The following is a 72,089-nucleotide window of genomic DNA, read 5'->3' on the forward strand; positions in this document are numbered from 1 at the left end:
CTAATGCTGGAAGGGAACAGACCCTGTACCAGACGGCAATAAGAGGCGCGAGCCAGCCGGCGGTGTAAGGGGCCTCCCTCTGGTTTTGAAAATGAGAAATGGGGAGCCTGTTTAGGCGCGGGTTAGCCCACGGTTTATGTGCCGTGTTCTGACCTTTTAGAAAATGTTATAAAACGTGTTGAAAATGGGTATTTGAACCCGGTTTGATTTGAAAGGGTCGTTTAGACCGCATTTGTTGATTTGAAGAACTAGACTCGAATAATTATCATTATTTGATAATATTCGGTGTCGGGTTCGATTTGACAAACTTGACATGAATAGTTTTGAAAAATGATTATGGACTAATTGTTTTAAGTCCATTTGAATGTAATTAGTCGATACTCATCATCGTACCCGGGTTAAAATCCGGCATGCTATGTAGAACCAAGGATGACTTTGTGTTGGTGACTAATATGTTTGTTTGAAAAATGTGAAGAAATGAAATAAGAGGCTTTAAAATACCTTCTAAATGTCATTAACCAAATATTATCACCGAAACACGGATTTAACCGTCATGGTATGAAGAACCAAGGGTGAAAAATGCTTTATGGTTAAAACATGTGAAATGAAACAAAAAGGTTTCGAAAATACTTGAAATGGTAAAAACCGATTACAAATATGAAAAATGGATTAAGGGAAATGACGAGAACAAACACGGTTGATTTCTGGTCTGAGTACCCCATTTAGGCGCGAGCTAGTTGGCGACCTAAGGGGCTTCGCCTCGGACAAAAATCGGTTTTGGCTCGTTTATTCCATGTTTTGGTTCATGTTATGCATGTTTTAGCATGTTAGAGTCATGAAACAAATGAAAACATAATAAAAGAGGATTTTTACACCCTCATACTTACATGTTTGGTTATGGCGAGTGACCGACGTAAGTGTAACAACTCGTTTGATCGGAAAAAACTCGGTTTAAAACCGTCTTGGTAAGTAAAAGAGTGTTTTAAAAGTTTAGTGATGGTGTAGTGGTCGAAGTGGTCGGTCAAGTGGTTTAATGCACGATGACGGTACCAAACAATGTGTAAGGCTCGTGTTTACGATCGGTAGGTCCTAAATACGCGTCGGATTGTGACTTTACAAGTCGAGTCGAGAATTTTAAGGGAGAAAAGAGGGGGTGGACACTCGCGTAACTCTCAAATGGGTGGCATTTGAGGGGTATTTATAGGAGAATGAGTGGTTGTGTGAGTTTTGAGCGACGTGGCCACCTGGGCTGCTCAAAGAGGCGCGAGCCACGTCGCGGGTCTTCGAGCTGTGTTGTCGCTTTCACAACAAACGCAATCATGATTTGTTCTATCCTAGGATTTGTAGTCATATGTTTGGTACTTGACCATTCATAAATCCGGGAAATCTTAGCATAGAAGGTTTGAAATGTTTGTTTTTTGTGGTTGACTCGGTTTGACTCGTTGTTGGAGTCGGGATTTGAATTTTTGAGTCGGTTTTTGGTCTGGTGTCGGTTTTGACTCTAGTTAGTATCATTGCGACCCCGTCGTTGTGCATTAAACACTCCAGGTATTTTTGAAATGTTTTGAATTGTTTTATTTTCGAAATCGTTTTAAGTTTTCCGACGTAAAGTTGTACACAAACTGTCGATCAAACGCCGCGATTCCAAAACATGTTGTAGTCTGATAATCATCGGGTGTTTTTTGGAGTCTCCTCAGATACCGGGTATCTACACAACCTTTTCATAAAGAACTATGCTGAACTACTAAGAAGTGAAATAGTTCTCTCAAACCATGTCCAACACTTGAGCTACAAAGTTACAACATCCAATTCCGAGTTTTCCGACCAAAGCACAGGCAGATCACATTGAAGAGCTAAGTGAACATAGTCAGAATTGACAATTTAGAAAAAAAAAATACACCATGTCATTCCATCTATAATGTTCCATAACTGAGTTAAGTAAAATTATTTCATTGCCTTAGGTTTGGAAAGCAGCGTTAATCCATGACTGACGAAAAAAAAGACGACATACCGTCTGTTCGAGCACATTTAGCCGTTGAAGGATTTCTGATGTCAACCTGAAACAAGCAGAACCCAATTCACACTAAGAAAAACAACTCCATCGAAAAAACATCATGGTTGTTGGAATATAATCCCACATGTGAGTGGTCCGACTCGTTTGCATGTTCTAACAATTAACAATTTAATATAAATAAAGTTGATATGTTTTTACCCCATCTGTCTGAATCATTTGTTTATTCTTTGGGAGGCGTATTTTAATCAAAGGTCTGATGCTGTCTGATTAAAGGAATCAATACAAAATAGTGAATTGATTAATAGGTGAATCATCAATTAAAGTAGCGATCTTGTAATTCAAAGGAATTCACAAACAAAAGATTAAAGTTCAAGTTTATAAGCGATTCATGAACAAATAAAGCGGAGAAAAGAGAGAAAATAAGAAAAATAGAAAGTAAAACAGAGAAGAAAGGAGTACCTGTGAGACATTTTTGAGGAGAAACAATGGAGAGAGTGAGGGGAGAAGAATTTTTTTGTTCTGCGACCCAACTTTGCACACGGATGGAGGAGGGAGTATGCAAATTATATCCTAAATTTGAAAAAAAAAAATAACTACCCACTACATCTTTTGTTGTACTACGTCTCTTTTTCTCTTTTCATATTCCTCAATACAATACCTTTAAAATCATATCAAATTTATCAAATTCATAATGTTCATTAATTTGTAGTCGAATTTTTCAAGTTTATAGTTCAAAATCATCAAACTAAACCACCATATTCACTAAATTCAAAGTGAATATAATAATGTCATATGATGAATATCACATTAGGTAACTCATATTCATCAAATTACTCTATCATATTCACCAAATCCAAAATGAATATAATAATGTCATATAGTGAATATCACACTAGGTAATACATATTCATCCAATAACATTATCATATTCACTAAATTCAAAGTGAATATAATTGTATAATATGGTGAATATCATACTTCATACCACATATTCGTCAAATTACACTATCATATTCACTAAATTCAAAATGAATATAACAGTGACATATGATGAATATCACACTACAGAAAATATATTTATCAAACTAAATTACCATATTCACTAAATTAAAAGTGAATATCCATATGATAAATCACACCTAAAATCAAAGATTTACCGACAAATTTGATATAATTTGAACAGTTACCTGATATGTTTGAAAATAGTCAATCAAAACATAAATCTAAGATTATAAAACTAACCAATTGGATTGAAATTGAAATTTTATGTATAATATTTTTGGTAAATATGGAAGATTTAGGTTTGAAATGAGAGGAAGATGAGTTTATGGTAAGTTATAAACTGGTAACTACTTAATAGTGAGTGGTTTTAGTTCTAATTTTTGATTTTTTTTTAATAGTGGGAGTAGGGAATACCCTACAAATGGGTGTAGGGTATAAGAATTGCTTGAAAGTACTAGATCTGGCAAAAATTGACCCGAGGCGAATAATCCAACCAGTACCTAATCAGACACCCGAACTCAAGACCCGAATTCGAAACTGAATTGAACCGATCCAATATAATTCGACCTGAATATTTATTGTTACAAAAATTACAAATAATCACCACGTATTTGCGTATTTTTTACAAATTAATACCACGTATTTGCGTTTTTACAAATAACCCCCACACCTTCACTTATACTCCCCAATTACCACCTTATATTTGACCCGGAACTCATTTTTCATATTTTTCGTCTTATTAAGTACAATTTATGCTAAATACAAGGATTGCCCTTCCCTACGAGAATGATTATACTCCCTTATATCTCACAAACCCTAAATCCCCAATCCCTAAATCCGTAAATCGCCAATTAGATCAATTTCTCACAATCAACTTTATTGTTCGATCAACTTTCCTAAGTCGCTCGATCTTTCTTCCTCCATCAGTATTAGGCAAAACCTCATACTCCGTACTTCTTTACTACTTTCTGGCTATTTTTCTACTTTCCCAAATTGAAAACCACAAAATATTCCAACCCCCAAAATCAAGTTTTTCTCATATATTTTTCCAACACCATCAGCAGTCCAAGATTTGAACTTCGATCAATTGTGTAATCAGTGAACATTTTTGGCAAAGCGTTCCTACTCTAAATTTATGTTTGTACAATTGTTTTCCGACCCCTTTTATCCGCTGTAAAATAACCCGGATTCCGACCCAAACAACGCTGCCTTCAACATCGCAGTATACACCTTTGACCCATCTTCCCGAACCACATAACTTCCCGAAGACGACGACGATGGAGGGGTTTTTGACACCGAAAAAAGATCAAATTGCGAAAATGGTCTTAACGAAATAAACCGATCACTTAAAAATAGTCCGATTTGGAGAAAGGTTTTGATTAGAATTCAACATACGTTGAATCAGCTGGGTATTAATATTGGTATCAGATGAGAGTTTTGCTATTTTTGGTAGATTTTGTTGTTTGTGTATTGATAAGCTCGTATTTATACTATCTATTTAGCTTATTTTATGCATAATAAAGCGGCATTTGGGACGTGGTTTCACATGATTTACGTCACATTACCATATTCTTAATGCTGAGTAAGTAATGGAGTTTTGAGCAATGATCGGAAGCAAAGGCATGTCTTGAAGTCTACCATGGTACAAAACATCTACAATCAAGAAGGAAGACTAGCTAAGACATGAAGAAGTGAAAGGATGAAGCAATTGAAAATTTGAAGCGTCGTTTGCATAAGGATCAACTTTAAATGGGTATATCTTGAGTTCTAGAGCTCGTATCGATGCAAGGCCAAGTGGAGGTGAAAGCTTATGTTCTTAGCTTTCCAACGGTAGGTCACACGCCTCATTTGCCCAAGTAACGAGAGAGATATGGCCTTCAGAAAAAATGCTGTCCAGCTGGGAACTCGCACCGTGCGAAATTCCAGGACCCATATTTCGCACGGTGCGAAATATCTGGGTTTCAGCGTGTTTTAGCATGTTTTGATTACGGGTTTGCTTCTAACTTAAAGCCCATTAATCTTCCGCATCTTAGGACTATAAATAGTTGAACACCATTAGGTTTTTCAGATCTTTGGTTCACTTTAATTAATCAAATTGTAATTTGGGGAATATTTTTATCTTTTGAATTGGGGTTTAGATCTAATTATGGAGAACTAATCTCCTTTCTTAATCCGACTCAAGGCTTGATCTTTGGTTGTAAGACTCTTTAATCCTTCCTTAATTATTATTATTGTTCTTAATCTCTTTTGCTTAATTGCTTAATTTTGGAATCCTTGTTAAATTATTGTGATTAAGTGTGATTTCCTTGTTACATAATCTTTCCAAGTTCCTTAATTTATTGTTGTTGGGATTATTAAGTGTGATTTCCTTGTAATTCCATGTTGCAACAACTTGTTATTAGACTAATGAATGTGATTTCTTCTTGGTTTAATTAACATTAGAGAGATTAAGTTGTAATTGCTTATTAATTGTGATTTCATTGTGAGTAATTTCACCTATTAGATTCCTATTGCTTCATCTTCTTGTTAATGAATCTATGTGTGTGATTTCCACTAGAGGAATTGATAAGTTGGGTCAATTATTAAGTGTGATTTCCTTGTGATTGACTTCTAATTAAGGGAATTTGGAGATTTAATCTCACTAATAGGACAATAATATTGATTAGAAGGATTGATTGAGGGGTTTTGTCAACTAAAGTGCCAAACTTTGGGTCGGGTTAAGTCTCTCTCAATATTGATTAATTTCCATCTTTAAACTCTTGTTTGATTGCTTGCCTCATACTCTTGTTTGAATTTCCTTTACTTGTTATTGAAAACCAAACCAACCCCCCCCCCCCCTCCTTTTTACATAATTGTTGTTACTTTTTTCACAATTGTTCTAATTGCTCTTTTAATTTCACTATTGCAAAACCCATCTTCTCCTGGGTTCGATCCCTTGCTTGCTATTTTACTAGTTTATAATTAGTGCTAATTAGTGTGTTTAGTGGTATATAAATTGTTAATTTGGCCGTCTTTTAGTGCGACATTTTAGGCGTGTTATGTATCAATGGAGGTGTAAGGGTTTCCTCCATTGATGAACTAGAGAGAAAGTAGTGACACAGTTTTGATTAATTGTTGATTAAAAGTGAATAATAATTAATAGTTGGAATTATAGTTATGAAGATGTAGTTGAAGTAGATGAAGATTGAATTTCCAGAGAAGCATATGGGTTGGATTGATTATTAAGTGAATTTTTCGAGAAACATGAGGGTAATATGGGTATCTCAGATAAATCGTTAATTAAAGAATCGAAAATTATGAAAAATGAGTTTCGGGTCAAATATACGGCAGTGATTGGGGAGTATGCGTGAAAGTGTGGGGGTTATTAGTAAAAACAGAAATACATGGTGGTAATTTGTAAAAAGACGCAAATACTTATTGATTATTTGTAATTTTTCCAGATTATTATCCATAAATAACTTGATAATAGTTGACCCGAAAATGACCCAAACCTGAAATAACTCGTACCGACTTGACCAGGAATCTTTAAAACCAGAAATTGACCCGATCCGAAGTGACCGGACCCAAACCCGACCCCTTTGACTCATTTACTAGGTCTACTTAAAACCCGTATTGACCCGACTCTATCCAACCTCGCCTGAATACTTATTATCACATTGTAAATTTGTAATGCCAGAACAGTTTTTACTCTAGATAATTAAAATGATTTAGAAAATTTTGATAAGTGAGTAGTACATTTTTAAAAATGAGTACTTAGTGTTAGAGTATAATACCAATCTTGAAACTGAAACTCCAACCATCAGGTTAAGCTTTTTGGTTAGATAGTTTCTTGACATGGTTCAGAGTCAATGTGACCAAAAGGTCACGGGTTCGAATCCCACCCCCCTCAAGTCCAAGTGGAATATTAACATCTGGTATGGGGCGGAGGCCTACAGTTGCATCCACACTTCAAGCGCAAATGGCATTCCTACGAGGGGGTGTTTTAGAGTATAAAATCGATCTTGGAACTCCAACCATCAACCGATTAAATGTGGTAGTAGTTGTAGTGGTAATGGTGGTGGTTGTAGTAGGAGTGGTGGTAGTGGTGGTGGTGGTAGTAGTAGTAGTAGTAGTAGTAGTAGTAGTAGTAGTAGTAGTAGTAGTAGTAGTATCAAGATTTGTCCATGGCGGCTGGTTTATGGGTATGATAAGCCCCTTCGTTCGGCAGATTTGCTTCTTTATTCCTGGGACAAGGGCGAGATGTGTACGTTAATTTGGCGTCCGATTTTGTGCCCGGTCGTGTTGTCGTTGATGCTGCTCAGCGGAAGTGTGCCAAGTATTGGGATTTGGGGATGGCGACTTGTTATGATTTCCTAACCTTCTCCTTCTCTTCGTTGAGGGAGCTAGATATGGATGTTGTTGCCTTGCGCAAGCGGATTCAGAAATTTTCTGCATCTTAGGATATCGGGGCTCGTGCTGCTGCTTACATTTTTACTAGACTTAGCTTTGTTATCGCTAAGGGAGTGGGCACCCAGATAGTATCTCGGTTGCCCACTAATTTTTTGTAAATTTTGACGTTATTTTAATAAAAGTGGCGTCCTTTTTATTATTATTATTATTATTATTATTATTATTATTATTATTATTATTATTATTATTATTATTATTATTATTATTATTATTATTATTATTATTATTATTATTATTATTATTATTATTATTATTATTATTATTATTATTATTATTATTATTGTAGTAGTAGTAGTAGTAATAGTATCGGGATTTGTGCATAGCGGCTCGTTTATAGGCATGATAAGCCCTTTCGTTTCGGCGGATTTGCTTCTTTATTCCCGAGACAATCCCGAGACAAGGGCGAGATGTGTGTGTCAATCTGACGTCCGATTTTGTGCCCAGTCGTGTTGTCGTTGATACTGCTAAGCGGAAGTGTGCCAAGTATTGGGATTTGGGCATGTCGGCTGGTTATGGTTTCCTACCCTTCTCCTTCTCTTCGTTGAGAGAGCTAGATATGGATGTTGTTGCCTTGCGCAAACGGATTCGGAAATTCTCTACATCTTAGGATGTCGGGGCTCGTGCTGCTGTTTACATTTTTACTAGACTTAGCTTTGTTATCGATAAGGGAGTGAGCACCCAGATAGTATCTCGGTTGCCCACTAATTTCTTGTAAATTTTGACGTTATTTTAATAAAAGTGGCGCCATAATAATAATAATAATAATAATAATAATAATAATAATAATAATAATAATAATTGTAATAATAATAATAATAGTGGTAGTGGTAGTGGTAGTGGTAGTAGAAATAATAGTAGAAATAATAATAATAATAATAATAATAATAATAATAATAATAATAATAATAATAATAATAATAATAATAATAATAATAATAATAATAATAATAATAATAATAATGATAATAATGATGATGGTTATTTGATGGAATAATCCAAATTATGTCTCTCTTTCTCATATTAATCCCTACTATACTTTATCCTATAGTAATTTGATTTATACACTCATTTTCTTAGACTACACCAGCTTAGTTTTTGACTTGTTATTACGCACGGTGAAGGGTAATTTTAGTGGATTAGCCTTTCTTTTAGGTATTCTTCTTCCTTCAGCCACCTTCCTCCCTCCTTCCTTAATACATTTTTTTTTCTGTAAATTTGATTTATACATTTTTTTTTTCTGTAAATTTTTTATGTTTGATGTTGATGAGTTATGTAATATTATATGAAAGTTGTTGTCTTGTTGATATAGTACAAATCTTAATGTAATTTGAATGAATGCTATTGTAAGAGTTGTACCAAATTCATATTTTTATAAATAGGCTCATTCAAACTACATTGTTAAAAGACTTTAACCAGTTCCAGTATTAAAAATACATCAAAGTAAGGATCGAAATAGTAAAAGTTCATACATTTCAATCCATTTTTAACTCTAACCAAATGCTAAGTAGACTGTCTTCAAACTTGGTTTGATGATACTTCTGTTGTGACTACTCCCTTCACTATCTGCCATTCTGCTCTTAGGACCAATGTTAGTGCCTGACATATTTGTGAACATCTAGTAGCACTCCAATGCCATTAGGTGCGTGCAAGTACAAATTAACAATGCATTTACATAAATGAAACACAACAAACAGGGGCAACATAATTGATAGAAATAAGGGGTAACACAACAATTACCTTTTATCCTCTTCTTCCTCCTCTTGTACCTCCTTTTGGACCACTCCTCCCCCCTCTTCCAGATCTTATAACCCGTCCACTCCTCCTTGTTCTACTTGGTAAGGCCGCTGATACAAGATGATGTGTAATACCCCGTATTTTATTACCTTGGTCAAAGACTAGTCAACGGTAAATGGATAAATATAGGGATATTCTACATGGTACCCCTTAATTTTTCGACTTTCTACATGGTGCCCCTGCACTTTTTAAAACATACATGGTACCCCTAATTGTTGTCATTATCACTAAGTGTAGCCCTAAATTTTATTTTCCGTCAATTAAACTCAGTTTTAGGCGTTAAATGATTACTTGGACGCGTAACCAAGCTTGTCTTTTATCATCTCATGACATAAGGACTCTATTAAGCTCAATATCCATCTCTGGACATAATAGTTTGGCAAGGAATCAATAAATTTTCCGTCAAAATTTTTTAGCCCATATATATATCAATAAATATTAGGATCGGGATGGATATTGAGCCTAATAGAGTCCTTATGTCATGGAATAATAAATAACAAGTTTGATTACGTGTCGAAGTCATTACCTAGCGCCTAAAACCGAGTTTAATTGATGAAAAATAAAGTTTAGGGGTACACCTAGTGATAATGACAACAATTAGGGGTACCATGTATGTTTTAAAAAGTGTAGGGGTACCATATAGAAAGTCGAAAAATTGAGGGGTACCATGTAGAATATTCCTAATAATAATACGCAATACGATATACTATATATATATACATATACTTATACCATACTAACTAATAGTATATAGACCCCCTTACCTTATCCACCATCTTATCCATTCAATACCTCAACACAATCCTCACCTACCAAATTTTAGAGAGAAAAGAGAGAAAGAGAGATTAGAAGAAAATGAAGATTTTGTCCCTCCGCCTCGAGATCATAAGGTAATACCGTATTAAACTAGTTTATATATTATTTAACTTACACTGTTGACCTGCCTTGACCCCAACTCACCTTTGACTGTCATCGACCACCCCGTTGACCACCGTTGACCAAGTTTGAGCGACTTGTTATATGGTTATTTGTTGTTGTTGTGTGACAGTCTTAAGACGGATTTTTATCCCCTTTTCGTGGCCTCACTTGTGGGAGATTTGGGGGTGGTTGCTGAGAGTAGTGAGGGGAGTTGAGTGGTGGTCAGTGGTGGCGGCATAGGTGGCCATAGGTGGTAGAAAACGAGTGTAAAAGGGGGGTGTACGGGCTGTTTTGGTCGTGTGTTATGTTGTTGTTGTTGTTGGCGGTTGTTGCTGTAGTTTTGTCGGCCTAGGTGGTGGCTTGTGGGAGCGGCTCTGGGCAGTGGAGTCACGCCGAGACCACTGTGGTGGTGGTGGCCCAAGGTGGTGGTGGTTATGATGTTGTTAAAAGAAGGGTGTCGGGTATGTTGTGTCGGTGTTGTTGTTGTCGTGCTTGGTTGTCGTTGTTGCTGCGGCTAGGTGCTGGCCATGGACCACCATGGCCGGTGGTGGTGGTCCACGGTGGCAGAGGAGGTGGTGGTTGCAAGGAGGGAATTCGGGTGTGAGTATGAGTCGGGATTTGAATAACTTAAGACGAGTTTTTATTTAATTAATTGAATTCGAATTTAATTTAATTAGATTAGTTAGTAACTAAATATATTTAATTATTATATTTAGGTGACGGTTTTTGTGGATGACTATTATTAGCCGGATTGCTTACGAAGTATGCTAAAAGGTAAATTAATCCTACTCAGTTTTAATATATGTTTGAATGGTCATGTGAGTCGTATTTTAATGGTCATTGCATTATAACATGATATTGGTTAAGAAGATTGGATGAGTCGGTAATTGGCATATTGTGTGGCATCTTGCATTTATTGTATTTGTCATGTATATTGGATAATATGACGGTTGTGATGCTTGGTTGTTGTTGAGGAGACGGAAGGCGGTTGGGAGACCGTCTTCCACTTAAGTCGGCTCTTGGAGCTTCCCACTCCAAGAGGGATATGCACATTAATTACTTGAGTTTGGAGGGACTCGTGTAGTTGAAACACGACGTCTGGCAGGGGATCCGATTATCTTCCGGACCCGGTACGTCTGGGCGTTTCCCGCTACCTATTTGTGGTTGTCAGTATGTCTGTGCATGTCCCGGTATGGTGGTGGTTATGGGTACGTCTGGGCGTGTCCTGATACCGGAGTGGTTGTTGTTTGATAGCGTCTCATTCATATTATAGTCATGTTGCATATTTACACACTTTTAGTTGTGTCACACTTTATTTATTGAAACTGATGTTTGTGTGTCTATGTAATTGTCACCTATTTACGGGGTGGCCTGTGTCGATTCATATGATATTTCCGATCATATGGGGAGCAGGTTGAGTAAATGTTTTGCTTGTTGACGTAATCGGGGTTCGGGCCGCGCTACGGACTTTGGAGTCGAATACTTAGGCACTAGGTGGATGACATAGTCATAGACGAGTTGTATTTCATTTATCGTTTGTTTACGTTTATGGTTTGTAATCACTAAACTCATTTATTTACAATAAATGTTTCTTGATTGTATCTCCGATTCACCGCCTCGGAAAACCGAGATGGTAACATCTCCTAATTACTTTGGTTGGGTAAGAAGGGGGTGTTACATGATGGGTTTGTGAGCATGATCCCTCCTTTTCTATATTTCAAAAATTTGTAGCCCTAGGTCTCCCTCTCCCTCTTTTAGGAGGTTGTTTCACTTTTCTATCCTTCTGGGGACATTTTCTTTTGTTGTATTCTTTTGACCTACAAATAGAACAACTCATCTCAATGCCATGTTTTGTCAGTTTTCCTTTGTTCTTGGGATCCTCATGTGGATCTCCTCTTCTTTTCTTCCAAGGTCGACCTACTCCAACTAGGGATGATAATGGATCGGATATGGATGTGGTAGAGCCAAATCCATATCCATTTAATTTATGGTCATCCATATCCCACCTTCATCCATTTAATATTTTTTCATCCACCCATATCTATATCCATCGGGTGAAGCGGGTATCAATTGGATATTTTCACGCTTATAAAATTTAAAAGTAATATATCGTAAAAAAATTTGAGACGATAAAATTGAAAGGCGTGCATCACTAAACAGATCATCTTACATATTGGAGTACAAGTATACCAATTTTAAATCAAATACAAATGTCATAAAAAAGAATTTTTTTTAATCAAAAGAATTATTAACTTTTTGAAAAAAAAATAATTATAAACATTAATTTAGAATATCTACCGGGTGGTTAAGCGGGTGATAAATTATGATCCATATCCCGCCTAAATTAACCCGTATCCATATCCCACCCTAAATTCAAAAAACAAAAAGCATCATCCATGTCCCATCCATTTAATTGGGTGGATGGATATCCACAGAGTCAGGGTGACACTGTCATCCTTAGGTCCAACCTTTATTCATGGGAGAACTATGGGCATGTCCACTTTGGGCCAATGCCTTTCTCCTGGACCTGGACCTGGACCTGGACCTGCTGAGGAGTTGTAAGCCCTTAGGTAAATCTCTATTTTGTACATAGGATGCAAATAATCTTCTAATTCAGCATGAATATCAAAAATAGAAGCAATTGCATGGGAACAAGGGATATCCTACATGCATGTACAAGTCTTTGTTGCAACATCCACCTCCAGCTCATTTATACCATCCTTTAAGTGGTACTGAGTAGGGTTCAGGAGTACAGTAGGCAGCCTTTTCCTTCTCATTTTTCAGTCTCTTCTGAATATTAGGGCTCACCATTTTTGCTGATTCCTCCATCCCCCTTTTTTTTGCCATCTTCTTCTCTTATTGCTTTCTTTAATTCTTGAAAAAGCCATTCATAACTATCATTGCTTTTTTTCCCTTTCCACAACGCCCTAAGCCAATGGATACATTGTTAGGTTCATTAACCCTCTTATTAGACTCATTTAATATAGATCTAAGTTACTAATTAATTTAGATGTTAAGAATCTAGTTGCATGCAAACAAAATTAAGAGTAAGGAGAGAAAATAATTTTCCTTACATTTGAACAAGACGGAAATATGGGCACAAGGATGGACTCTTTCCAACCTTGTTCTTGAACTATGAATAAAATGATGATCCTCCAAGTTTCAAAGTAGAAACACTCCTATTGATTGCACCCAAGATTTTACCCAAATATTTCAAGTAATATTAACTAGATATTACAAGAAATTAAATCCCTTAATGTTATTTTATTACTACTCTAGTAATGTGAGATAATAATAATGTGGTTGTGTGAATATTAGAGAGAAGTTTGCATGAGATGGAACAAGAAAAAAGTGCAACAAAATTGCTCTTTTTAAGCTCACAAAACCGGCACCCTTAATACCTTAGTGGGCAATTACTTTTTCTTATTTTATTATGCATGCAAATGTAGGCATCATTGCATTAGAGTAAGTTATGTTATAAGCATGCAATTAGGTGAAATGATTACATGCAAGTTGTTGATTAAAGAAAAGACAAAAATAAAATGTTGTCCAACAACATCATATTTTCGGCCAACATTGTGTAAAATGGACCATTTTGATTTTTGTAATGTTTGTCACACAAATATAAGAATCATATATTTATTTATCTTACATAAATAATCATTAGTTTGATCATATAACAATTAATAACAATTATATAATATAAACTAATAATTAATATACACTTAACTCTTAAGTGGTAATTATGTCATTATATTAAAATATAATGAGTCCTACAATGTCCAATTTAATTAATTTACAACCCTTTGTAAAATATAATCAACAAATAACCTCTACCTCTAAAAATACAATACCTCGATTAATTTAACGAATTAATGTTACTTATTATATTAAATCTTATTTAATAACATTATAATAAGATATAAAATCTCGTTAGTCAATCATCGCATAATTGAATAATAAACTTGTGTTGACTCGAGTTCTAAACTCGACTTCAATAAACTCACACAACTATCTATCTATCTATCTATCTATATATATATATATATATATATATATATATATATATATATATATATATATATATATATATATATATATATATATATATATATATATATATATATAATATGGGGAGTGCTAGGGCGACACCGGGTGTTACTGAGTTCGGTAACACCCTAATAAAAAAAATAAAAAAAAAATAAAAAACAGAAAAATGATTTTCGTTTTGCGCCAAATTCGTAGGGATAAAACCGTAATTTGCAAATTTATTATATTAATAACATAAAATATAAAAGATAATAATTAAAACTAAACTAAATCTAATATCTCCTATCTAATAGACAACAATAATCATAACAAACACATATCTTCATCTCTTCTTGATCATCGATAGTTGTATTCATGTCAAACTAAGCTAGGTATACGTTTACCAATTATAAAAAAAAAAAAAAAAAAAATTGTACTGTCAAACCTGAAGCAACAAAATACGTTACGGAAATTTCCTCCACTGGATCGATAATTATTAAGGTACGTTCAAGTGTTGAATGAAAGATGAAATATAATTTTTTCATTGAATTTATTGTGTATAATTGTACAAACGAAAGATGAAATTTGCTCGATCATATTTTTACTACTCTGTAGATTCAATTGATTGTTGAACATGCTTCTATTTTACTTTGGTTTATGAGATTGATTCCGTTAAACATAAACATCAAATTATTTTCGCTGATGCTCGACGGTATTAAACATACACATTTTTTTTTTGGTGTAAGGTAAGGTATATTGATCTCAAAAAAATAGATACACAGTGACAAAAATGTTGCAACCAGTGCCTATATTTTGCAAAAAACTGTGCATCATTTCTAGCTTTCCACAGTGCATACATCAGAGCAACATGACATGCTCCAATATAATTCCTCACTAGCTTTGATTTTCCCCTTCCATTTCTATACCAATCAACCAGGTCCTTACTGCACATTAATCAGATCCTGCAAAATCTGCAGACACTTCCCACTAAAGACACAGTCACATAGCAAATTATCATGAGTTTCAACCTGCCATACATAAATCACAGTTGCCATCAATCTGTAAACCCATAGCAATCAGTCTATCATTTTGTGAGCAGCCTGTGATGCATCCAAGCCCAAAAAATAAACGAATGCTTAGGGACATTGAGTCTATTCCAGCAAACATACCTCCATGATACTTCGGGAGCAGTCTGCCTTAGCCAATTGCATCCATCAGCAACAGTATACTCAGCATCAGAATTCTCAACCTTTCTAGAACCCCTACACCCACATCCCTTTCTTAATTCTCTTGTTTTCTTCCTTTTTTTCGTCCTCTTTTCTTTCTATTATAAACTCTACATATATACAGAAATCACAATATATCTCTACTCTCAAACTATCTCCATTTCCCCAGGAAAAAATCTTGCATGAAAATCTTTCCATTATGATACTAGAATCTCAACAAAAGTGCATATATTCTTCCATAATTTTCTAAGAACTATTATTATTATTTTTGTTTAGAAAAATCATGTATTCAGGTTCATTTTTATCAGGGTTTTATTGCTGGGATTGGGAATTTTTAACTGCCCTTTTGCTTTTTAGTTCTCCTTCTTTTTAAAAAAATCAAATCTTTCTTCATATAATCATATTATTACTGATTAACTAGATTAGATTAGCGAAATTAACAGTATCTCTTATAAAGCGATTTTACACAAACTCTTGCGTAAGGCGGCCTTAACACAAAAATTTACTATTAATTAGAAGAAATGGGGCAGAGATCAGTACCAGCATGATCCTGTGACAAATGATGTGATATCCTGGGGAGATGAAGGAACAACGTTTGTTGTATGGAATTATATGTATATGTGTGAAGCAACATTTGATTTACTCTTTAAAAATCCATGCCTTCAGTAGTTATAATCAAAGGACAAGGAATTGGTACGGACAGCCAACAAAGCACTGGGTTTATTCTTATAATCAGTATAAATGACAAACGTGCTAGTACCTTATTAAAATTGATGAATGTTGATAATACTATTAAGTTATTAATTTTTCTTTTCTTTTGATAATGCAAGTTATGGACTCTCAAAGTTATTCAAATATTAATGAGACGCAAGATAAAGTAAATGATGAAGCAACTCATTGGGAAGGACAAGATGGAGAAATTAATTTTGAAACCATTGACTTATTAGATGATGAAGAAGCTATTCCAGAAGATTATTTGGCTAGTTTAGAAGAAAACATAAGTGATGACGGTGAAGAAAACAGTCCGAGCAACACTGAAGATGAATTCGATGGTGATAATAATGATCATTCAGTTATTGAAAATGTGGAAGCACCACAAGATGACATGGAATTTGAAACAGTAGAAGAGTTAAAAAAAACACCTCCGTAATTATGCTAAGCAATGTGGTTTTTCAATTCGACAGAGAAATGTGAAGCCGTCACCGAAAACAAAGTTACCACCTAAGCATATTTTATGGGTTTGTAACAAGGTTGGAAAACAAGTGAACAGGTCGCAAAATAAAATTAAACCTAGACCATCTCAAATGATCGGGTGCAACGTGAAATTCAATGCCAAGGAGTTTGAGGGTCGGTGGAGATATACGTGTGGGGTAATATCCGTATAAGACCCTTTAAATTTAGGACTATAACGTAAATTTAGCATGTGAAATATTGTCATAAACGAAAAACAATAAAGAAACAATGAGGATTAAGAATCAACCTCGGGTCCTTTATAGTGCGGCGTAAAGAACAGAAATCAAACGAGATTCCCTCCTAATTGTTGCACCCAAGACTTGTCCGAGAAATGCCCTTGTGCTAGAACGTGTTCTCCGATTGCCTTGCAATATTGGGAGAACTTGATGTGAGTTTTTCTCGAGATGTGAGATCTCAGTTTCAGAGAAAACTTAATCTCCAAAACCCTAGTTTTTCTGTAAATGAAAATCGCTAGGTCAAAAGGAGAGGGAGTCTCTCCTTTTGTTTGGTTCGGCCGGACCGAGGGTATGCATGGGGAAGTGGGCTTCCACTTCCTCTTAATTTTACCTCGTGGACTGGCTCGAAAATTGCTAAATGTATATGACGCGGTTTATTATAAATCGTCATCGGTTATCGGCTATTAAAACATCAACTAATAACACGGGTTAGTTGAAGTATTAATACATGTCCGACAAAGACGATATTGTATAATTAATTCAATATACATTAATCAAACATAAAACGCTTATATTTAATTTTACGAATTAATTGGTTAATTCGCCTTAATATAATATTTAATCCGTATTAAATATAATATCTCAACATCATATTTTGACTAATTACTAGTCAAATAACTCGGACTAACCGGTTAGTCAAATTTGGCATCTACATGATTTGTATTTTCATCTTGTCACATCTCTCAAACGTATCTTATAGGTGTGACTTTTAGGGACCGGTTGATCACCGCCATCAGTATGACAATAACGTCAAACTTATCTAGCAAGCCAACCGTTATTGATAAACGTGGATCAACTGATAATAATACCAAAAGTATGCCCTTTGATCCTTTTAGAGGTTTATAAGTCCTTGCACTAACTGTTAAGGACACCAACCCCAACAAGCTCCCACTTGTCCGTACAAGTGTATGTGCAATGACGTTATCCGCACTAACTGGAGGACACAAGCTCCAACAAACTCCCACTTGTCCGTACAAGTGTATGTGCGATAACCGATTCTCATATTCATTTAAAATTTCTCCCACTCAATGTAAAACAATTTGCAGATCTGGATCCACAAAGGTCGTATTTTACAATCGATCCGTATCTAGAGTGGTTTCCCCGACTAGAGAGTAACTTAACCGATAAAACGAATCCGTATCCGAGCATGGCCATGCATTTCGATTCTGACTCCTCGAGTGGCCCCGAGAAATATCGAGTACCGATAAAGGCTGAATATTTCCTTCAACTCGAACTCCTTCCGATCTAAGCACAGCATGAAATGACCCAGAAAAAAATCTACTTGGCCCCCTGTTACGGATGACCGTGAGAAAGAAACCAAAGTCACCCAAAATCTGCCTTAGTCTCAAGAGACAGTCGATAGTCAAAAGAATCGACTCTTAGGATCACCATGGAGGTCCTATCCACGACCAGGCACCGAATGTTATAAAACATTTAGGACTCCACGTTGATGTCACAATTGTGTCCTACGAGATATCCGTATAAATCGCCTCTGTGATTGGTCATTCAACCGGTTGACTTATGGCTCGTTGAACCCACCATCAACCAACGTCACAAAATAATTGCCGAGTTATCAGCTCATGTGGGCAATTAAGGACTGAAAAATATAATGTTCGTTCAATTCACTTTGTGGTGTTCAAAATTTGTCGTACAAATCCACATGAAAAACAAAATATATATAAAATATCAAAACGATGATGTCGTATAGAGTACAAGCGAGAATGAATCTAATCCATAAAAGAGTACTACAACTTAGGAACACGTTTAATTCCCATGGAATTAACATGCCCTTCATGCTTATCTTGTCGTAATGCTTTAGTGAGAGGATCTGCTATGTTATCATCTCAGAGCAATCTTTTCTATCACTACTTCCTTTTGCTCCACGTAATCCCGGATTAGATGAGCTTTCCGTTGTACATGTCTAGACTTGTTGCTAGACTTTGGCTCCTTAGCTTGGAAGATGGCACCACTATTGTCGCAATGGATGGTGATCGGGTCATTCGAACTGGGCACTACTGAGATAGCCCATGTAAGAATTGACGCATCCATATCGCTTCCTTTGTAGCTTCGGACGCGGCATAGTACTCGGACTCGTCGTAGAATCTCTTTGTAACAGTTTGTTTGAACTCTTCCGGTGATCGCAGCGCCATTAAGAGTAAAAACGAATCCAGACTGAGATTTCGAGTCATCTCGATCCGTTTGGAAGCTAGCATCTGCGTAACCGGTTGCGCATAGCTTTTGTTCGCCTCCATAAGTCAATGCCCAATCTCCAAGTGTTCCTTTAGGATAACCTATAAAGTATGTCTTGACCGATCGCGGGCCGAGCTTATCCTCGTGTCTCCACTTGACATAAGCCTCACAGCCCCAAACCCGTATAAAGGACAAGTTAGGGACCGTTCCCTTCCATAGTTCATATGGAGTCTTGTCAATGACTTTAGACGGACTTTGTTAAGTATTAGAGCGGTGACATAAGAGCATAACCTCATAACGAAGTCAGCAAAGACGGTGTGACTCATCATGGATCGAACCATATCAAGTAGTGTTCGATTTCTCCGTTCGGACACACCATTCAACCGAGGTGTTCCGGTGGAGTTAAGCGTAGGGCAATCCCACAGTCCTTTAGGTGTTGATCAAACTCGTGAGAAAGATACTCGCCACCACGATTCGAACACAGTGTTTTAATCTTCCTACCTAATAGGTTCTGTACCCCTATTCCAGTATTCCTTGAATTTCTCAAAGGATTCACTTTTGTGCTTCATTAAGTAGACATAGCCATATCTACTTAAATCGTCCGTGAAAGTGATGAAATACCTATAGCCTTCTCGTGCGGTGATTGACATAGGACCACATACATCCGTGTGTATGAGTCCTAATAGGTCACAGCCGCGCATTCCAACACCTTTGAAGGAAATCCGAGTCATCTTACCGATGAGACATGATTCACACGTGCCAAATGATTGAAAATCAAAGGCCGAGATAGCTCCATTTTTATGAGTTGTTTTACGCGTTTCTCATTAATGTGTCCCATACGGCAGTGCCATAGATACGTTTGATCTTTGTCACCAACCTTTACCTTTTTATTCATTACGTGTAATATTTTGGTGGTCTGATCTAAAACATAAATTCCGTTCATGGAGACTGCCTTGCCATAAATCATATCGTGTAAAGAGAAAATGCAAGTATTATTCTCTATTACAAATGAAAAACCAAGTTTGTCAAGTGCGCGTAAACCGAAATAATGTTTTTCAAAGACTGGGTACATAATAGCAATCATATAATGATAACTCAAATCCGCTAGGAAGCTGGATCACATATGTTCCCCTCGAGACGGCAGCCACTCTTGCTCCATTCCCGACACGCAGATCAACCTCACCCTTTACGAGAGGTTCGAGATTTCGGAGGCCCTGCACATGATTACACAGATGAGAACCACAACCAGTATCAAGTACCCAAGTTCCAGTAACTTGCGTGGTTAATCTCAATCATATGAATAAAAGTAGAAGAAGAAGACATACCAACAGGTTTAACGCGACCTGCTTTTATGTCCTCATGATAAACAGGACATGTGCGTCTCCAATGCCCAGTCTTGTGGCAGTGATGGCATTCCATGTTTTCATTCTTGCTCTTTGTCGTGCCTGATGAGGTGCTCGACTCACCAGGCCCACTCTTACCTGAACCCGACTTCTTGAACTTCGCCTTACCTCTGCTAGGTTTGCACGAGCTTTGCCCTTACCCTTTCCCTTGTTTGTCACAACGAGAACATCTTGTTTCATGCTCCCACTGAACTTCATGTCCTTCTCGGTCTGTACGAGGAGGGAGTGCAGTTCATGGGGAGTTTTCTTCAAATCATTCATATAGTAATTCGCTCTAAATTGCGAATAACCATCGTGGAGTGAGTGAAGTATGCGGTCAATGACAATGTTCTCGCTGATCTTACAATCAAAGGTCTCCAGCTTCTCGACATTCTCAATCATCTTTGAGAATGTGTGGGCTAACCGGTTGGCCCTTCTCGAGTCTCGCATCAAAGAAGCGAGTGGTATGCTCATAGGTCACGATTCTCGGTGCTTTCGAGAATTCCTTGGTGAGCGTGGTGAAAATCTTGTTTGCACCATGGGCTATGAAGCGTTTCTGCAAATTGGGTTCCATTGCAAAAATGAGTACGTTTTTAATCGCACCCGCTTCCATACAGAAATCATTAAACTTGGTGATTTCAGCAGCTCTAGCCGTGGGACCTGGGTTTGCCGGGATGGGCTCCAAGAGGTATTTGAGCTTCCGTCAGCGACGAAAGCATTCCGTAATGCCGCCTCCCGGTCCGCGAAGTTTGATCCATCATTCTTCGCCGAGTAGATCGATTCATCGATTCATGAAGATCCGAAGCCAGGACTCACGGTCCAATGTGGCACTTGGCATTGGGTTATCAGAGAACCAGCCATTCGATATTAGCAGTTTAAAAGTTCGTGATCTACACTGAAAAGAAAGAAAAACAAAACGAAATAAGCAACTCATCGAGGTGATTTAAGTCTATTTTAAAATTCATTTTAAACATGTAGACTCTCGCACTTGCATAATTGATCTCCCTCAAGAATGATACAAGTGATCCCAAGATTCAATTTGAGAAATTGATAAGCCAACTGTTTAGCTAATTCTTCCGTAAGAACTCTTGGTCGATAGATTTCCGTAAATCCTATCTATAGTCCACCATAGTCACAGGATCGCATTTAGTGACCATAGTGTTAAGATAAAATAGGTCAATCGGTTCCAACTTACCCGACGTAGAAGGGGTCATATTATGCCCACCGACGAAGAAGGGACTCATTGGAGTTTGACCTATAAAGACCGTTCTCAATTTTTGTTTATACGAGGAAGATCCCATCAACTAAATTATAATTCATATTAAGTGAACGAATAACTAGCGTCTGCGTGAATGAATTAATTTGGGTGATGGCTTAAAAATCGTGTGACATGAGAATGTCAATGAAAACTAACTCGTGACCTCTATATGTGTCAGTTTTCATGCAATTATTAGGTGGTTTGGTTTTTAGGCGGAATATGATGCATACTATCGTTACGGAAAAATAAATAAAAGAATGCAATACGTAAATAAAAATTCCTAGTGTGGCCTATCCTAGTAAAATAAAACATAAAACAACTTTGGAATCCACCATTGGACCCGAGAAGCTTGTCTTGATGTTCCATCTTGATCCAAGTAGCGGGAGTGAGCATCCGGTCTCCATCTTTGGTCTTCTCAAAAATTACAATTTAAAATTACAAATATAAACCTATTTACAATCTAATTAAAAACTGTAATTAAAAGAAATAAAATGGAGATACGAGATCTCAAAATACAACCAAGACCGTGTTCCATCATTACGGTAACACGTTCTACTAAGGCCACACTAAGTTACAACCGTTTGCAAAAATAAATAAATACGTAATAAAAGGCATTCAAGGCATTCAACAAAACGATAATTAAATGCATCAACTAAAACAAATTCATTCGTGACATAATTCTGTAATTATGTTAAAATTATCCAAACCACCTTTTAATGATTAAAATTCATGTGATAAAACTGCTTCTATCAATTTAATTTTAATCTAATACAGTCCGTTACTTTAAATACGCTTTAAAATAACTTAATGGTACGTGTGTGAACCGTTTCACAATCATAGCGAGTGTACAATATCCGTATAAAGTACATAATAAGGCCAAAAGAAAATTTAAAGCAAAAAGAATAAATTTTCAAAGTCGCAAAACAAAATCCCTCGATCCGGGACATAAGTGCTCGATCGAGGAACAAAGGGCTCGATCGATGAATCGCAAGTCGATCGAGAGGGTTGCCAAACAGAGAAAGTGCTCGATCGACTAAACTGGTGGTCGATCGAGTACCTTTATCAGCAAATCTGCTCGATCGAGTACGAGGACATCTCGATCGAGCAGAGGGGTTTTGAAAAGGGGTCGATCGAGGACAACAGGGACTCGATCGAGTAAAAACAAGACAGAAATAGCACTCGATCGAGTAGAAATACGCTCGATCGAATGCAAACATGGCTGAAAATTTCAAAACCCTCGTGAAAACAGATTGTCGAGACAAAATCAATTGCAATTTTGATCAAAAACGCATCAAAACAATTTAACAATTGACAAAACTTGACATATTGTTATAATCTCTGTATAAAACAACAATATGCATAAAACAAATTGATAAACAAGATGAAATAACCGTGTAAAACATGTCACGGTTTCAAAAAAAAATTTCAGCCGTGTATACATGGCACGGTTTTCGAGACAAAACAAACGTTTCAAAATCGTTTTCTATGAAAAATCACAATGAAAATTTACGTGGCCTCGCTCTGATACCACATGTGGGGTAATATCCGTATAAGACCCTTTAAATTTAGGACTATAACGTAAATTTAGCATGTGAAATATTGTCATAAACGAAAAACAATAAAGAAACAATGAGGATTAAGAATCAACCTCGGGTCCTTTATAGTGCGGCGTAAAGAACAGAAATCAAACGAGATTCCCTCCTAATTGTTGCACCCAAGACTTGTCCGAGAAATGCCCTTGTGCTAGAACGTGTTCTCCGATTGCCTTGCAATATTGGGAGAACTTGATGTGAGTTTTTCTCGAGATGTGAGATCTCGATTGGAGAAAACTTAATCTCCAAAACCCTAGTTTTTCTGTAAATGAAAATCGCTAGGTCAAAAGGAGAGGGAGTCTCTCCTTTTGTTTGGTTCGGCCGGACCGAGGGTATGCATGGGGAAGTGGGCTTCCACTTCCTCTTAATTTTACCTCGTGGACTGGCTCGAAAATTGCTAAATGTATATGACGCGGTTTATTATAAATCGTCATCGGTTATCGGCTATTAAAACATCAACTAATAACACGGGTTAGTTGAAGTATTAATACATGTCCGACAAAGACGATATTGTATAATTAATTCAATATACATTAATCAAACATAAAACGCTTATATTTAATTTTACGAATTAACTGGTTAATTCGCCTTAGCCCATAATATTTAATCCGTATTAAATATAATATCTCAACATCATATTTTGACTAATTACTAGTCAAATAACTCGGACTAACTGGTTAGTCAAATTTGGCATCTACATGACTGTATTTTCATACTGTCACATCTCTCAAACGTATCTTATAGGTGTGACTTTTAGGGACCAGTTGATCACCGCCATCTGTATGACAATAACGTCAAACTTATCTAGCAAGCCAACCGTTATTGATAAACGTGGATCAACTGATAATAATACCAAAAGTATGCCCTTTGATCCTTTTAGAGGTTTATAAGTCCTTGCACTAACTGTTAAGGACACCAACCCCAACAATACGAAGGTAGAACTGGGTCATAATCATGACCTTAACCCCGAGGATGTGAGATATTTGCGAGCTTATAGAAAATTTCCAAAAGAAGTAGAGAGGAGAGTTTTGATAAATGATGAGGCTGGCATAAGGCCATCTCGATCCTATTTGGCAGAGGCTGTGAAAAATCATGGTTTTCAAAACCTTTCATATTTAGAAAAAGATGTGAGAAACTTTTTGCAGAAGAAAAGACATAAGAAATTGGCCGGGCCAGATTCCATCGCTATGTATCACTACTTTATGAAGTCCATGAAGGAGTCAGACAATTTTTTTTTCATGTTAGATTTGGAACGTGACGGCCGTCTTCGCAATTTAATGTGGGTGGATGCTAGAAGTAGAGCGGCTTACAAAGATTTTTGTGATGCCGTTGGACTTGATACCACATATCTGAATAACAAGTACGATATGTCATTCGCTCCTTTTATAGGGATAAACCACCATGGTCAAACTATACTTTTAGGTTGTGCACTACTATCTAGAGAGGATACAGAGTCTTTTAGGTGGCTTCTCAGAACTTGGGTAGATTGCATGGGTGTGGCACCTAGAGCCATTATCACTGATCAGAGTATCCCTATAACGAAAGCTGTTGAGTTGGAAATGCCAAATACTAGGCATAGGTGATGCCTTTGGCATATTATGGAAAAACAACACAAAAAATTGAAGAATTACAAGGACTTTGAGAAGATTAAAGCTGCAATGGCAAATTGCGTCTATGATTCAATGAGTGTTGGTGAGTTCGAAGTAGGTTGGAAAAATTTTGTGGATGAATTTGGATTGGCTAAAAATGATTGGTTGTACACTTTATATAAAGACAGAAGACGCTGGGTTCCAGCTTTTGTGAATGATTGTTTTTGGGCCGGTATGTCTACTACTCAAAGAAATGAAGGCGTTAATGCTTTTTTCAAGCATTACGTTAATAGCAAGACATCGTTGAAACAATTTGTGCTCAATTACGATATTGCTCTCGGTTCAAAGTGTGACAAAGAGAGGCTTTTGGATCATCAGTCAAAATACACCAGTTACAAAATTGTAACCAAATTTGCCGCCGAAAGAGTTTTCCAACCGATTTATACGCACTACGCATTTCAAAGGGTGATGGAAGAGGTAAGAGGTTGCTTGTATACCACTCCTAGTATTTTTGCGGATGAGGAAGACTATAGTGAGTACAAGGTGGAGGATACTCGTGAATTTGGGGACTTAGCCATAGAGAAGAGAGTTGAGTACATGGTCAGGATAAACAAGAGGACTAATCATGTTCAGTGTAGTTGCAAGTTATTTGAAATGCGTGGTATCATGTGTAGGCATATGGTAAAAATTCTTTACGATTGTGGTGTCCAACAAATTCCAGATTTATATATTGTTAGACGATGGAGGAAGGATATTGATAGACCATACACTAGGGTGAAAGTGCTTTACTATAATCCTGTAAAAAGTGAGATTGTAGCTAGGTATGAGAAAATGCAGGAGGAGTTTGAAAAGGTTGCCATCAAAGCTATGAATACTGAGGAAGAATTTGGTATTATGATGAATGGTATTACCCTTCTTAACCAGAATCTTACAAGGAGCAAAGAAATTTCTGGTAAGGAAGCTATGTCATCCGAGCAAGTCAACGAAAATGAAGAATCATAAGATGTCATATTTGTGTTCGATAATTCAGAAGGAACTCAAACTAAAGTTGCCTTACAAGATCCAAGCTAGGTGAAATCTGTTGGAAGGCCACGAATTCGAGTCAGGGGAAGGCAGAAAAATGTACCCAAGAAAACCACTTCCAGATGGACAAACAATAACCATGATGCAGGAGAGGTAAGTCTTCACAGGCTGTCATCTTTGTTATTTGCTTACAATGTCCTTAATGCAAGTCTACTTCATTCCTTGATGTACATTAATAGCTACTGGATGTAAACATTAGTTGCTCAATATATTTGTTTATTCGCATAGGGAAGCAAATCAAAGAGGAAAAAATTTAGTTACACCGTAAATTTACGTGATGAAGTTGATCTGGAAGCGGATGCCTTGTATTTGTCTCAAATAGAGATGACCACTGATTATTATCATCAAACAGGCGACCTGTTTAATAATACGGTTCATGCTGGTGGATATACGGAGATGATGGTATATTACTGAGTCCTGAAGTATTCAATTTCTTATTGAATTCTTGTGCAACTTATCATTTTTGCCTTTTTTGTTGATATGTTTGCAGCAATATTTTGAACAGATGGGACAATCAAATAATCAGCTGACTGAAGGTGGGAGATTAAATATGAACAAGCCAGGGACGAATGAGAAACCTTCAAACGACCACTGAATGAAGTTTACATCTTAGATTACAGTTAGCTTATCTTATTATATTCTTCTTGCAGCATTTATCTGCAATTTAAGGTTTCTTGAATTGGTTAAGGTTGTTGTTTCGGTTTGATTTCTAAGTATGAGTTTGATTCGTTGTACTTCGTCGCCTGTGAGAGTATACATATTTATATTCAAATTATTTTTTTCTTTACATACACTGGTTGAAGCATTCTGCCAGAGATAGTTTTGAATGAATTCTCGAGATGAAATTAAGGTATTAAAGTATTTACAGACGCATTTGAAACGAATTAGTGATTTGGGAGGTAATTTCGCCAGAATTTCTCCCAAAATAATATCCTTCCCTAAACTCCACACTGATCACCAACCTTGTTCAAAAGTTTTATAGGTTTTACGGGAATAATTAAAGTTCAGTATATCAAAGCAACTGCCACCGATACGAGCCGAAACCGAAATCAAATTGAACCATGATATTCCAGTAAGGTGTCAATTGAACAATAACACAGGTGAACATAGGTACAAATTTAATCCCAAAATAATTAAAAGCAACAATTAAACTTGAATTAGACAAGAATTAAGAAAATACCTGATACCACACAATGGAGATTGAGGAGGAAGAACTCTAAGCTGAGGAATGGATTGATTACTGATGAGCTCAGATGCAGATGGCGTGTTAACATCAGATTCCCCATGGAAGCTAAGGTTAAAAGAATGATAGATCGTATGATTGTTGGCATCAATTGATTGAAGATCACTACCAACAGAAAAAGAGGGATAAATCTAGGTTTTGGTTGTTTTGTCGATGATTGCCTTCTCCTGGTTTTGTTGTAAGCATAAAGTTTGGATAAGGTTGGCCTTTCTTTTTTGTTGATGGTAAGAGTAGGCCTTAATAATACTTACATATTGTATTGCTTTTACATATTTGACCTTAATAATACTTACAGTATACCAAAAAAAAAAGATGATAGTGCAAGTGAAAAGGCTTCAATTCAGAAGTGACCTGTCATCAAAGAAGGATGCACAACTCACAAACCAGAGGTCTTTTTCAAGTGATTCTTTTTTTATATAAAACCTTTCATCATTAGCTTTCATTTGATATAACTTGAGCATTTTTATTTGGTCTAAGCTAAGAGATATGTGGTCTGCAAGAAGTTGCTGCTGCATTAGAGAATGATGAATTAGGTCGATATCATTTTTGTGGCTCATTTTGTTTGCTCCATATCTAGAGTTTTACCCGGTGGAAATTTATGTTCTTTATATGAATAAATTCTTGAAGAAGTCTACTTTCCCATGACTTTGAAATCACAAAGATTCATTGAGTAAATTGGTCACAATAGAGCTTCAAAAGCTGTCACAACTAATGCAATGCTGAACATTCAGTTCTGACCTGTCAGTATTAAAATGCTCATATCTCCTAAACCAGGCTACATATTGGTGTGATTCTTTTTGTAGGAGGTATTTAACTCGTTTATCTTTCATTTGAGGTATGTTGTGAACATTAGTTCAACCTGATAAAAAATATATACATCCTCAAAGTTCCTCCTGGAACATGGTTGAATGCTGATTATTTTAGGACTGACCTGTTAGTACTCAAGCTATCATATCTCGAGATTCAGGCAATGTTTTCAAGTGATTCTTCTTTGAGGTGAAAGTTAACTCATTTAGCTTTAATTTGGTACCTATGGGGAATTCTAATTCATCCTAAGGAGAGAGATATAGAATCTGCAAAATAAGTCTGATGACATGAGAATTCCTGGAAGTTCTGATGCAAGTTCAATTTGTTCAAATTTTATTATTAAGGAAATTCATAAGCATTATGCTAAGCATCTAACAAATACAGAAAAATAAAAATGAATCGAGTCCTTAAATCCATCCTAATTCTTTAACAATCATCTAAATTTTAACCTAAAACAATGTCAAAAATTTATTCTCCGGTAAGATCAATGAACTCGATTCCGTCATCATTGGTCAGGTCAATGACCTCGATTCCGTCATCATTGGTCAGGTCGATAATCTCGACCTCTTTCACTTTATTCTTCCTAGGCTTCTAGATCATAAGATCAATAATATCTGGTTCACCTTTTGTAAGATCAATGCACTCGACTTCCTTAACCATTCTTTTCATCTTCTTCTTATTGTCTTCATTTCCTGACAAGGGTGCGTATACACGTTGTCGAAATGTCGTCGATAATTTCCTTGCATCTCTAGCAACTTCATTGTGCAGCCTTTTGGATCCTATTACACAAAACAAAAAATAATCATGGAGTATTATAATTATGCATATATAAATATAAACTTGAACAATCGATCGCCATGCTTATACCTCCGTATATATTGCCGCGTTGTTTCTTGTTGGGAAAAGTGATGGTGCCTTGTTTCTTGTTGGGAAACTTAGTGGCCTTCCTAGTAGAAGTAGTCATGGTAGATGTCAGTAATGACGGATTGAACTTTGAATATTATGAATGCAAAAACCATTGTATATATAGAAGTAGATAGTTGCTACATGCTACATGTATCTAGGTTACATGATTTTGGCGCCAAATACTTTTTGTTACCGCAAAAAACGTGAAGAGTGATAGAGTCTCACTCAAAAACATAACATTCAACAGATAAGATTCAACTGATAAGATTCAACAGATAATTAACTTTGGCACCAAAATAAAGGTCGAGTCGAATAGGTCGGGTCGAGTTTCGAGCCTAAAATAAAGGGTCCTTTCGGCTTCAAGTTCTTTCGGGTCACAGGTCAAGATTTACTGGTCTTTGACCCTAAAAAACATGTCGGTAATAATAATAATAATAATAATAATAATAATAATAATAATAATAATAATAATAATAATAATAATAATAAAATGTAAATTATAATTCAGTTTAACATAGTTCAATTCAGTTTAACGTTGTTATTATTTAATTGGATTAGGTTTAGGTTGAAGGGATTCGTGACCCGTCCTAAGCCCTCAAACTCGCTTCTCTGTAACCGAGAAATTTAACGTTAGCCCGCTCATGTTCGGCCCAACGCACTTGTCCACCTTTACTATTTACTTGTTATACGAGCACAAACTCGACACAACCCTATTAGTTTGCCTTGTCTATGTGTAGGCATGTAGCTCATCAATTTAGCTAAACTCAATTTAGGCCCTGTTCTTTCTGGCTTTTTAGAACTGAACTGAATTGAATGGAGCTGAGCTGAATTGAACTGAGCTGAACTGAACTAAATGGAGCTGAATCGAACTAAATCGAATGAATAGAGCCGAGTGGATGAATCGAATCGAATAGAGTGAGTGAATCGAATCGACTAAAGTGAATTGAGATGAATGAACTGAAATAATAATAATAATAATAATAATAATAATAATAATAATAATAATAATAATAATAATAATAATAATAATAATAATAATAATAATAATAATAATAATAATAATAATAATAATAATAATAATAATAATAATAAATAAATTATTAATAACATTATTATTAACAATATTATTAAATATAATAATATTAATAATAAAGAATAATAATATTAAAAAAATAGTATTATTGATAACAAAATTAATAATAACTATTAAATTTAAGATGAGTAATGCTGAAATGAGCTGAACTTAATGGAGCTGAACGGAATCGAATCGAACTTAATGGAGTGAAAATTTGAATCGAATCGAATGAATGGAGTGAGCCGAATCGAATCGAGCTAAATTGAATGAATAAGAGCCGAATTTGAATCGAAATGGTGAAAATAAGCCAGAAAGAACATGGCCTTAGTCTAATTCAATTAAATTTAGTTAGTTAAGAACAACTTAGTTCAACACACTTCAAAAGTGAAAGTTGAACTTAACTTAGCTCAATTCAATTTAGTATGTTTTTGTTTAGCTCAATTTAGTATAGCTCAACTTTACTTATTTTAGCTTAGTTCACTAAAATTTATAAATTATCGTTATATATTTTAAACAACGATACACTAGAATATATTTGAACATATAATTTTGTCATCAATATAAAGTATAAAATAAAAAATTGTCAAAATGAAAGTTTAGCATATGATATTTGCTTCTTTAGGCCCTGTTCTTTTGAACTTAATTTCAGTTCATATAAGTTCTATTCAGTTCAGTTCAGCTCTGTTAAGTTCAGTTCAGCTCCATTCAATTCAGTTCAGTTTCAACATTTATAATACTATTCTTATTTTATATTCTTACTGTTATCATATTATTATATTAATCTATTTAATATTTTTTATTATTATATTAATTTATATTTATTATATTACTATTGTTTTTATTATTTTTTTCTAATTATTTTTTTTATATTTAATATATTTATTTATTATTATATTATTATGATTAATGGCAATATAGGTAGTATAAATTATTAATATTTATTATTATTATTATTATTATTATTAATATATTAATTTTGATTAATATTATTAATAACATATTTATTTTTATTTTTATTATATTACATATATTTATATTATTTATATTAATTTTTAAAATTATTTATAATATTTATATTATATTATACTTATCGTATTTCTTTTTTAAGTTATTATACTTAATATATTGTATTATTTAATATTATATTATTAGTAATAATGTTCTCGTTTGTATTACTAATATATTATTGTTACCAATCATTGGTTGGCGCAGTGGTAGCATGGGAAATTTGCGCTTGGTAGGGAGGTTCGGACGGATCGATACCCCACAACTGCGATTGGGAGGGGTTTAAATACCGTAATCCTTGGACACGCCCCGAAATCCGGATTAATCGGCCCAATGTGGTTCGGATTACCGGATGGTTTAGACAAAAAAAAAACTAATATATTATTGTTATTATTACTGTATTTATTATATTGCTATTATATATATATATATATATTATTAGATTATTATTATATTATATCAATATATTAATAATAATGAATAATATTGTTATAATATTTAGTATTACTATTGGTATTAAATTTATTATTATTATTATTATTATTATTATTATTATTATTATTATTATTATTATTATTATAATCTTTTTTTTTTATTTCAATTCAGTTTAGTTCAGTTGAGTTCATATCAAATCATATCAGTTCACCTACTTCATTTTTGAGTGTCTTGATGAATTGTTTGACTTTCTATTTTGGGAATGTTTTTAATGAACTATTTCAAGATACATGGACATTTCGTCCACTTGTTATCTAATAATTGTCCCCTTACAAAGGCATACAAATGATCGAGACGGAGGGAGTAATATGTAAACAAATGACCGCACAAAGAGTGTATAAGATAAAGTATGCTTTAAATCTTTTGTTTTTTGTCTCCTATAAAACAATAAGTCACTCTAATATGAATATCGGTTTCAATTACTTAAATACGTAAACCCATATTAATATCCAAAATTTAACAAAAATATTTTTTTAAAAGAACAAAATAATAAGTTAACAAGTCTCGAACCTCCAGTACTCCCTCTTGACTAGTCAAGTAGTCACTACCTAACATAAGTCAATACCACAATGACATGTGTTTTATGTGCTCTTAATTGAATCATCTATTGCTAAGTTTAAGTTAAGTCATGGTCTTGCCAAAGACAAGGAAAGATCACTAATTATGCACGTGATAATGAACATGTATTCCCAGTAGCGGACCTATGATTTATATACCACAGGGGTACATTTGTTTTTAATAATTATTTTTCAGTTAAAAACTTTTATTTTAGAATTGTTTACGTAAAATAACATTAAAGAGTAAAACAAATAGAAAAAAAAAATTAAATAAACGAACTTATTGACATATAATATTTCTAAAAAGTGGAATACTAGTCTAAGATATAACCTTTTTTTAAAACTTTCTAACAATTAACATTAGTTGTTCAATGGTTTAGAGTTTTCTATATTGCTAAGAGGTCTAAAGATCAAATCTTCTTTCAAACATTTTTTTACTCTAAATAAGTAAATAAATGGAGCTTGTCTGAAAAAGCAAATAAATCTTGATAAAAATCAAAAATTGCTGCAAATTGGATTCGAACCGCCAACCATTCAATCACAAGGAGAGACAACTACGAACTGAACAAGAAGACAATACTGCTTATGGAAGATTATATTAGATATTTATTTCTATATTGATTACAGGGGCACGTTCCCCGCCCCCACCTAGGTCCGCAACGTGAGTATTCCATGTACGCAAATAACGCTTAATCGGTTATGAATATTATTATTTTTTTTGGAAGGGATTTTTTTTTAATTTATTATTATTATCTTAAATTAACTAACTAATGTTAGTTTCCTAAACTACCCTTTACCACCAATAAGTTTAAAATTTGAATGTTGATGGAGGGAACACAAAATACATGAGTAAGTTACAATAATACCCCGGGTGTCGCTCACTTTGAGTAACACCCGGTGTCGCCAAATCATTTTCATATATATATATATATATATATATATATATATATAGAATTAAGATCACATGAGTCCACCCTATCTTTTTGAGTCCGTGAGTCCATGATATTGTTCCGGGTGTAATTCCAGAGCTGTATTGTTTTACCACGTAAGCTTGGTGAATGGATGTCCTTCCTTGCTTTGACTCTTCCTTTCGGTGTAATACTCCGTATTTTATTTTACTATTTAAGTCGGGTAATTGTTTAGACGATAATTACGTTAAGTTATTTTACTTGACTCGCGTTGTATCGTAAGATCGAGTTGTTTCGTAAGTTAATTGAGACGGGTTTACATGGAATTCGAGATGTGTGCTAACCCATTTACCCTCGACCCATTGGAGTTTACCCAATAACATGTTTAACCCAACACCCAACATCATGTTTTTACCTAATTCTTAACCTAATTTTTACCCTAACACTACACAACCCTCATCTCACCCGCCTCCCTCTCTTCGACGCACACCAACACACACACACACACACGATCCTTGCATTTGATTGAAGATTGCTCATCGATTCCAACCTAATTCGATTCCCTGTTTGTAAGTCGATTTCATTCCATTGTTTATACTATTTTAAAATCGTTTTTTTCGAAACGTTTGAAAAGAGAGTCCTGTTTATTTGATGTCTAGTTTATGCATATAAAATATCATAGTCAAATTCTTTGTGGTTTGTCCTAGGTGATTTATTTATGAACATGTCGCTGAAAAGTCCGCGAATCTGATTTGGTTGTGGAAAATGATTTGAAACCTTAATTTTTATGTCGATTCAGTTATGAGGCTTCTTCATACATAATCTTTGTATAGTCTAGATGATAATAGGATTTGGAATTTCTGAAAAATAATGTTTTAAACTCGTTTTATGAATCAATACTTTTTATGCGACGGTTTCTGTCAGTTTTTGGAAATCAGTCTGGAAACCCTTGATAAGTATGGAATTTGGGAAAAACACGTTAGATATAATTTGTAGCTAAGACTCATGGGGTTCCAATTCAATTGGCCTTGTATCAATTTGATTTTTCTGGAATTAGTTATGTATTTTATTCCGAGTCTGTCATGTGTTGGAAAATCAGGAAAAATCGTGTTTGTTCTTTAAGTGGATATTCCTACTAAGTTATGATGAGTCTAGGTTATGTGCATGATTATTTGATTGAGTAGGTGGTAATTATATATAATTATGTTATGTAGGTGATGGATATGTGAAGGTTCATAATTGATTGCTTGTGTGAGCTTGGATTTTTGGCACTTGGAGGTAGGGAAATACACTTGACTTCTTATCGTGTTATTGAATTGTGTTGACTTGTTTGTGTTTCATATGACCAAGTTGTGAACGTGACTTGATTCGTGGTTGTTGATTACGCTATAATATGGTCGACTGAATGGTTCGTGTTGAGTGTGTTATCACAACATTTGGTACCTGACATGATTTCATTCATTGGTATACATATTGTATTGCATTGTTTATCACGAGCATTCATATGCATTGGAGATGGAGGATGTTGTGGTGACGTGGTGTGGTGATGGTGATGTTGTGATAAGGCCCAGGCGGGTTCTGCAGGACTTGCCCTGGTGTCCTCAACTGTAGTGGGCGGATCGACTACGGTCGATATATATAGTCTAAGGGGATCGGTATGGTGGGCGTTCGGGTTATGAGTTATGAGATGTGAGTTGAGATGGAGATGGAGGTGACGGAGGAGCATGCATCATACATATCATATTTTGTTGTTTCATTGTTTTCCCTACTCAACCTCGTGGTTGACTCTGTGTATTCGTGAACACCTGTGACGACCCAATTATTGGCGAGCAGACTTGACAGGTTTAAGAGATAGGACGGGAGTTTGGATGGGCGTGAGGCTTTGGATCGGAAGACTTAGTAGCTAGATCACTATTTAGAAGACTTTCACTTTTATTCATGTTAATTCTTGTAATTTGATGTAAAAGAAGTTTTGTTATAATTAAGTTAAAGTATTCATATAATTTGCTTTGGAGTTTAATTTGTTATTCACTACCTCGGGAAACCGAGTTGGTAACAGTCCGGTTTATTAGGGAATGTCTTGCCTAAGGCTCCTTCATAAACCGGGGTGTTACAAAGTGGTATCAGAGCGAACGATCCTCAGGCCTAAACCAATGAACCTAATGAACGTAGGATGTGTCTAAATAAAATGAACCCCTGGGAATAAACTGCTAGGAGCTCACAGTGCGGTTAAGAAGGCGCCCTTAATGCGTGCTCTTTTGCCCTCTCAGTTTTGAACCAGGTAACCCGAGAGAAATTGAGTGAATGGGGTAGTTAGAAGGAAAACCTTGGATATAATCGAGTGGATGTACACCTTGAGACCCATATATTCTAACCATGCTGCAGGACAACGTTACGGTAAGTATTTTGTATGAATGATGGCGTGATCATGTGATGTTGTGGAGATGAGAATTAAAAATTTCGTGTTCAGGTTGATAATTGTTGGATTGTGGTAATCGTGAGCGTGAAAATAATTGCGAATTGATGATATTTATCTGGATGGATGTCGAATGACGTGTTGATAGTGTTATTATGTCTCGTGATATGCGGTTATGTGATCCCGAAGCCATGCTAGTATAGTATTGTGATAGTAATGAGAAACACTATTGAATTGCATGTTTCTAGTCATAGCAATCGTGATTTAGATGTAAGGAGTATATCGAGATGCTTAGGGATGCTACGGGATAGATGTTTACGTAAGTACAAAGTGTGAGATTTAAGTTAGGATGGGTTAGTATCGATAGTGTGGTTGTAAGAGCTTGGAACATAGTAAATGAATGACCTAGTGCTGAAACACGTTTTGTTTGATTTTACTCTCTAATTGATCTTACTGCCATTTGTTTTTTGTTTGTCGCCTATGGATGAAAATTTTCTGAGGGATAGTCTCGTGAGTTAGTGTTCATTTGGCGTTGTTTTCATGCTTATAGGATATACGGATTAGGAGTAATAAATATTTTAGTGGGCTGTGGTCAGGAAGTTCCTGTGCAGTGATGTTTTGACCAACGATTTTGTAAAAATCCTCATTTAAATTGTATTAATAATTTTTGTATAATTCCAACTCCATCGATCAGAAGATTCGCATATGTTTTCAAATTGATAAGCCACGAAAATTCTTGATATCTCTATATTAAATGGTAAGTTTTACAAACTGACCCAAGTTTCGGACCAATTGCTGTCACATACTTGTTTGGACCAACTGAGTTGTAAAATCCTTTAAAAATTGAATTCTTGAGCTTTGGACCTCATTCTTTTTCTCACGAATTATTAACTCTCTGTATGTTATAAAAATGTAATATAACTCAAGTTTTCGTTGAACGGTTATTTATTCGTGATTTTTGGAAGTTACCACGTGAATCATAACTTTTAAAATGTGAATTCTATGTTGAGTTTTCATACAGTTGTTCGATTATTTCATGAGCCTTATTAATGTGAAATTATAGTGTCCTTATATGATGATAGTAGCACACATATTTATTGGTTATGTATCTTAACAAGTGATAAAAAAATTAAAGTTTAGTTTATAACATTGTTGGCATGATAGTATGAGTGAAATTGAATAGCTTAATCTGATCCTTAATCGAGGGTGAAATATTTTATACGAGTCCAGTTGTTGCATATTTTATATATGTTTGGCATGTTGTAATATCTCTGGTGTGTTCATCATACTTGTATAGTGGTCGGATATATATAAATATAAAACTATATTGTCATATCTTGGTAAAGTTGGTGGCGTTAAATGTTAACTTGACTGTTCTAATATACTCGCGTGAATATTTATAATAATTATGTTTAAATGTTTACACATGGATGGTAGTAATGAGTATGTCTAAATGTTCACATGTACGATGTCATCTGGGTTCTAATGTCTTTTATGTGAGTCTGTGTGCCTATAGTTATACTTATTACTTTCATTGCATTAATTTATTCGATTGAACCTAAACTTATGTTATGATAATAAAATAGTGTCGTTGTTCCTTATTGGATATGTTCATAGTTGTATTGTCACGAAATGCTAAGGTGATTATTTTGACGGAAATTTTCTTACGTCAGCTATGTTGGCCAATTATGATGGGATAACCCTTTTATGATTCACATGATATGCGTTGGTTTAAATGATAGTCGTTATAGATACAATTAGTTGAGCCTACGAGTTGCCTAATTATTCAAATTGTGCAAATCGGAGAAGTTGTTCAAGTTGCTAATCTTTTATCATAGATAATGTCCTACAAAGTATATGAAGGCAAATGTGTATGTTTAAGCTAATTATGCGATATCTTTTGTTTTTTGAAAATGAGTTATACTACGTTCTTTGGACACAATTGAACGATAAGGTTGCTAAAATGTTAAACACATGTGTTATATGGAAGTAATGTTGTTGTTGTCATGGATCATATGTTGTTACTTTTATTGGGAAATATGTTTTCAGAATTTACATCATGCAAACTGACTAATTCGTGTTGCATAGTTGATGAGTCAAATGGTTTTGATTACATGTTATGTTTTTCGTGGTTTCAAAGTGTTTAAGTAGTGCGTATGTGCAGCATGTTTTAATACTCCTGGTGATTGTTAGTGGTAGGGCGGAATGAATGCGCATATGGATCAATTGTTCGGAATTAGTAATAGTTTTGACTTGAGAGAGGAATTTGGTGGGGTCAATGTTAAAATATATATCTTTGGTATATGTATATCCTTATGGTTGATCTTTCTAAGGTTGTTGTTCTCTAGTAGATAATGCGAACTGTGATAATCTTGAGTTGACCAAAACCCGGTACTACAACATGACTACTCGAAAACTTGTTATATAACTTTCGCACACTTAAACCACGTGAATGAATCCTGTATCTTAACACCTTCTACGGTATCACCCTTGTGTCCTAATTTGTTTAGCTTTTAACTCTGTAGGATGGATCCCTACAATGTACACCCGCGAGACTGTTACATGTCACTTGATACATCGACTTCAATGAGCTTTGTGAGAAACTTTGTCTTTGCCATGGACAAGTATGGCCATAATGGGCACCCGAGTACTTAACTAATACTCGATTAAGAGCATATACCCTTATTGATACTATCCCTGACTCTGACATACTAAGGGACAGCAAACACTTCTATATGAGAGAGTTGTCCACCCATTGCATGAGGTTATGCCGTGACCCCAATTACTGCGGCGGGGCCAATTACCCGCCCGAGCATACCTTTGACTTTATATCAAAGCGACTGAGATACGAATTTTATGCTAATGTACCGATCCGAAAGTACGATGAACCATCCAAACCGGACTTTGGGGAAGAGGTGAACCGGGAAGGGAATGACATAGAAGTCACCGAGAATCGAGTAAGCAAGACCTAGAACTGTTAGGTTAGAGCTAGTAACACCATGATCGATCTGTTATGAAACCGTGTAAACCTTTAGCTCCTTTCTTGTTGTTCTTTTAGTTTGATGTTGTGTTTTTAAGTTAAGCATGAGCTAAGTAATAAGTGTTACTTGTTGACAATCAGTTAATTCCATAATAAAACCTTGTTTTCGACTTTAATGTTAAGGCGCAGTCTCTTATCATGTGTTCTTTTCTGTTACATGTTGTGGACAGTGATTTTGTTGCATACGTATATGAAAGTTGAAAAGAGGTTACGAGGACGTAACCATGTTTTTAGTTGGGTAGGATTGTAAAATCTTAATGTTATGTTGCACTTGTTTATAGATTGTGGTTTGATTAAGTTGATGTTTCGTTGGGTGTACCCATGCAAATGAGTTCTCTATGTTGTGTTCTTACTTCTGTTAGTTGGTTGATGTGTAAGAGAAGCGTGTAGTTAAACTACTGGTATGGTGCTCTAATAGGTCGAGGTGAACAACGGTAGTAGGATGATGGAATGATTCGTGGTGATATGTTTGCATGAAGTAAGTTCCGGGACGTAACTTTCTTTTTTAGGAGGGTAGAATGTAACATTTTGTTTTATGGGCCTAAGTTAGTTCTTGAGTTCTTATACTAGAAAATCTGTTTTGGTACCCACGGTGATGCTTGGAGGTTTGATAGATGAGCGAACTTCGGGACGAAGTTCATTTTAAGGGGGGAAGACTGTAATACTCCGTATTTTATTTTACTATTTAAGTCGGGTAATTGTTTAGACGATAATTACGTTAAGTTATTTTACTTGACTCGCGTTGTATCGTAAGATCGAGTTGTTTCGTAAGTTAATTGAGACGGGTTTACATGGAATTCGAGATGTGTGCTAACCCATTTACCCTCGACCCATTGGAGTTTACCCAATAACATGTTTAACCCAACACCCAACATCATGTTTTTACCTAATTCTTAACCTAATTTTTACCCTAACACTACACAACCCTCATCTCACCCGCCTCTCTCTCTTCGACGCACACCAACACACACACACACACACGATCCTTGCATTTGATTGAAGATTGCTCATCGATTCCAACCTAATTCGATTCCCTGTTTGTAAGTCGATTTCATTCCATTGTTTATACTATTTTAAAATCGTTTTTTTCGAAAAGTTTGAAAAGAGAGTCCTGTTTATTTGATGTCTAGTTTATGCATATAAAATATCATAGTCAAATTCTTTGTGGTTTGTCCTACGTGATTTATTTATTAACATGTCGCTGAAAAGTCCGCGAATCTGATTTGGTTGTGGAAAATGATTTGAAACCTTAATTTTTATGTCGATTCAGTTATGAGGCTTCTTCATACATAATCTTTGTATAGTCTAGATGATAATAGGATTTGGAATTTCTGAAAAATAATGTTTTAAACTCGTTTTATGAATCAATACTTTTTATGCGACGGTTTCTGTCAGTTTTTGGAAATCAGTCTGGAAACCCTTGATAAGTATGGAATTTGGGAAAAACACGTTAGATATAATTTGTAGCTAAGACTCATGGGGTTCCAATTCAATTGGCCTTGTATCAATTTGATTTTTCTGGAATTAGTTATGTATTTTATTCCGAGTCTGTCATGTGCTGGAAAATCAGGAAAAATCGTGTTTGTTCTTTAAGTGGATATTCCTACTAAGTTATGATGAGTCTAGGTTATGTGCATGATTATTTGATTGAGTAGGTGGTAATTATATATAATTATGTTATGTAGGTGATGGATATGTGAAGGTTCATAATTGATTGCTTGTGTGAGCTTGGATTTTTGGCACTTGGAGGTAGGGAAATACACTTGACTTCTTATCGTGTTATTGAATTGTGTTGACTTGTTTGTGTTTCATATGACCAAGTTGTGAACGTGACTTGATTCGTGGTTGTTGATTACGCTATAATATGGTCGACTGAATGGTTCGTGTTGAGTGTGTTATCACAACATTTGGTACCTGACATGATTTCATTCATTGGTATACATATTGTATTGCATTGTTTACTGCTGAGCATTCATATGCATTGGAGATGGAGGATGTTGTGGTGACGTGGTGTGGTGATGGTGATGTTGTGATAAGGCCCAGGCGGGTTCTGCAGGACTTGCCCTGGTGTCCTCAGCTGCGAGCTGGCAGATCGACTACGGTCGATATATATAGTCTACCGGGGATCGGTATGGCTGGGCGTTCCGGGTTATGAGTTATGAGATGTGAGTTGAGATGGAGATGGAGGTGACGGAGGAGCATGCATCATACATATCATATTTTGTTGTTTCATTGTTTTCCCTACTCAACCTCGTGGTTGACTCTGTGTATTCGTGAACACCTGTGACGACCCAATTATTGGCGGCGGACTTGACGGGTTTAAGAGATAGGACGGGAGCTGGATGGGCGTGAGGCACTGGATCGGAAGACTTAGTAGCTAGATCACTATTTAGAAGACTTTCACTTTTATTCATGTTAATTCTTGTAATTTGATGTAAAAGAAGTTTTGTTATAATTAAGTTAAAGTATTCATATAATTTGCCTTGGAGTTTAATTTGTTATTCACTACCTCGGGAAACCGAGTTGGTAACAGTCCGGTTTATTAGGGAATGTCTTGCCTAAGGCTCCTTCATAAACCGGGGTGTTACATTCGGTCTCTCCTGAAACGATGAACAAACTGAGGGCTCGGCTTTGCACCGAGCGTACTCACTCCGACGCTCAAGTCAGTGAACTTAAAGGGATTAAGTCGTGTGTTACTTGACAAAGTATATTGTAGAGAGATAAGGGAGTTTATACCAGATGAATAGTGAGTTTTAGGTTAGATTGTGGATCCCCTTCTCAATGAGAGAAGTGGAGTATTTATAGACTTTCACCTTTTGTCACGTAGTGGCCAAGTGGCTAGCAGGTGGAAAGACTGTTCTACCCTCGGCCGAGGGGCCCATGGCAGGCCGGCTGACTCCATGTCGAGGGGTCTTGGATATGAGCACGCGGATATGTCTCCCGGTGGTGATTGCCCACCGAGACCCAGTGACCGCCGAGTCGCGCGTGATTAGGGCGGTCTAACATGTTGACTTTTTGTCTCTTGATCCTTGACCTTGCTCAATATGTTGACTCGGTCGACGGGTGCGAGAATATGCCCCATCAATTTGCCCCAGCGTAGTCTATGCCGTGGTATGGACCTTCGATGAGTGTTGAGCGTATTCTGCGCAAGTGAAATTTTCTTCCCGGCTTCCTCTTCCTCGGCTTGGTTCTGTTCAGGCCGTACCATATCCCCCTCCACATGGATGTGTAATGGACATCAAATGTGGAAAAGAAGATGTCGCTGGCTGGCGGGTCCAAGGTTAAGAGTCCGGATCGTTGATGGCCCCCGCCCGTCTTTGCCAAGCTTGGTTGATCACCGCCGCGTTTGGCAAGTAGATAACAAGGAGCGTGTTGAAGAAGATGCGTCGATTGGCATTCTGCCAAGTAGCGTGTCAAAGAAGATTGGTAACTGTTGTGACGATTGACATTCCGTGGCTGCATGCTTGACATGGTCAGCTTTCTCCAATACTCCGTTCAAGTTTCTCGGAGTCACTTTTGGGCCCTGGTCTCCTGTGAGGGTGCCGCCGCTCTTGTCGTCGCGACAGTGTGAGTCGGCGTGCTACCCATTAGGTCCAGGAGTAGCTTTAGTTTAGCTGCATCAACCACATGTCCCATGATAGTGACTTGGTCGGTAGGCAGCGGCGTTTCTGGTATTATTGGCATCCCGTACGCCGGCTGAATTACTCGGCTTTGGGGGACCTGGTCCAATCCTGCACTGTGGATATCATCTGGCGGTCGGTTTCGTCGATCCACAACTATTTCTTGTTGCTTTGACATTTTCTTAGTTTGTTGGGTGGGTTTTGTGTTTTTTTTTTTGTAAGGGATTTGACTAACTTCTAGTATCTATCCCCACAGACGGCGCCAATTGTTCCGGGTGTAATTCCAGAGCAGTATTGTTTTACCACGTAAGCTTGGTGAATGGATGTCCTTCCTTGCTTTGACTCTTCCTTTCGGTCTCTCCTGAAACGATGAACAAACTGAGGGCTCGGCTTTGCACCGAGCGTACTCACTCCGACGCTCAAGTCAGTGAACTTAAAGGGATTAAGTCGTGTGTTACTTGACAAAGTATATTGTAGAGAGATAAGGGAGTTTATACCAGATGAATAGTGAGTTTTAGGTTAGATTGTGGATCCCCTTCTCAATGAGAGAAGTGGAGTATTTATAGACTTTCACCTTTTGTCACGTAGTGGCCAAGTAGCTAGCAGGTGGAAAGACTGTTTTACCCTCGGCCGAGGGGCCCATGGCAGGCCGGCTGACTCCATGCCGAGGGGTCTTGGATATGAGTACGCGGATATGTCTCCCGGCTGGCTGATTGCCCAGCCGAGACCCAAGTGACCGGCCGACAGGCTGCGTCGGTTAGGCGGTCTAACATGTTGACTTGCTGTCTCTTGATCCTTGACCTTGCTCAATATGTTGACTCGGTCAGCGGGTGCAGAATATGCCCCATCAGATATAATATCACACGTTATATTAAATAATATCACAGCTTACAGTATCATACGTTATACTAAACAATATCACAACTGGAAAAAAAAAACTTTTTGAAAAAAAAATCGTGATATTGTTTTGTAATACAATATCACATGTTATGCTAAAGAATATCACACGTTATACTAAACAATATCACCGTTTTCATGAAAAAAAATTGTTAAAAAAAAATTTCAAAAAAAAAATTATGAAAAAAAAATTTTCTTGATATTGTTTTGTAATAAAATATCACAAGTTATGCTAAACAATATCACACGTTATACTAAACAATATCACAGCTTACACGAAAAAAAAAATTGTTTAAAAAAATTTTCGAAAATAAAAAATTTCGAAAATAAAAATTCCGAAAAAAAAAATTCGAAAAAAAAAAAATTTCGAAAAAAAAAAATTCGAAAAAAAAAAATTTTATTTTGAAAAAAAAATAATCTTATCTTATATAAAAAGAGAATAGGGGGTTTTCATATTTTGGCACACCCAATTCCCTTTGACTCTCCATCTATTTACAGTCAATGCCACCTACTTTCTATTATTATATTTCTCTTATTTCCTACTTCTCTACCGCCTGACACATTCACCTTCTATTGTTTATCCCTGTTGGTTCACCGCTAAATTCCTTATTTTTCATTGTGCTCATCGCCATCGTTATCAGCAGCTTTCCTTCACCGATATGTCGCTCGCTCAATATATCTCAGTAAGATTTCAAACTTTCAAGGAACAAATACCTGAAAGTTTTATCTTTTTCAAGGTATGCTTGTTTTTAATTAACAAAAATCTAATCTTTTTGTTGATTTTATGTTCATGTTTTTAGCTTTTTAATGTGCATTTTGGTTCTTGTTTTGCTTAATTTGTTGGAAATTATTGCAAAAAGGTGTAAAATGTGAAGTTTAGATCACATTTTTTAGTTAAATTAGTGATTTTTTGGATTTATATTGATGGGTTTAGTGAATAATTTGAGGATCTAATGTGTTACATCAGTTATTTGAGGTTTAGATTGTTTTTTTTTCTTTTTTGGTGATAATTTGAGGTTTAGATTGTAAAGTTGGAATCTTTTCACCTTAATTTGCTAAAAAAAGTGTTGTTAAAATTCGTCTAATTTACCAATCATTTGTTTACCGCTGATTAAAAATACGATAAACTGTGAATAAATGATTGAGAGTTTGAGATGGAGTGAGTATATTTCAATATTATAGCAAGAATTAAGACTGCCCAGATGAAAAAGAGTAACTTTAGTGTAGTAATTACAGGTTTTTACTCCCTCTGTATCAATCATTTGTTTACCATTGATTAAATACAATTAAAAACCTTCATTCCATGAAAGTCTGAATGATGCCTGCCATGAAATTTGGGAAGGTTTATCATTACAAGCTTAACTACAACTTGGAACAGTTAAACCAAATTTGAAATACCTAGATCATAGAAGCAGACAAAGATCTACCTTTCTTCAGAAATTTTCGTTTGCAGATTCTATTTTGGAAGTAGCTACTCCTTTGTAAAGAATTTCATGGTTGCAAATTCCATTTTTTCCATAACAGTGCCCATTTGCTGTTGGGATACACACTTCAGCCCGTCAGTTTTATCCGCAACTCTCTTGACTGGAACATAGGAAATTAGTAGTTGTGGATCGAGCTAGGTACTAGCTAGAGACTGCTATGACTATGAAGCAACAACATCATTATATAAAAAGAGAATAGGGGGTTGGTCTGTCAAGTAGCAGCTCAGAGCTTGGGGTTAAGGATCATGATCTTGGTAAGCTTTAATGAATGTAGCTTTGATGAATTATTCAGTTCTCAGACCTAAGTTTCTTCTTAGACGGTTCTACGACATACTGTAGAACTATCCATGAAGGAAAAAATGTTGGTTATCATTGTTGACTACTATTTCAGTTCCAATCATTTGCTTATCTTTGATTAAAATATCTCCCTGTGGACAAGGCCCTTGGGAACTGCGTCCGCGGGATCCACACCAGGCATAATCGACTCGAGGTTCCTTCGAATCGAATTAAGACAAATTAGAGTCGCCACCATGTTTTTTGGGAACTTGGAACCGTTCAAGTCAACTTTACACCTTTCATCGAAAAGCATAAAGCCAATCGACTACGAGTGATTAAAGATAAAGACTTGTACCCTATATCACTCGATTTGAATGACTCTCGTAATCCAATGGTATTTAGACGGATCCACAAACCATAGATCTTGAGTAAGGGGTGAGGGTACGTGTTAGGAAGCCCATAAGGACACCTAACCCCGCCCGTCAATAACGGCCTCTACTAAGTCAAGTATCGGATTTCAAACAAGGTCATAGCTACTACGATATATGATATGCAAACATCGTTTTAAAACCCTAACATGTGACAACAATTTCTATGTCGTTTTAGATGCAACTAAACTAACTTTGTCAAAGTTGTAATTTAGCATGTGGGTTGATTGATCTAACAACATGTAAAGCAAACAAACAAGGCTTGATGGGAATGGGGGAGCCGTTGGGATCTACTCTATTACAACCCAGGCATTTCATGCCGACACAACAAGAAATTAAAGATACAACTCGATCTAAAATACAACACTATACACAAAACCGTACAAGACGCATTATACGGCCAATTCGGCCTAGGGAAACGTGCAAAAAGGGGTGGCCCACGGCTCACATGACTCACGGCCTTGGGTCACTCCTCGTAATGCGTGCTTTCACTTAATCTTATCGAATTAGACATTGGGTCACACACCAAAGCATGCATTAGCATAAATCGGGCCATGTTGCTTTAAACAACATGCGATTTACTACGCTCTTACATGCATTAGGGCACAACCACCTAACCAAACAAGACTAAGGTTTTTGAAAGAGGTTTTGACTCGATAAGAGAAAACTAACTTGAAAATTACAAACAAACTACCAAACACGACTCGATAAACAAAGTAATTACAAGATACGAAATAACGAGATAAAGATGAGAAAACAACGAGAAAAGGGACTACAAGGACACGGCCAAACACGGCCTACACGATCTAGCATACCCTGATCCTTAGGTTAGATTCATTAGGTTAGATAGATGATTGTGAAACGGGATAGGAAACAAGTTAGAAAACGAGTTAGAAACAACGTTGATCGATTGGAAGGATGTCGCGCAAAGGTGTATTCTACACGGTCTAAGGGGTCAAATTAGGTCAAGTTCGCTAATTAAATTAACTCATCGAGTGTTAATAAGAAGGTTCTAATCACGCACTCTTATACCAGCGAGAAATTAGGTGAAAGAGAGAGATGCATTCAATTAAGTTACAGAATCGTCAGTTGATTTTAAAAGCTATGTCGATGTACCCTAAATTGTCTAATTAGGTTATTAAACTGATCTAATATCATCTAAACGAGTTATATGTTAACAATCAGAGGTCATACTAACATGTAAATGGTCCAGGGGTAGGTCGAATCACACGAGAGAAGAGAGGGGTCAAAAGCGAAGAACGAAGTCAGAAATCGTTTTATTAATGCCCTACCTTGAACACGAGGATATGTAAATGAGACGGGGGTGTACGACCGACTGATGTAGCGGTTTCTTTCCCATCTCAAGTCAACGCGGGTGTTAATGGTGGTACTTTAACTCATACTCGGACTAAACTAGTTTCATAGTTAATAAGAACAAACGATAAACAAAAACGATAAACAAACAAAAACGAACTATAAAAAAACAAACATAAAAACCGAAATAAAAGGGAGAAAGAGGAGGATTTGATGCACCCTCAACCTACATGTAACTTTGACACCGTCTTAGGTCGTAATCGATGGTAGATTTTATCTCGAGAGGCCGTCGTCGACGAAGAAACAAAGCAAACAACACGTTTTCTGCAAATCTGGACAGCAACTTTCAAACAGCGATTTCTCTCTCGTTTCACGGTGAAAATTCGATTTAAAAGATGTTTTGAAAACTAGAAAGAGAGGAGAACAGAGATCTTAAAGAAACCCCTGCTCGTTTTGAGTTATTTGGCACGAAAAACAAGCACAAACAGAACTGGACAGACAGGAAAAAGCCGCGAAAACAGAGTGTATAACACTCTGTTTTTCGAGGGAATTCGTGTACTCTCAAGGGCAATTTGGCTCGTAAATCTTTGTCTAATGTGTAGATGGATGTTGTATGATTAATTATGAACAAGAAACTTGAGTTTTGATGGAGGTTTGAAGGAGGAACGAATTGTTTTTCGAAGAGGACACACAAACTGTTCCAGTTTGGATGTCGGTTTTGTGGAGGGTTTTTGAGAGGCAATTAGGGTTTGTTTCTGGGGTTTAACGCTTGTGAGTGATGGTAGGATGTGTGTAGAACTTAGAGGAATGAATGTATGGTGAAGGGTGGGTATTTATAGGGAGTTAAAGTAGGGTAAAAGGGAGGAGAGGCAGACGGGCTCGGCTGAGCATAGCTGCTGTCCAGCAGCTTTTGTGGGGTTTTCTAGGGTTTGTATGGGGGGGTTTTCTTGGTGGTTAAGGTAAGGTAATATGGGTAGGATATTAGGGTATGGGTTAGGGTTAATGGGCACGGGTTTTGGTGGTATTTGGAGCGGGTTTTGGGCTCGGGATTGAGCTGCAAAACAGGGGGGCTGCTTTGTGTATGCGGGCTGGTTGGGGGTGATTTGGGGCATGATTTGGGCCGTGGTTATGGGGTTCGAACTGGGGTTGGATGGGTAGTGGTCTAGGTTGGTTAGTGTACTCGATATTCGTGCCAACTCGTAAAGAAAACGGGCTCAAAAACCGAGCTAAAACCGAGCTCTAAAACACGTGTTTAAAACGAGTTCTTTTCGATTTTTAAATCGATTTTTCAAATCAAATAACACATTAAAATAAATGATTTTTCAAATCAAATACACTCATAAAATGATTTTTCAAATCAATTATTTATTTTATTTTCAATAAAATAAACTTGAGAAAAGAAATTCAAAATAAAGCAATAAAATGAATTCACTTTAAAAAAACATTTAATTTAAATATCATTTAAATTAATAAAATACTCCGTCGACAACGCTCATTCTACATCGTAAAACAAACCCAAATAGTGACAATGACAACTAATAAATACATGTGTCCTATCATCATCGGGTGTTTGTCGGGTTCTCTATAAATTCCAATATCGACGGATACGGGTATCTACACTCCCGCAAAGAATAAAAAAGGTAAACAAATGAATAAGACGGAGGGAGTATATAATGTTATAAAACACGGGTTAAAACGCTTATGTTAGAAAGATCTACACAACTATTTGTGCTTATTGGAAACTTCAGGGTTGACGGTCATTTGTATCAACTTTTTATTTACCTTTTCTGATGCTGTAGGTAGCATTGAGTTCCCCAAAGTGTGCAGGCCGAAAGTGCACCTTGCAAGGCCATGGGCTCCATCTCTAGCTGCAAAAGCGAACAACCGCAATTGTTTCATGGAATTCCAGACCACCATTCATACCCCTCACTGTGTAAGCACCTTACAAAACTGTGTGGTCATATAAATTCTAGGGGTAATGAAATCCAGTTTGATTTCATTTATTCATAGTGAATGCATTTTGCTATCACGTTCTTTTGGTTGACTGGCGTCCAGGCAGCATGTTTTGCCAGTCTTTGTGGCTGATATATTTTTCAACGAATTATTGGTGAGGCGGTCCTCAGTAAGATAAGACAAAGCTTTATCTAACATCAATGGGGAAAAACGGTGATTTTGGGATTACACCATTTATTTCACATTTCAACTCCTTGACCCCTTTCCGTTGATATTCGGGGTACTAGACCCTCAAGTAGTTGGAGAGGATCGAGACTCACGTAGGCCGGTCTTACCCAAGCTTTTGCCTCTTTTAATTTGGATTTTGTTGGTCGAGGTTGTGAACTGAAGGGCTCGTCAGCCTCCTTAGATATCTCATGGTTTGAATTTTTGTTCAGAATCGGGGTGGGGGAGAAAGTGGGTTGGGATAAGAGACCCAGATGAAACCACTAACCAGGTCATTATTTGTGCCTCACCCTAGACCGTGTGTATTCATGATGATCTATGTAGCTTGAGGTTTATACATTTCTAATTGTTTATTGTGGTTCACCACACAATATCAGTCCATTTATAATTCTCTTACATTTTTAAGATAGTTTGACACAAATTTTATGTTGCTTCTTTTTTCTCTTTCCAAACTTAAGCATGCTCTTCTTTCCCTGATTTTCCTATCGTTAAATCTTTCTATCCGTTTCCTATCTTCATCCATATCGATGCGTGTATTGTCGTATAAATTCTGATTGCTTGCTGCCTCCGAAACCACCTTTAGTGCCCAATTTCTACAACTAATTATCTTTGTTGATAAATTTTGTTAGTTACTTAATTTTCTAATTCCATTTCCCTCTGTTTTTTCTTGTGTTTCATTTACATAGTTAAAGCTGATTGAAAGTCTTCAACTATACGGAATATCGGATAATGAATCGGTTGCGACGGTCAGTAAGCTGAGCGTTCGAAGATGCATTTTAAGGTGAGTTTGCTACCATCTTTTTTATGTTTTATTGTTTGTTTGATTGGAGACAAATTGTGTGAAAGTTTTATTGTGTGAAACAGCTAAATCCATGAGCTAGGTTGTTGACGTGAAAACGAGGGTAAATTACAACAATTACTTTGTGATACGATGTAATCTACGAGCTAGGTGCTTGAGCTTGACTGATTATTCTTGAGGATAATCATCTCTAATACTTAATTGATAGAGTAAATCGTGAAAGCGAGATGCCTGCAAACTGACTCTATTTTTTGTGTTTGGTACTATGTGGATGATTTACACATGCTCTTTTACTGTTGGAAGTTCGGTGCTGTAACTTTTTGAAAGATTTACCCAATGTATCTGTTTGTGCTTGATCAGTGTTCAAATTTTGATCTTTGGTGAAACTTGATGAATCAATGAAAATTTTAAATTTTTTTGATTCAATTTTCTGAATCACAGAGAAAATGATGATATTATATTGATTCATTTATTATTCCTTGGTTTAGAAAACTTGCCTGTGTTAAGGACCATGCTCCATTGGTTGAAGAGGAACATGGTCTTTGTCAATAATTTGAATTTTCTTTGTATAACGAGGCTCTTTGAATCATATGATAGTATTTGAGTCGTGATTTGTTAGTGATGCCATGTTTCTCTTGTGGTGTTTTGCAGCTTGTTTCATGATTGAGCTTTCTTTTGGAGCTTTTGACGGGAGCAGAGCTTATATTCTATTATGACCGGGAAAAGAAGTGTCATATTCAAGGTAGATTACTATAGTGAGTTAGTGTTTTTTTCCTGGTTGCATGAATTATTGTTGGTTGATGTGAATTGGAATGGTTAGGCGTTAGAGTCTTGGACACATATAAAATAGATTACAACTGGACCTTAATGAACTATTGATCAGGTACATTTTAGATTGTAAAATTGAGTTCTAATTGAATCAAGGGTGAAGTTAAAAGTGATGGAGAACTGAGTGGTAGAAAATCATTTACCACTCATGATCTAATTATCACCCTTTTTCCCCACTCTCCTCAAAATTAATAATAATGGATCTTTCACTTCACATTAGCCCACCTACTATTTCTTCCAATAATCATTATTATTATTATAACAATAGTAATAATAATAACAATAATAGTATTAGTGATCGGAGTTCCGCAACGGCCGAGTCGGCCTGGAGTAATATGGGTAGCGAGAATAGCTGTCCGGAACTTAGGTTAAGTTTAGGGTTTGATTATATGGGTCATCATGTTAATCAACTTGTTTATAATCAGCATTATAATTATAATAATAATAATAATTATGATCATCATCGTCAACAATATTATTTAAATAGTCAGCAGCCGCAAATTAATGGTAGAGATTTTAAAAGGAGTTCAGCAAGATCAATGATTAAAAGGAGTATTAGAGCTCCTAGAATGAGATGAACTTCTACTCTTCATGCTCATTTTGTTCGTGCTGTTCAACTTCTTGGTGGTCGTGAAAGTATGTTCCTTTCTTTTCTTCTTAGTATTTTCAACATGTTAATTATTGTGTAATACCGTCTTATATATAGTGAACTTTGAATGTTGTTTTGTTTAATGTTGGAGGGATTAAAGAACATTTTTTAAATGTTTAATTGGATGAATTTTGAACAGGAGCAACACCAAAATCAGTTCTTGAGTTGATGAATGTAAAGGATCTAACTTTGGCACGTGTTAAGAGTCACCTCCAGGTGAGTTATTATGCTAGATTTATGTTATAGTCGATAATGTATGGTTGCGTACATCTGACCCCATTCTTGAACCTTTCATCAAACGAGTGTTAAACCTTACTTTCGGTATCCTTTCAATTGGTTTGGATATCTATGAGAACACATTTACTCTCTGCTTCATACACCCCGTACTAAATTCTGATGTCTAGCTCGGACTTTTAACAGCACCACGCTTGTGTATGGAAGACTTGCACACTTTACAAATTTATTTTCTTTTCCTACTCTTTTATCATCTTATTTTGCATTGAGACTCTCTTTTACTCCACAATCCACCTTCCTAATTCTATTTATCTCTACTTTTCTCACTACGTATGTAATTTACAGTTTAATGAAAATTTGTCACCATATAAAATGATATCATATTAACATAATGAATCAGGTGATTTATTTACTTAAGCAAATCGATTACCGTCAGTTAAAGAACATTTTTTTAAAATGTTTTAACCTTGTATAAAGTTTTACCATCTAAATTACTATATAACCGATAAAATTAAACATGTGGCAGGTTGGCAGGTTGCATTGGCAGGTCTAATCTCATAAATACTGGCAGGTAGTAGTTTATAAATACTGCTGTTTTTTTGTTTCCTGCGTTACTTGTTTTTTTTTTTTTGTTTACTTCTTGCATGGTGATTGTCACACATCATAGGTAAGCTGATATTCAGAAGTAGATATGCTACGTGTAGTTGCTATCATGCACTATCTTATCATATATGTCTATATATGTGCGGCTTGTGCAGTTTTTATTTTTATTTTTAAGAGATATGTATAAATTTTTTTATGTTAGCGTTTGCGTTTTACAGATTGTTTTCTCTTTTAATTCTCAAATTTTTTTACTTATCTTTAAATCAGAAGGATGCGTGTATATGGATATGTATAATGCTATGAGAATGTCATCACTTTCGTAATCGAAAGTTTCGTATCTTTAATGCCGAGCTTCTGCTTTAGTTTATTATTGTTACGGATAGGTTTATTTTTGAGTTGTTTGACTATAGGATTGTTCTACTTCCATTATTTTGTTATGGGTTTTTTTTGTCAAAAACTACCTTATATTATAAAGATATATAGATTTGTTTAGGTCATTGCTTGCGTTTTTGAAATTGTCTTCTCTTTTAATTATTAAATTTTTGTTATTTTTTTAAAATTAGAAGGATGCAGTAGCCTCCTTTTATGTGTATGTAGATATGTATAACGATATGAGAATGTCATTGCTTTCGTAATCAAAAGTGTCTGGTCTTTAACGCTGACTTTCTTCAGCTTTTAATTTTGTTTCAAACCAAGTTTCAGGTATTATTGCTTTTGCCATATTAGGCGTTTGTTATATTAGGTGTTTGTCTGGATACAGGCTCTAGATAGAATTACGCCTAGCTGTAATATGCATGGAAGCCACGTTGATTTCTAACATTAAACATTGAGGATAGGTTTGAGTTTCTTCTATTCTCATTAAATTGCCTTAGCCAACATCCACCGCTTTCATTTAACCTTGTTTGTTTTGTTGTGCTCGTGCATTCTTTATAAATTGTACTCGTCCCACTTACTTTTTAGGCACTTGTTCTTTCTAATATAGTTTTTTTTTTCCTAATATATATAAATGGAAACTGTAAGCAGAAAACCTCTTTCAGAGGTAACAGAGGCTAGCAAAAACAGTACTATAGTTGTTGCTCTGGAATCACTTATCCCGGAGAGAACGTCTGCCTCTGGAGATGTTACGTATCAGAAATTACAATTTCGAGACAAAACGGTTAGGAATTTACTTAATCAATTGTATATTTAGAAAAATTTTATTTAGTCAAATGTATATGTAACAAAATCTAATGATTTAAAATAAGATGACAACAACAACTTACTTTTTTTTTTTTTTTTTATATTAGGGTATGGAGATTCCTGCAACACTTTTTGACGCAAATGTTCAGTTATTTTCAGACGTCTTTCATCCGGGAAAAGTATATGAAATTACGAACGCCGTCATCGCACCTGTACGCGAGGACGTCAGAAGAGGTACACAAAATTTTCAGATGACCATCAGGGCTACAACTAATGTTGTTGAGTTGAGTAACTCAAACATTGACAATCATTCGTATATTGTGCCTCTAGACTCCTCTATCGAATACTTAGGAAATCAAGGCAGGATTGATATGTAAAATAAGACTCAAAACTTTATTACACCATTATATAATATACTTGTTTATTTTATAAAGGTTTTTTTTTTCAAAGACATCATAGGCCTTGCTGTTCATGTGACTGCACCAAGAAAAGTTCGACCAAAATCTAGGAACATGGAGTTTGATGCTCGTGATATTTATCTTCTTGATCAAAGGTTTTATCATTTAATTTAAAACTTTAAAGTATGTATGTAGTTGTAATTTTTGTAATTAAGGTTAATGTTTTCCTTATTTCAGCATGAAGCCAACAACGTTGACTGTTTGGCAGGCCTTTGTGTCAAACGAAGCACAAACGATTTCAGATATTGTTGCTTCCCGACCTACTGTTCTAGCAACACAAGTCTCGCCTTCTAAGTTTCGTGGTATGAAATCCATTTTAAAATTTCCTTTTATTGTCTTATATTGTTGTTCTGATATTACTTTTTTATTCTTTATCATGTTTCACCTTATTTTTTGTCTGTTATTTTCTACAATAATTTCGGTTGTCTTTACGTGTATATTATTTCCATACAAATGAACTTTCATTTCATTTAACAACTTTTCCTAATTGTCTCGTCATTTTCTACAATTTGATATTAGTAGTCTTTTTTTTTTTAAAGTAAATTTCACGTTTTATTTTTTTTTGATTATCAATCTCAGTTTGTTGTATATTGTTGTACCAATACAGGAGGCCGGTGGAATACAACTTTTTTTTCTACCGTTCGATTAGACTATGATGGCCCAGAAGCAGTAGCTCTTAGACAGTGGTTTGTTCTTTTTTAAAAAAAAAAAAAAAAAATTCCTATTGTTACACAAATTTATCTCCTTGCTTGGATTACTTTAAATTACCTACTATTTATTATATTTGTTTTGCTTATTTTCACAAATGTAGGGAAGAAATAGCTCGAATTGCAGAACATTTGCATGAAACTGTTGGTGAAAACAGTAGGATAGTCTTACCGATTGCTGCACTCGGATTCCAAGAGGTATGGCAATTTTCGATTTTATGGTATTACTAAATATATTACTTTTATTTTACCATAATCATTTAATTTATGATAAAAAAAATTTAAAAAAATTGTTTCAGGATGGTGCGATTGTGTGGATTAAGGGTCATGTAACACATGTTATCAATCCGGAGAGGTGTGTATACTCATCTTGCAGTATATGCAATAGTGGAACAGAAACTCTGATTGGCGATAAATTCCCGTGTTCTCAGACCGCCACACCGCATATAGGAACTTCCGTTTATAGGTTAGTTGTTATTGGAATTTACTTTGTTATGTTACGTATAGATTTATCTTTGAATTGTTTGACTATAGGATTGTTCTAAATAGATTATTTTGGTATAGGTGTAACTTGCAAATCCGCTTTGACGACGAAAGCTCTGCTATAAAGCTCACTCTGTTTGATGTACTTGCGGAAAAGGTCTTAAAACGAACAGCTACAGAGATTGCTTGCCTTTCGCCTTAGGTTAATTCTTTTCTTTAGTTTGTTAAAAAGGAAAGCAAAATAAAAGCAATAAAATCTTTAACATTGTTTTTTAAATTATAATCTTTGCATGTCCTATTTTGTGTACGTAGGAACGCCTTTCTTTGGTCACCGACTTTGTCGACAGTGTCCGTGGTCAACTGTTTACTATTAAGTTGTTAGCAAAACGGTTTGGCAGCTCTAAAAAACAGCTCAGGTTTACTGCTCGTCATGTAGAGGCGGTAGCAGAGTAGAAGACGCTTCCACTACATGATATGTTGTCTTAATGTACATACTTGTATATAGTCATCAATAAAAGTGGTTTGTTTAGCAACTTATCCATTGTATGTACCTTGCTTATGTACCGTGCTTTTGGTGGTTGAGTCTGTACTTAAGTGTGTGGCAGGTATGTGGTCTGTTTGAGTTTGTATTTTAAACAATTATCTTCACGTAGGTAAACTATATGAATAGAAAAAATAGCGAGTTTTACCGTTTTGCAACAATCCTTTATGCGTACATTTTTATATTAAATGTTTACTTGCATTACTATTCTCCGAAAATGTGTTTTCATATTGAAAATCCTTTATCGAACCATTCTTACGTTGGTTGTTCTTATAACTTTTATTGCTTATGTACATGTAATACAGATTGCGAATTTCGAGTTAACCTATGAAATAATAGGATAATATACTTTTTTAGAAGAGTAATTATAATAACTTTTCAGAAAAAAACCACGTACGAAGAAAAAGGCAAGCAACCGTAAACAAATATAGCTATTTATACAATGAACCGCAAATATAATTATCGTTTTTATAAGAAAGTAAATTATGATGTTTAACGGTAATTATAGAAATAACAATCGGTCTTCCATATGACCGTCTCTATTCTTACGACTCTCATCCTACTTGTCCTATCAGTTACTCTTTATAAAATGTCACAAACTTGTTACAAAATATTGACATCTCAAACGAGAATTTTGGCATAACATGTAACACCCCCATTTATTCGGGAGCCTTTAGCTAGACATTCCCAAGTAAATGAGAGCGTTACCATCTCGGTTTCCCGAGGTAGTGAATAACAAAGTACAACAATATCAAAGTACTTTAAATTAAAACTTTAATGATTACATGTTTATTACAACTTAACCAACTAAAACTTAATATAAAATAATTACAACTCGCAGCGGAAATAAATAAAGTGATAAAACTGTTGGGAAATGTGTCCTCTACAATAATGCGATCACATGATTTAAATATCATTATTAAATCTCATTTTAAAGAATACAATTGGGAAGTAATTTTGTTACTGTCAACTGGTCAACATATATCGGTAATGATTGGCTGACTAGAGTTTGACATTACTGTCGTGTGACGGTGGTGATCAGTTGACCCCCTAGGTCATACCTAAAGGGCAACACTCTTAATTGATTATTTAATTGATCGTATAACGTTGCGAGTTAATTAAATTACTTGAAAATTGACGGACGATTTTGGAAGTAAAATTTACGTATCAAATTGAAATGTGATTAAATGAGATATGGTCTGAGTAATTAAATTGTATAATTACTCGGATGAAATAAATTGTTTAATGTAACAATTAAAATGAATGAATTATTATAAATTCAATCGATTGAAATTTATGGTAAAATATTTTGGCACAAGTAATTATGAAATTACTAAGTCGATTTTTGTATGTGACGTATTTTTATTAATACGTTGATTTTTAATATGTTAAAAATACATAACATATTTATGTCACATATGACATGTGACACATTGACAATTGACAAAAATAATATGGGATCCATATTATGTAAAGTGCCGAAAAATTGGGGAGCATTAAGCTAGTTAATTGTTTTATTTAGTTGATAAAACATAATGATGAAAAAGCAAGTCTAGGCATGCAAGCCTATTGTTCCTTGTGAAGAACAATTTTTCCATGCATTGGCTCCCCAATAGCTCTCCTCTTACACGGTTTTGGGGAAGAAAAACTATCATTGTTTTTCTATAATTTTTACCTAATAATATACTAAGTGTAGTGTATTATTTTCATTCCAACATTATCATCCAAAATCAAGTTCTAGAGAGAAGAAAAATCCTCCTCATCTTCTCTCATAAAACCGAAATAATATAAGTGTTTTATAAATTTTTGGTTCAATTTTCTACCTTTGATTAATATTATAACTAGTATTTGTAATATTAATTATATTAAGAGGAGCCTTGGGTATAATACATAGGGAGAGATCTTACACTTAGATCTTTGTTCTTCCATTGGAAAAGCTCAAGAACAAGAAGAGAAAGGTGATCTCTCTTGTGCCCTAATAGCCGAAATCTACTATGTAAGGACATGATTTCTCCTCTATTTATATTATTGTTTGCATGCATAAAATCCGTAATTAATTTTATGACAAATTATTTAGACATATAAGAGTATGTTAACATGTATATGAATCTACATTTCCTTCAATCGGTATCATGAGCCACGGTTGTTTGCATGCAAATTGGTTAAAAGTTTTTCCGAGTTATATGAATAACAAAATAAAACTTGTAAAATTTGTGTTATTATGATATATCACGAAATTATTACATGCATGTTAATATTTCTGGTCCTAAAGTGTTTAGGATATTTTGGTTAATTTTTCGGATTTTTATTGTTCATATTTTATAATAATGACATTTAAATATGATTTTATGAGTAAAAATGTCATTTTTGGTCTAAAAATAGCTATACTTCGAATTTTCACTTGGTTTTTGGATATGTTGTCACATATAATATTTTGAGATAACCTGCAAATTTTCATAATTTTTGGACTTGTTATGCTCGAAAAATGAATTTTTCTTTATTAAATTCGGATTTAAGTGAAAAATAGGTTAATATGAGTTAAATTTGGAATCTGGTCATAGAAAATTAATATATTGTCACATGCAATTTTACAAGATGTGTGTAAAATAATTGGCTATAAAGAAGTCTTTTTGCATGATTTATGAATTTTTGAAGAAAAATGGCATAAATAGTGACATTATTAGTGAAAATTAATTAAAACATAATCTATGACTTAGGAAAAACGTCTAATATTGCATTTTATTATATTTTTCAGATCTAAAATTGAAAAGTTAATGAAAATAATTTTTCCCTTTGTTTTATGATTATTTTATTAAATATCGATAAACCGCAACATTGTTTTTCCGGAAAAAATTTCGAAATTTTTAACCTAAGATTTTGAACATTATGAGTGTCATGGAATTTTTCCAGAATGTTCATGAATTTAAATTTCAAATTTTGAATTTATTTGAAATTTTTAGATTTATTTGAAGTTTAATGGCTTATTTTTGTAATTTATGGTCCATTTTTGAACAATTTTATAAATAAAGGTTAATTATGGTCAAATTATTAGTGAAGACTATATTTTGAGTCCTAAGAGGTTAGGGTAATTAACTTATGCATAAATATGAGTTTATGCATTTTTGTGATTATAAAATGTTGAAATCACGCAAATCCGTAAAAACCGAGTAATATACGATATTGGCTAATTAAAAGGCGATTTAGCATAAAAATTGAGCATGTTCATACATATTATAATGCTGCATTTTCTTTATGATTGTCATAATTTTAATTTATGTAATTTTTGAATTATGTAATTTTACTTAGTATGGCCTTAGATTTTAATTGGTATTTCCCGAAATGTATGGGAATATCGATTCGGTTGTAATTTTTATTGTGATCTCGTATCACCGTTTTGTAATTTAATAGATTTATTTTATTTTAGTTACAAATGTATAATAGGAAATTATGTAATTTATTATGTAATTTTATTCATTAGGAGTTCCAAAAGACGGATTACTTCAAGAATGGCGATACATAAAGACGGTGTTACCTCGAGATGCGTGCCACAACCGAAGTTCAAGGGACCAATGGAGTTGGTTTCCGAATATGTAATAGATTAATAGTTTTTCTATTTTAGGAAAGGCCATACTAGGATTTATTTATCTTTATGCTTGCATTTTATTTTATGTCACATGCATCGCTAAATCGCCATAACTAAACATGCATTGTCTTTTATCGAGTTTATCGACCGTGTCAATTAGAATTATCGTAGTTCACCGCTTTAGTTCACTTAAAACGTGATAGATAAAAAAATTGACACGACCTCTCGCTAAAACAACTAATTGAGACATAGCCTTACCAAATAGTAGAAACCATGAAAACCTATTTCGCGAGGGAGTGCACTCGGCTACCCCGGGGTACAAACCTTGTTACGTAGGGGAAGTGGGTGATAAATGTCAAATCCACCGAATTCATATTGATGAGGGTTTCATCGGCTACCCCGTGCCTAAATTAATGTGGGTTTGGACAATGGACACATTTATTCGAAATTTGGATTGAACTCAACAAAAGTAATTGATAAGGGTTTCATCGGCTACCCCGTGCCCTTGTTGATGTGTTTTGGGCTATAGATAAATATTAGAGTAATTTTATCGACCAAGAGTTCTAAAAGTAGAATCGATTAAAAGGTTAATCCACCGAGTTATATTGATGAGGGTTTCATCGGCTACCCCGTGCCTAAGTTGATATGAATTTGGGTCTTGGAATCATTTATTATAGTTGGGTAGAGGTCACTATATAAATGTTCATATCTTGTTAAATTTGCAAGTATGATTTAAAAAGACAAATGTTAATATTTCCTTTCCTCCATATTTGTAGTGCATTACAATGAATCCATCAAATGCTACCGCACCGATAACCATTGAGTCATATCACCATGTTCTTGACGACGTATGCTCCAACAATAATTTCGATACAACTAGAGAACTTCATTTCGGGATAGGTTCGGATGGAAACCTTAATTTCATCACCACTTCTAAACCACCCACTACTACTAGACCTCGTGTGAGTCCGTCTCAGGAAGACTACCTCATACGATCTATAGGGTCTTTATCTCTGGAAGATAAGGATGCCAAAGCTAGTGGGAGCTCTAGCAATCAAGTTCTTGCTTCAAAGGGCAAGAGGTTCAAGAAGAAAGGAAATAAAATCAAAAACTTCAAGCAAGTTAATGATGAGTGCCATTATTGTTATGGCATGGGACATTGGCTTAGGAATTGCCCTATGTATTTGCGAAATATAAGGGAAGGACTCATTACTCCAAAAGGTACAATTCCTAAAGAAATTTATGTTATTGATATAAATTATACTTCCACTACGACATGGGTACTAGATACCGGTTGTGGTTCTCACCTTTGTAATCATTTACGGGGTTTAAGAGATGTGGAGAGGCTTAGCAAGGGAGATGTGGATCTTCGACTTGGAAATGGAGCTCGGGTAGCGGCCGAATCCAAAGGAACTTATGTTCTAGCTTTGCCAAACGGTTTTGAGTTGTATTTGCATAATTGTTTTTATGTTCCTACGCTCTCTAAAAACATTATTTCAATCGCCATGCTAGACATGGACGGTTTTTGTTTTGTCATTAAGAACAATCGTTGCTCTATTTCTAGGAATGATTTGGTTATTGGCCAAGCTTCTTCCATAAATGGCATTTACATTTTAGAGACCTCAAAACCGACTAATGATATTTATAACATTCAATCAAAGAAACTCAAAACAAGTGACCCAAGTGAAGCGTTCATTTGGCATTGTCGATTAGGTCACATAAACGAGAATCGCATCAAAAGATTAATTTCTACTAATGTGATTACACCATTTGATTATCAATCATTTGGTACATGCGAATATTGCCTACTTGGCAAAATGACTCGTAATCCTTTTAGTGGTAAAGGGACACGGGCTAGTGAACTATTAGGACTCATACACACCGATGTATGCGGACCAATGAGTATCACCGCTCGTGGTAATTATGACTACTTTATAACCTTCACCGATGACTTAAGTAGATATGGGTATATCTATTTAATGAAACACAAGAGTGAAGCATTTGAGAAATTCAAGGAATTCCAAAACGAAGTAGAGAACCAATTGAACAAAAGGGTTAAGGCACTACGATCCGATCGTGGTGGTGAATACCTTAGTCTTGAATTTGATTCACACTTGAAAGGTTGTGGCATTATATCACAACTTTCTCCACCCGGAACACCACAACTGAATGGTGTTGCCGAAAGGAGGAATCGAACCCTACTTGATATGGTTCGATCCATGATGAGTCAAACCGAGTTACCGAACTCGTTTTGGGGATTTGCAATCCAAACTGCAATTCTATCTTTAAATAATAGTCCCACTAAGGCCACCGAAAAGACTCCATTTGAGATATGGAAAGGAAGAGTTCCTAATCTATCCTATATGAAAATTTGGGGATGTGATGCTTACGTCAAGGCTAAACCCGACAACAAGCTTGCCCCAAGATCCGAAAAATGCATCTTTGTAGGTTATCCTTTGACCTCTCGAGGTTACTACTTCTACAAACCTCAAGAAAACAAAGTGTTTGTGTCTAGTGAGGCTGTCTTCTTAGAAAGTCAATTTATTTCTAAGAGACAGAGTGGGAGAAATTTTGAACTTGACGAAGTTCAAGAGCCACAAACCGAGATAGAGACGCAAGAAGATGTTCCTTCGTCGTCTAACGCGGTTGTACCTCCTCCACTAAGAAGGACGGGCCGAGTTATTCGCCATCCCGATCGATATGTGGGACTTATCGAAGAAGATGGAACGCTCGATGTGTTGCTTATGGAAAGTGACGAGCCCGCCACCTACAAGGCCGCAATCTCTAGTCCTAATTCCACCTTATGGCTTGAAGCCATGAAGTCCGAAATGGATTCTATGCTTGAAAACCAAGTTTGGGACTTGGTAGATTTGCCTAAAGGGGCAAGACCCCTCCAATGCAAATGGATATTCAAGGTAAAAAATGGCATAGAAGGACATGACGATGTCTACAAAGCTAGGCTAGTGGCAAAAGGATTTACCCAAGTCCAAGGTCTCCATTATGATGAGACCTTCGCCCCCGTAGCCATGCTAAGATCCATACGGATTTTGTTAGCGATCGCCGCATTTCATGATTATGAAATTTGGCAATTGGATGTCAAAACCGCTTTTCTAAATGGGCATTTAGAAGAGGAGGTGTACATGATACAACCCGAAGGTTTTGTTGATTCTAAAAATCCTAACAAAGTGTGCAAGCTTAAGAGATCCATTTATGGTCTTAAGCAAGCATCTAGAAGTTGGAATCATCGATTCAATCATGTTATAAAAGAAAATGGTTTCACTCGAAATGTTGAGGAACCATGTTTATACATGAAATTCAGTGGGAGCAATGTTGTGTTCCTAATCTTGTATGTCGATGACATACTACTCATTGGAAATGATATTCCAATGTTGTCTTCGTTTAAGAAGTGGTTAGGTAACCACTTCCAAATGAAGGATTTAGGAGAGGCACAACGCATATTAGGTATCCGGATCTATAGAGATAGACCCAAGAGGATATTGGCACTAAGTCAAGAGTCTTATATTGATAAGATTCTTCGACGATTCAGCATGGACAAATCCAAAAGGGGTTTGGTACCTATGGTAACCTCTGAACGATATTGAGCGGACTCAATGTCCCTCCGAACCCCATGATGTTGAACGCATGAAGTTGATCCCTTACGCTTCCATTGTTGGATCAATCATGTATGCCATGATATGCACACGTCCGGATGTCTCGTATGCCTTGAGCATGACGAGTAGATATCAAGGAAATCCAGGTGAGAGTCACCGGATTCTTTGTCAAGAACATCCTTAAGTACTTGAGAAGAACTAAGGACTCTATCCTTGTGTTTGGAGGAGACACTGAGTTGCGTGTTACAGGATACACGGACTCAAGTTTTCAAACAGATAGAGATGACATGAAATCACAAGCTGGTTTTGTTTTCATGCTCAATGGTGGTGCCGTAAGCTGGAGAAGCTTCAAGGAAGTCAGAATCGCGGATTCGACAACGGAGGTGAGTACATAGCAAAGCATCGAAGTCGCCAAGGAAGCTATGTGGATCAAGCAATTCACGGAAGGTCTAAAAGTAGTACCTACCGCCGATGATCCCATCACTCTCTATTGTGATAATAGTGGGACGATCTTCCAAGCTAAGGAGCCAAAGTCTAGTAATAGATCTAGACATGTACTTAGAAAGTATCATGTAATAAGAGATTTCATTGAAAGAAAGGAAATTGCGATTTGTAAGGTTGGGACGGATGACAACATAGCCGATCCGCTCACCAAGCCTTTATCGCAGGCTAAGCATGATGGGCATGTTGCGTCCATGGGACTTAAACGTGTACCAAATTTTTGTTAGATTTTGAAATGAAATAAAAGTGTTGTTTTTGTTCATGTTCATAATCGCATTTGTCTTTTATCCTTAATTTATACTTTCTTACATCCAAACGGGTTGTAGAGACAATTGAACCCCGTTAAAGTGAACATGGATTAACATTGTTTTGCCCATAGTTACTTATATGAGGTGACGTCTCGAAGTGACTAGAGTGTGAGGCGATTGATGGCAAGTTCAAGTGCCATACAGTCATGTGAGATGACTAGTCGATCACATAGGCAGACTGTTAGGAACATTTTGTCGGGCCTAATGACCGCTTATAGAGTTCTGGCAAATTTATATAGCCTGGTCGTGGCGAGAGCTACTATAGTGTTCTAATGAGTCGATTCTTTTGACTAGAGACTATTCGCCTAAGATGGCACAGTTTCAGATTAACTTTGATTTGTGTTACTACGACCTTCGTAAATGGGGTCAAATGGGCATATTTTGGGTTATGATGGTTGTGGCTAGTCGAAGGGAATGAGTGCGATAGGAATTGTCCACCCCTTGTCAGGGTTATAACAATATCTCGGGGCCACTCGAGGAGTAATGAATCGAAATGCGTGGCCACGCTCGGAAGGTATCGAGTGGATAAATCCGGTCAATCGGTTATTCTCCGGATCGAGGAAACCACTCTCGATATGATCACTTGCAAGTACGACCGAAAGACACCTTGCATTGAGTGGGAGATAGTAATAGGACAAGAGAATTGGTGACGCACACTTGTCGAGGACAAGTGGGAGATTGTTGGGAAATGTGTCCTCTACAATAATGCGATCACATGATTTAAATATCATTATTAAATCTCATTTTAAAGAATACAATTGGGAAGTAATTTTATTCTTGTCAATCGGTCAACATATATCGGTAATGATTGGTCGACTAGAGTTTGACATTACTGTCGTGTGACGGTGGTGATCGTTGACCCCCTAGGTCATACCTAAAGGGCAACACTCTTAATTGATTATTTAATTGATCGTATAACGTTGCGAGTTAATTAAATTACTTGAAAATTGACGGACGATTTTGGAAGTAAAATTTACGTATCAAATTGAAATGTGATTAAATGAGATATGGTCTGAGTAATTAAATTGTATAATTACTCGGATGAAATAAATTGTTTAATGTAACAATTAAAATGAATGAATTATTATAAATTCAATCAGTTGAAATTTATGGTAAAATATTTTGGCACAAGTAATTATGAAATTACTAAGTCGATTTTTGTATGTGACGTATTTTTATTAATACGTTGATTTTTAATATGTTAAAAATACATAACATATTTATGTCACATATGACATGTGACACATTGACAATTGACAAAAATAATATGGGATCCATATTATGTAAAGTGCCGAAAAATTGGGGAGCATTAAGCTAGTTAATTGTTTTATTTAGTTGATAAAACATAATGATGAAAAAGCAAGTCTAGGCATGCAAGCCTATTGTTCCTTGTGAAGAACAATTTTTCCATGCATTGGCTCCCCAATAGCTCTCCTCTTACACGGTTTTGGGGAAGAAAAACTATCATTGTTTTTCTATAATTTTTACCTAATAATATACTAAGTGTAGTGTATTATTTTCATTCCAACATTATCATCCAAAATCAAGTTCTAGAGAGAAGAAAAATCCTCCTCATCTTCTCTCATAAAACCGAAATAATATAAGTGTTTTATAAATTTTTGGTTCAATTTTCTACCTTTGATTAATATTATAACTAGTATTTGTAATATTAATTATATTAAGAGGAGCCTTGGGTATAATACATAGGGAGAGATCTTACACTTAGATCTTTGTTCTTCCATTGGAAAAGCTCAAGAACAAGAAGAGAAAGGTGATCTCTCTTGTGCCCTAATAGCCGAAATCTACTATGTAAGGACATGATTTCTCCTCTATTTATATTATTGTTTGCATGCATAAAATCCGTAATTAATTTTATGACAAATTATTTAGACATATAAGAGTATGTTAACATGTATATGAATCTACATTTCCTTCAAAAACTTTCTATGTGGTCTAGACTTCTAGGTAGGTTGTCCAAGTCCTCACGCATTCCCACAAGCTCCCAAGTCAGCTAATCTTTAGTACCTGTCAAATCTACTCCCCATTATGGTTCACCGCAGGTGTTCACGAATACACAGTCAACCGCGAGGTTGAGTAGGAATAAATACTAACAACAAAAACATACGATAAATAATCTAATTTCTTGTTTCATTGCACAACCCCCTGACAACGTGCTCCTTTCTTTTACTTACTCATTACACTAATCATCCCACCAATCCCTGGCCGGGGCAGCCTCAACCCGAAGGTGAGTGAACACACACTACATTACCAAAAGGTAATGTCTGCCAGTTGAGTAATAACCACCAGATGGCCTGCAAACCAATCTGGGGCCTGCCTCCAGTAAATACGATAAAATATCGTCTGCCAGAATAAATCTAAAATACGTCACCCGAAGGCTCTTACACGACGTCTGCCAATATAACCTCAATAATAATCTACATCACCACGAAGGGATGTACGCCAAGATTAAATCGAATAACCGATGCAATAAAGAACCCCATCATAACTAATCCAACCAACATTTACAATATACTTCTCCCCTCCAACAATTTCAATGATATCAACCAACACAATTCTCATTTGATCAATTCACTTTAATATAAATCATCCAACAAACATTATCGAGTAAAAGTTGAGTAGGATTTATCCCTACCTGGCAAGCGATTCCAAATAAGCAGCTCAAGCAATCCAAATAAATAAAGCAATCCGATTATAATTCTTCACAATCGTCACCTAACATAAAATATTATAATTCAATTATTTATTTATTATTACTTTTCATTTTTAATTATAAATTATATTCATTATTCAAATTGATTACTTATTATTATTATTAATTATTAAAGGTTACGATATTAAAAACCCGCTTACAAAATAAACCCGAGTCACCCATGTCAAAACCCGTCACAAACAAATAAGTCAACCCATAACTAATACCCATAAACAAAACTCCACAAACACCCAAGTATCCTCGTGAAAAAAACCCACGACACAAACCACACACAACCCGTCGAAACCGTGTTCAACACCCCCCCATAAAGACGCCCAAAAACGCCACCACAAGCCACCACGACCACCACCTAGTTCTGCCACCTCCTAGCCCACCCCACGACGAGCACCCACAACCAAAACCACCAGCCAACCCGCTATCAACAGCCCACAAACACCCTGCCCTAACAACCCTCTTCAAACCGTCACAACCAACACCACTCCCTCACTCACCATCTTACACCATCACCACGACCACTACAGCCACTCCCACACCCAACGGCCACCACTATTGTCATCCCTGGTCTATTATGGTTCTAATGGTACCCTCCATGCCCACTCACAGTCAGAAACACGGCTATAGTGCGCGTCTAAAAACAGCCGCGTCAAATCCTCTGTTTTCGCGTCTTCCGGCCACCACCCGCAAAAACCACCACCTGCTGCCACGCCAACACCAACAACATGGTCGACTACCTCCCCCCATCACAACCCTACAATGCCCAGGTCAAGACTCGGCCAATTAGGGGTTCAATTACCCACTACAAATACCCACGACCTAACCCGCAACACCCCCTGACCAGCCACCTTTAGCCGCCTACCACCGCCACCCTAGGCCATCCCTGACACCACCACTACACCCATTCCAACCCTTGCAACCCCACGAACCACCTCCCAAAGTTTGGTCTCATTCCGTCAAGGTTTGGGTCAGTTTCTAAGTGTCTTAAGATCGTCTGACATTCAACTGTATAAGAAAATAAAACAAGATTAGAAATTGTTACCTATTAATTATCGCTTGCTAATTCCGTCTCCAAAAGCTCCTCCTCTTAATTTGTGATTTATTTCTCAGATTTAATAGGGTATTTATAGGGTAGGATTATAGAGAAAGCGAGGTCGATTAGGAAACTATCTTAATTTACCTATTCCAATTAATTTAGGAATTACTATTATTATAATTATCATTATATTATTATTATCACAATTATATTATTATTATTACATATATCATAGGTAGGATTCCATTATTTTATCTTTACCAATTTATTATTGTCATAAATTATTATTAGTAATAATATAATTACTACCTTTCCATATTATATTATAATTATTTTCCGATGCAAATCCCGATTATACTCTAACCTTATTATACTAAATTTCAGTCCAATTACTTAATGTCACATGGTCCAATACTCAATTATTAGCTAAGCCCAATTCCCGACTTGTTTTACTTATTTTATTATTTAATTATCGCCTTACTTGTAATTTATTATTAGAAATGCCTTTAATTAATTATTAAATTACATAAACTATTCTCATAACTTATCATTAAAATACGGGGTATTATAGTCTTCCCCCCTTAAAATGAACTTCGTCTCGAAGTTCGCCCATAACTACAACCACAACAGTCACAACATCACACCATTCAACATTACTAAGCAACTTCGATTATCAACTACATCAATCTCATCAAAACAATAATTCAAAATTTATGTAGTATTGCATTCTTTCCCCCTAAAAATAAATTTCGTCCTCGAAGTTTGGAATACTAAAAATAGGAACAATCAATTCCTTATTATAATGCCACAAAACCATGAAACACATATTGTAATATAGAACACTTATCGCTTCCAACATGAATTAACGATTGAATAAATAACAAAATTTTAATTACTAGCAAATCACATCATATAAGATATTCGAATAAATCTTTATTCCAACTTATTGCTTAACTACTGGCGAATACATTGCCAAATTAATAATAATAATCTATAACAAAAGATGCGCATAATTATTTAATTAATCTTTTTCTTAGTTCATCTTAATTATCATTAACAACATCCAACTTAAACATGAATGCAATTATTGTAACATATATATATAGGCTTTAGGGTAACACGTTCCGCATGTCACTAGACATGAAAATCTAAGTCACAAAATTCCCAATATCAAAACATCAAGAGACAAAATTTTCATTATTCAAGACGAAGGAAAACATGCTACAACTTAAAAATCATAGATGATTAATATCATAAATAAATTATGGAGAATTTCTAGAAAATAAAAAGAGTTAGTAGATAATGGGTGAAAGAATCAAGTCAAAAATTCAAAGGGTCAATTTATAATGCATTTTACAAGATACTTGGTCGAAACAGAAATTTTACAGCAACTTGTCAGAAACTTAGGCCAACTTGTAAAAATCACCATAAATTGTCAAAATATTTTCTTAAAACGTGGTTTACCAATTTAGAAACATACATGAGTCTATTAAACAGTGGCGTTGGAATTATAACAAATAATTACGTAGTTTTTAAATGGCAAATTTTACAAAAACATGGCGCGAAAACATCACTGTACAGGAATATTTCGACTACTGTCCACTAAAATATTTATTTCTCCTAAACTGTATATTATATGGACATGAGACCAGTGGCATATGAAAGCTAACTCACAAGAGTATCACATAAAAATGTCGGGCAAGAATTTTAAACCAACAGTAAATGACAGCCAAAACAATCAAGGATAAATGTCGAGAAATCAACCAAAATCACATTCTTCACAATTTCACTTATACCCATCATACTTCACATATTAATCACAACTATGCCTCCCCAAATACATACCATCACACTTTTCTATAACCATACACATATACCAATGCTTAAAATCATATCACGCCCCCTCTTCCTAGAAGCAAAGTTATGTCCTCGTAACCACAATCATCAATGAAAACAACATGTACACAAGGCAACAAGAACTTTCAAGACAAAACAAACAATATTCGTTTTAAATTACCCCACACTCTCAAGTATTCTCTCAGGGTTTCCGGTTCAAAACTGAGAGGGCCATGGTACGAATTAAGGGCGCCTTCTTAACCGCACTAAGAGGGGCTCCTAACAGTTTCTACCCGGGGTTCATTTTATTTAAACACCTCCTAATTTCATTATTGTTCATTGGTTAGGTCTAAGGATCGTTTTGCTCTGATACCACTTTGTAACACTCCCACTTATTCGGGAGCCTTTAGCTAGACATTCCCAAGTAAATGAGAGCGTTACCATCTCGGTTTCCCGAGGTAGTGAATAACAAAGTACAACAATACCAAAGTACTTTAAATTAAAACTTTAATGATTACATGTTTATTATAACTTAACCAACTAAAACTTAATATAAAATAATTACAACTCGCAGCGGAAATAAATAAAGTGATAAAACTTTCTATGTGGTCTAGACTTCTAGGTAGGTAGTCCAAGTCCTCACGCATTCCCATAAGCTCCCAAGTCAGCTAATCTTTAGTACCTGTCAAATCTGCTCCCCATTATGGTTCACCGCAGGTGTTCACGAATACACAGTCAACCGCGAGGTTGAGTAGGAATAAATACTAACAACAAAAACATACGATAAATAATCCAATTTCCTGTTTCATAGCACAACCCCCTGACAACGTGCTCCTTTCTTTTACTTACTCATTACACTAATCATCCCGCCAATCCCTGGCCGGGGCAGCCTCAACCCGAAGGTGAGTAAACACACACTACATTACCAAAAGGTAATGTCTGCCAGTTGAGTAATAACCACCAGATGGCCTGCAGACCAATCTGGGGCCTGCCTCCAGTAAATACGATAAAATATCGTCTGCCAGAATAAATCTAAAATACGTCACCCGAAGGCTCTTACACGACGTCTGCCAATATAACCTCAATAATAATCTACATCACCACGAAGGGATGTGTGCCAGTATTAAACTGAATAACCGATGCAATAACAGTAACCCCATCATAACTAATACAACCAACATTTACAATATACTTCTCCCCTCCAACAATTTCAATGATATCAACCAACATAATTCTCATTTGATCAATTCACTTTAATATAAATCATCCAACAAACATTATCGAGTAAAAGTTGAGTAGGATTTATCCCTACCTGGCAAGCGATTCCAAATAAGCAGCTCAAGCAATCCAAATAAATAAAGCAATCCGATTATAATTCTTCACAATCGTCACCTAACATAAAATATTATAATTCAATTATTTATTTATTATTACTTTTCATTTTTAATTATAAATTATATTCATTATTCAAATTGATTACTTATTATTATTATTATTAATTATTAAAGGTTACGATATTAAAAACCCGCTTACAAAATAAACCCGAGTCACCCAAGTCAAAACCCGTCACAAACAAATAAGTCAACCCATAACTAATACCCATAAACAAAACTCCACAAACATCCAAGTATCCCCGTGAAAAAAAAACCCACGACACAAACCACACACAACCCGTCGAAACCGTGTTCAACACCCCCCCATAAAGACGCCCAAAAACGCCACCACAAGCCACCACGACCACCACCTAGTTCTGCCACCTCCTAGCCCACACCACGACGAGCGCCCACGACCAAAACCACCAGCCAACCCGCTACCAACAGCCCACAAACACCCTGCCCTAACAACCCTCTTCAAACCGTCACAACCAACACCACTCCCTCACTCACCATCTTACACCATCACCACGACCACTACAGCCACTCCCACACCCAACGGCCACCACTATTGTCATCCCTGGTCTATTATGGTTCTAATGGTACCCTCCATGCCCACTCACAGTCAGAAACACGGCTATAGTGCGCGTCTAAAAACAGCCGCGTCAAATCCTCTATTTTCGCGTCTTCCGGCCACCACCCGCAAAAACCACCACCTGCCTCCACGCCAACACCAACAACATGGTCGACTACCTCCCCCCATCACAACCCTACAATGCCCAGGTCAAGACTCGGCCAATTAGGGGTTCAATTACCCACTACAAATACCCACGACCTAACCCGCAACACCCCCTGACCAGCCACCTTTAGCCGCCTACCACCGCCACCCTAGGCCATCCCTGACACCACCACTACACCCATTTCAACCCTTGCAACCCCACGAACCACCTCCCAAAGTTTGGTCTCATTCTGTTAAGGTTTGGGTCAGTTTCTAAGTGTCTTAAGATCGTCTGACATTCAGATGTATAAGAAAATAAAACAAGATTAGAAATTGTTACCTATTAATTATCGCTTGCTAATTCCGTCTCCAAAAGCTCCACCTCTTAATTTGTGATTTATTTCTCAGATTTAATAGGGTATTTATAGGGTAGGATTATAGAGAAAGCGAGGTCGATTAGGAAACTATCTTAATTTACCTATTCCAATTAATTTAGGAATTACTATTATTATAATTATGATTATATTATTATTATCACAATTATATTATTATTATTACATATATCATAGGTAGGATTCCCTTATTTTATCTTTACCAATTTATTATTGTCATAAATTATTATTAGTAATAATATAATTACTACTTTTCTATATTATATTATAATTATTTTCCGATGCAAATCCCGATTATACTCTAACCTTATTATACTAAATTTCAGTCCAATTACTTAATGTCACATGGTCCAATACTCAATTATTAGCTAAGCCCAATTCCCGACTTGTTTTACTTATTTTATTATTTAATTATCGCCTTACTTGTAATTCATTATTAGAAATGCCTTTAATTAATTATTAATTACATAAACTATTCTCATAACTTATCATTAAAATACGGGGTATTACAGTCTTCCCCCCTTAAAATGAACTTCGTCCCGAAGTTCGCCCATAACTACAACCACAACATTCACAACATCACACCATTCAACATTACTAAGCAACTTCGATTATCAACTACATCAATCTCATCAAAACAATAATTCAAAATTTATGTAGTATTACATAACATATTAACGTATTAGAATTTTTTGTATACTATTTATTTTATTAGACATAACTTCTTAATTAATGGTTTCTCAAATACGAAGCATTAAATAACATATATCTTCAAATTTCGAAAACCGAATGCATACGTTTTGGATTACTATGATATTTTGCCGTTACGTCATTTTTTGTTTGTTGATTTAGGTATTGTTTTAATAAATATAAATGTAGCC

The 72,089-nt window shown here is 35.7% G+C and overlaps 3 protein-coding genes across 3 annotated transcripts; all 3 read left to right on the top strand.

Moving 5' to 3' along the window:
- Positions 1 to 24,600: 24,600 nt before the first annotated feature.
- LOC141629729 (protein FAR1-RELATED SEQUENCE 8-like) lies at positions 24,601 to 24,906 on the top strand. The gene has a single exon (XM_074442689.1). It carries the CDS (start codon positions 24,601 to 24,603, stop codon positions 24,904 to 24,906), a length of 306 nt encoding a protein of 101 aa, XP_074298790.1.
- Positions 24,907 to 24,921: 15 nt separating this feature from the next.
- On the top strand, positions 24,922 to 25,914 carry LOC141629730 (protein FAR-RED IMPAIRED RESPONSE 1-like). The gene has a single exon (XM_074442690.1). The coding sequence runs from the start codon at positions 24,922 to 24,924 to the stop codon at positions 25,912 to 25,914; it is 993 nt and encodes a 330-aa protein (XP_074298791.1).
- Positions 25,915 to 44,029: 18,115 nt separating this feature from the next.
- Positions 44,030 to 55,283, top strand: LOC141627348 (replication protein A 70 kDa DNA-binding subunit B-like). The gene is made up of 15 exons (XM_074440663.1): positions 44,030 to 44,702; positions 48,266 to 48,399; positions 49,331 to 49,425; positions 50,095 to 50,185; positions 51,060 to 51,136; positions 51,681 to 51,725; positions 52,781 to 52,913; positions 53,044 to 53,170; positions 53,387 to 53,489; positions 53,572 to 53,696; positions 54,002 to 54,080; positions 54,206 to 54,299; positions 54,401 to 54,567; positions 54,666 to 54,786; positions 54,897 to 55,283. The coding sequence occupies exons 8-14, from the start codon at positions 53,047 to 53,049 to the stop codon at positions 54,784 to 54,786; spliced, it is 813 nt and encodes a 270-aa protein (XP_074296764.1). The 5' UTR covers positions 44,030 to 44,702; positions 48,266 to 48,399; positions 49,331 to 49,425; positions 50,095 to 50,185; positions 51,060 to 51,136; positions 51,681 to 51,725; positions 52,781 to 52,913; positions 53,044 to 53,046; the 3' UTR covers positions 54,897 to 55,283.
- The last annotated feature ends 16,806 nt before the right edge of the window (positions 55,284 to 72,089 follow it).

Source organism: Silene latifolia, chromosome Y (assembly GCF_048544455.1).
Source record: "Silene latifolia isolate original U9 population chromosome Y, ASM4854445v1, whole genome shotgun sequence".
Classification (NCBI taxonomy): domain Eukaryota; kingdom Viridiplantae; phylum Streptophyta; class Magnoliopsida; order Caryophyllales; family Caryophyllaceae; genus Silene; species Silene latifolia.

Excerpts from the sequence above, each read along its gene's own strand:
- LOC141629729 (XM_074442689.1), top strand. The coding sequence starts at position 24,601 with ATGTGGGTGGATGCTAGAAGTAGAGCGGCTTACAAAGATTTTTGTGAT.
- LOC141627348 (XM_074440663.1), top strand. The coding sequence starts at position 53,047 with ATGGAGATTCCTGCAACACTTTTTGACGCAAATGTTCAGTTATTTTCA. Across the intron at positions 53,171-53,386 it reads ACGCGAGGACGTCAGAAGAG|ACATCATAGGCCTTGCTGTT; the intron begins GTACACAAAATT and ends TTTTTTTCAAAG. Across the intron at positions 53,490-53,571 it reads ATTTATCTTCTTGATCAAAG|CATGAAGCCAACAACGTTGA; the intron begins GTTTTATCATTT and ends TCCTTATTTCAG.
- LOC141629730 (XM_074442690.1), top strand. The coding sequence starts at position 24,922 with ATGGAAAAACAACACAAAAAATTGAAGAATTACAAGGACTTTGAGAAG.